The 72,089-nt window shown below is 47.1% G+C and overlaps 2 protein-coding genes across 5 annotated transcripts; both read left to right on the forward strand.

The window, feature by feature from the left end:
* Positions 1-2,450: 2,450 nt before the first annotated feature.
* Positions 2,451-33,555, forward strand: LOC144723625 (uncharacterized). Of its 4 annotated transcripts, XM_078602503.1 has the most exons (7): positions 2,455-2,607; positions 4,274-4,337; positions 23,407-23,478; positions 25,921-26,013; positions 29,121-29,168; positions 31,257-31,393; positions 33,062-33,507. In XM_078602503.1, exons 2-7 carry the CDS (start codon positions 4,316-4,318, stop codon positions 33,416-33,418), a joined length of 729 nt encoding a protein of 242 aa, XP_078458629.1. In that variant the 5' UTR covers positions 2,455-2,607; positions 4,274-4,315; the 3' UTR covers positions 33,419-33,507. The 4 variants fall into 4 exon arrangements, with proteins under 4 accessions (XP_078458630.1, XP_078458629.1, XP_078458628.1 ...); XM_078602504.1 differs by lacking the exon at positions 23,407-23,478 and having other exon boundaries at positions 2,451-2,607; positions 33,062-33,555; XM_078602502.1 differs by lacking the exon at positions 2,455-2,607 and having other exon boundaries at positions 4,240-4,337.
* A 1,477-nt stretch (positions 33,556-35,032) lies between these two features.
* Positions 35,033-46,441, forward strand: LOC144723624 (uncharacterized). Its single transcript, XM_078602501.1, has 8 exons — positions 35,033-35,263; positions 35,908-35,959; positions 37,139-37,212; positions 38,337-38,372; positions 39,238-39,315; positions 40,924-40,981; positions 44,155-44,604; positions 45,358-46,441. Exons 1-8 carry the CDS (start codon positions 35,133-35,135, stop codon positions 46,129-46,131), a joined length of 1,653 nt encoding a protein of 550 aa, XP_078458627.1. The 5' UTR covers positions 35,033-35,132; the 3' UTR covers positions 46,132-46,441.
* Positions 46,442-72,089: the final 25,648 nt, after the last annotated feature.

Genomic DNA, 72,089 nt, shown 5'->3' on the forward strand with positions numbered 1-72,089 from the left:
CGTTTGGTTAATGCAGACATGATTCCTTGCAAAAAACATTATATTTAGTGTTTGTTGCCAGAAAGGGTAAAACTCTAATCTTATATTCTTGGTTTTTTCGGTAAAGTCACGTAGAAGGGAAACAATATTATTTTATTATTTCCCTTTTACGTGACTTTACTGAAAGAACCAATAATATGAATCCCTGCAGTCACAAAAGCTTTAAATCTCTATTCTTATGTTTTTCAATAGATTACACTATGTAACACAATTTTTATTCCTGGGTACTAAGTGTTATTTTTTAATTGCTTATGCCTAAAAAGTGTAGAAAATCGCTATTATTCCCCACAAATTTTTCATTTATGACCAGGATTTTACGTGAACGAAAGACACAAATGCACACGTTTTCTCATTGAAAATAGATACATTTCAAAATATCACTGTCCTGGTCACAAAAGCAAAGGTTGTGGGGAATAATAGCCATTTTCTGTACTTTTGAGGTATAAGCAATTAGGAAATAAAACTTACTACCCAGGAACAGAATGTTTTTGTTTGTTACACAGTGTTATTTGTTTTACTTGTGATATATGTAGTGACTCTAGTGGCTGGAAGTGGATCACGTGAATGAACTAGTCTATATGCGTCATCTATCAACAAACACGAATCAAAGCATGGAATTGTCCACGGAAATGATATCCGAAATCTACACTCACCGATTCAACACGTTCGTCAACAACACTGTGGCTTAAAAAAGGGAAATATATAATTGGCGACGTTTCGGTAAATGGCCCTTCATAATAACACATGAAGGGCAATTTTACGTTTACTTTTCAGGCAGTGTTTTTGACGAATTTGTTGGAACTTTTTTTTGGTTCATGTTGTTGCTTGTCCACCACTGCCAACTCTGTATTATAAATATAGGTTTGGTGATCTGTGCCTAACGTTGTAGCTGTGTTATAAAGTTGGGTAGGCGACGTGGATTTTCATGCAATTTTAAATATTTTAGTTTTTCGATCGATTTTCTTCCAAAAAATACGTATAGTTTTGGTGATCTGTGCCTAACGCCTGTCACTGCACGCTGTGTGAAATACTGGGGAGGCCACGTGGATCCGACTGACATCACATATAATTATTATCCAGTATAGAATTTCTGCCCCAAGCTGCGAACACCATCTGGAATGCCACCTCATGAATTGGTTTTTAGAGAAAAAAAAGGAACCATTGTGATGCCGATTCGAAATCTCAACCCCCCAAAAAAGGATTATGCAATGGCACACGCTCTGGTGATTCGTAAAATGCACCGCAACTTTGTTGTGGCTGAAATCATTTCAGAATCCAATCGTGGAGACGTCCTCATTCCCATCAATTGATATGGCACCGTCTGATGTGAATTTGCCATTTATTTTGAAGCGAAGACAGTTTCCAATCATTTTTAAATGTTCTATCACTGTCAATAAGTCACAAGGACAAACTTTTGAGTATGTTGGACTTTATCTTAACGAACCTGTGTTTTTTCCCCCATGGACAACCGTATGTTGCTTTGTCAAGATGTAAAAATCAACTAACATCAAAGTGCCGATTCAGCAAAATTCATCTGCAGGAAAACTTTTGGGAGATGATCGTCATTTTACGTTAAATGTGATATGTAAATAAAAAATTAAATAAATTCAATCCAATCTTAAATTTTTATAATTTTTCATTACATACATTCTCTATGAACCCATCATATGACAGGCAATTACACTAGTCACCAAATAATGTATCTATTAATCGATGAATTGTTTTCCATCCCACCCCGGTCAAGTGACACTTTGCCGTTTGGATTTATTCCGTAACGCGGTTATTTTTGCGTCGATTTATATTCGCTTGCTTTGTGGAGTCTAATTTATTTTTGCTTCATTGTTCCCACTTGTTTTTAATGTCGGTTGCATTGTCATTTTAGGTGACCCTCTAGGCCAATGAAACTCATCATTGTCTCTCGAGTTCCCCACCTGAACGTAGACACCAAACTAAACATCTCAGTAAAGCGGTAGATTGTTCACTGGGAGAGAGGGAGGAGGAGAAGGGGAGTGGAGAGAGGGGAAGGGGAGAGAGGAGAGGGAGGGGAGAAGGATGGGGAGAGAGAAGGATAGAGGGGGTAGAGAGAGGGGGTAGAGAGGAAAGGGGTAAGAAGAAGGAGAGCAGAGCGTGATATCTTTTGTGAAATCTTTCATTTAAACAGGGGGAGGCACATAAAGCAAAGCATTGAAAAAAAAACAAAAAATACGAAATGATGAACGAAGCAAAGTGCCGACCACACCGATCATCTTCTTGTTTCCTGTGATCGTAAAAAAAGAGAAGGATGGGGAGGAAAGAGAATGATGGGGAGAGAGGAGGATGGGGAGGAGAGTGGGAGGGAAGAGAGGAGGAAGGGGAGGAGGATTGGGGGGAGGGAGGAGGAAGGGGAGGAGGGGGCTAAACGCACAGCCCTCTCAACTCTCTACTATAGCAACGCGAGCAACAGTGTGGGGCACAGTGCCGGAGATAGACAACAGCGGCAGCAGATACAACACCAGCAGGTCAAGGAGACGTCATGAACAGCTGCTGTAGTTGATCGTCGGATTTACGTTGTAGCTGAGCGCAGACAAGGTTTGATAACGTTGTGGTTGAGTACTGATGAGATAGTATTCCATACATTATGGTTGTGCTTTGGTACATTGTATTGTAGCTCCAACTGGATATGTACATTGTATCGTAGCTGCAATTGGATACATGACAGCTAGATTTGGATACATGCCATTGTAACTGTAGTGTGATACATTCCAGTTTAGTTCTGGCTCGCTAAATCGTTTTGTAGATACACAGTGCAGCCCGTTGTATTGCTACAATAGGATACATTGTAGACTATTGTTGATATTAATTCAGGTTATATTAAATGTATAGTAGTGGCGTGCTGTAATTGGATAGATTGTACATCCAGTCGGATACACGATAATTGAGCTGCATTTTGATACGTCTACACTACATCATACACAGTTGTTATTTTCTGCGTCGTATTTACAATTTTGAAACATTGCTTCGTAGATAGATGTCACTGTGTTTGTCGTGATTTATACTGCATGTCTTCAGATTTTTAAAAATTAAGATACAATGTTCGGTTACATACTAATATAACGGTGAGTGTCTCCAATTGCTTGTGTGGTTATTGTGTTGTAGTTCCAATTGGAGTTCCCAGCTGGAAACGTCTTAACTGAGCGCGCCAATTCCACTGCATTAATTAGGCACGGTCTAATTAGCCCCATTGTACAGGGCGGTCCAGATGTCTTGTGACCCCCCCCCCCCCTCCCATTTAATTATCTAAAAACTGATAACAAATATTTTTTTAATGAAGTCAGGTTGATTTCAAACAAACGAATGTTGCAAAGGAGAAAACAATGTAGGGGTCAATTGGGGGGCGTGGGGGGGTCACAAGACATCTGGACCACCCTGTCCACCAGAGCAGTCAGCATTTCACTGGGATTCTCATTAATTTGCATCTCCCAATTAAACACGTGCTTAGTTGCGTCATTGTCGAACATTACATCGGAACGCGTAAACTTCGTAATTGACACGAACTATTTCGCCTTCAGATGCGCCCCCAACCATTAGGATTATAGTTCGTGGCGAAGGGAACACAGCACTGTGTTGTGTCAATTACGAAGTTTACGCGTTCCGATGTAATGTGGGTGCAGTGGTTTTACACGTCGGCTGTTGTAGCTGTAACAGTACAGCTGCACCTGCTGTTGTAGCTGTAACTTTGAAACAATTTAAGCTTTAGAGAATTGAATGGAGATGGGGGGTCACGTGACATCTGGACCACAGTGTATAACAGTCCACAAGTGCAATTGCAGCTGTGTAGAACGACTGTTATACAGCGTGGTCCAGATGTCTCGTGACCCCCCCCCCCCCCATTTAATTTTCGAAAGCTTAATACTGTATATGTTTTGTAAAGTAAGCTTTATTTAAAACAGAACTGAATATGCAAACGACCCCCCCCAAAAAAAATTGTTGGGGGTCAATTAATTTGGGGAGTCACAGGACATCTGGACCAGTCTGTTGTACAGTGGTCCTCCAATCTCCCCACCCCCACCCTCTCCTCCCCCACCCTCTCCCCCCACCCTCCCCCACCACTCTCCCCCCCCACCACCCTACCCCCCCCATCCTCCCCCCCACCCTCCCCACCCTCTCCCCCACCCTCCCCTCCCCACCCTCTCCCAGCCGCCCCCCACCCTCCCCCCACCCTCCCCCACCCCCACTGTGTGTGGATGCGACGCAGCTCGGCACGTGGAGCCGGGATAGTGGAGATGAGAGCCTCGGGATGACGTCCAGCCGAAGCGCAGGTGATGCACGCCACGCATGCCCGTGGTGCCACACACACACAGACCCCCCCCCCCCACACACACACATACCCCCCCCACACACACGTGTAGACTTCACAGACTGTAGGGGCAAGTGCTGTTAGGGGGGGGCGGCACCACGCTCGACCGCCTTTGTCTCCCTAGTGGCGATGCTTGCAATGTTTACACACCGCACCGGGTACACTGGAGTTGTCACCAGGGACAATTATTTGAACCGGACCTGAGCCTCCCTCCTAGGTCGACTCGGCCTCAATTGAGTACCTGGTGTAGCGGCGTGTAGCAAACATCGCCACTGGGGAGACAAAGGCGGTCGGGCGTGGGAGCTGGCCACCCACCCCCATGGTGTGCCGGGCCTTCATAGGGTGCCGCTCGCTAACAGCACTTGCCCCTACAGTATGTGAAGGCTACACGGGGGGAGGGGGGATCTTTGTCTTTATGTACAGTACACACGCGGACACAAACGCCGGTGACGAGCATCTGAAACCGGTGCTGGGCTTCCCCTAGGTGGACTCGGCCTCAATAAGACTCGGCCTGGTGCGCGGTGTGTAGCGGCCTTCGTCGGTGCTGCTCGCTAACAGCACTTGCCCCTACAGCCTGTGAAGGCTACACGTGTGGGGGGGGGGGTCTTTGTCTTTGTAAACGCATTGGTGTCGCGTCTGTAGAGTGGCCACGCTTATCCTGTTCGATCCGACACGTGTGTTACTGCTTACAGAGAGAGATGCATGCTGTACAGGCAAACTTGCACACTTGTAAAGCGACACCTACGCATACTATACACACAGTACTGTCTGTATTATTGTACTGCATAGCTAACAGATGCAGGTCCACGTGTGGTGTATGTTGATATACCCTGCTGCCTAGCTACTGCCGTACGTGCACGCTGGCGATTCACACAGTCATGTTCAGTAACAATTACCACGAGTAAATTAGTAGTATTTACCGTACTGTCTACAGGGTAAATGCACGTGTGCGTTCGTATTGTCGTCGCAATGGGGTATAGCCCACGTGACACGCATCGGGTGAGGGTCTGGTGAGTGGTGAATGGCCCACGAGTGTTTAGACGAGTTCCGTGTGAATGTTTTAAGTCTGTGTCCCTATTTAAGTGCGGTACCAGTTAGGCCTCGGTAAGGTAAGGTAAAAGTTAAAAGGTAAATACAACGAGCCTACCTTTACCCTACCTTTTACCCTTACCCCATACAAATTACCCGATTACAGGGTAATTACTAGGGAACTACTACACATGAAACAGGTTTATAATAATAAATGCTGGGTAGAGCGCTTTATTCATATAGAATACTCTCGATGATTCCAATTTTACACGCTTTCTTTGAACTCACTCTGTCTGTTGTTGTCGTTGTTGTCGTTATTGTTGTTGTATCCTCAAATCTTGAAACTTAATTTTAACCCACTTCCTAATGTGGTATCGACTGCAAACTTGGTATACTTAGGTCATACTGATGACAATACTATATTCTATCATAAAAAATATATGTTTTTAAACCATCTTTTTTACATGTTATGTTACGGCTTGGGTCTAATTGTCCACGCTCAACTGACGTTGGCTGTGATTGGCCACGGTCCCCTTACGCTGTGGCAAGCTTCGGGGCCACTTCCTGGAGTCGTGGAGTTCTGCCATTACTAGTACATTTCATAAAGCGTGTTTTTAATCAAGTTTGTTTTAATGTTACTTATTAAATCTAGGCCACGGACTGCGCCACGGAGCTTTTAGCGGTAAACAAGGTACCGTAGTTACCGGGTAATACTTTGCGCTACCTTTACCCTACCGGGTAATTCTTCCGAGCTACCTTTACCCTACCCTTTACCTTACCCCTTGGCATGTCGACACCTTTATCCTTTACCCTTTACCTTTACCCTTTACCTTTACCCTTTTACCCGGTAAAAAGGGTAAATTACCTTACCTTGCCGAGGTCTAGTACCAGTGTTGTGTGTCAGAAGCCACAGCAAGTCACCCACGTGCGTCGTAGAAGGGGCGGTCCAGATGTCTTGTGACTCCTACTCCCTGCCCTGCCCAATTAATTTACTCCTAAAATGTTTTTGACCTTTGTATAAATTGGGGTAACGAGACATCTGGACCACCCTGGACACTGTTGACATTAAGTACTCTCCACTGTATAGATTTTCCAGTGCATTATTGAGACATTATCAATGAGTAATGTATTATTGTTGAGTTGGGCTCGTCAACTGCTGCCAACGCTGGTTCCTTATGTCTAAATTTGCCTACAGATCCGTGTTCCTTTAGAATCGTTGTTGGTGTTTAGTTTGTTGTCCTTCCCCCGCGCCTCCGATTAGCACGGTTGGGCTACGTACGGTGCGAAAGAAGTTCAACATGCATACACACACGACTGTTATACTACCTACAGAATATTGTTTTCTGTAGTGATATAGTACGACACTGCATACATGGTCTTATTAATTACTGCTTCGGGTAGCTCAAATCATATGTGGGCATCGAGGTGTAGAGCCACCCAGTAAACGTGCCAACAACGTTGGTATGGTGGTGGGAACCGTGGGACCAAAGTTGGGCCCCAACGTTTCACATTTACCGAGTGAATTATTTTTACACGCTTTTATTAGTACACACTTTTATTTAGCTCAACTCTGTCTGTTGTTGTATCCTCAAATCTTGTAACAAATTTTTTACCCACTTCCCAATGTGGTATCGACTGCAAACTTGGTATACGTATGTCATACTGATGACAATACTTATATTCCATCATAAAAAAACATTTTAAAACATTATTTTTTATATGTTTTGTTTCGGCTTGGGTCTAATTGTCCACGGTAAATTGACATTGGTTGTAGATCACCACGGTCCCTTACGTTATGGCAAGTTTCAGGGCCACTTCCTGGAGTCGTGGAGTTCTTCCATTACTAGTATGGTACATTTCATTAAAGCGTGTTTTTAAAAACCTTTTTTAAGATGTTACTTATTTTATTTTGTGTTCTTCGTTCAGAAAATCTCGCCCGAGTCTCAATGCACCTGAGAGGCATACGATAGGATAACTTTAAACAAATGTCTAAACAGATGAATTCCTAAACCTATTTGCTCTCCTGCCACCCTATTTCCTGAATTGTTATGAAGATGTAGTATGCCTGCCTGCCCTTGCTTCATACATGCACCACAATCAAACGATTTAGCTTTTTACATTGATCCTGGATCAAAACCTTGATTTAAGTATGGGTTTCAGTCACCCACCCATGATTAATATCAGATTGTTAAGTGTAGCGAGTTAATGGTTGTTACAGCTGAGTCACCAATGACCACAAAATTAGATTTGTGTTTTCATTTAATTTGACTTATGAGCAATACATATTTCAGCTTCATTGCCATGTGATGAGCACTAACAGGACATACACATGTTTGCCCCTAAGGCTGTACGATAGGCCTAATGAAATTACTTATTTGTGCAGTTCTGAGACGTATAATTGTGGAGCTTTGCAAATGCAAAGTGGTGCACTTCTGTCCGTGAGAATTATACATAGCGATGTTGATGTTGCATTGATGAAATGTTTTAGGCAGTTGTCGCTCAGAACAGACATCGGGTCATTTTCCTAAAATGCCAGCACAAGGATGGGGAACCCACAGCAACCCATGGACTTAGTATGACCCACAACTCATTTTCATATGTCCCATGGCCACACAGAGGCTTACCCTTTCAAAAGAACCCACAAATGGCATTCGTCACTGCAAGTATCTTAGCCTCAGAAAAAGTCTGTACTAGAGGTTAATATTACCTGGCAGCAATGTTTCTAATTTGATGACACTGAGTCACCTCTACGGATGACGTCCGTGGATAGCACTATAGTGTGTTTAATGTGTCGGTGGTCAGGTTTTATGTGGCCCTCATAAGAAAATTGTTTCCCAGCCTTGTGTTAATGTATAACTTAGAGTGTGTATCGGTTATGGGTAACTAATGCAGTGCCGCTGATAAAATTGTAATGCTGCACTGCATATTTTGATGGTTTATATCACTGTACTGGTCCGATGTTTTTTTAACTTTAATTACATGTACAGCATTTTAATCTTGATTTTATTTATGCGGTTGTCACAAATTCTGAGCCTTTGCCAGGAACTAAACTCAGGTCACTGGGTTTGTAGCCCACTGCACCACTGCTGCATCTGACCTACTATCGATGCTCCATTGTAATTGGCAACATTTCAGCCTGAAGCTTGTAATCTCTGAAAGTACGATAGGTATAGGACAGGGATGGCTGTGTATTTTTAGACCAAGGCCGACTAATTGTGATCCTGTATAAGCTCTAGGTCTGAGCTTCTATTGCATTCAGAGCTGCATGCAATTGGTTCAAGCCTCAGACCAGCTCACTTTAAACTTCACACTGGAACCTGTGCTCACATTATTTCGATGCAAACCATGACCACAGACAGGCCTCTTAACGCTTGCTACCAAGTGAGATTTCAATCACAATTTGTCGTGGATAAATGGAATGATATTTATTGGTGAAACATTCTTAAATGAATAACGGCAGATGCGCGTGCAGCAGATGGGCTAATTAGATTGGTAAGGCTTACTATATAGCACCGCGACAAACAGGATTAACTGTGTGCCCTTGCAGTAGATGCCATACGGTTGCGATTTCTGTCTTACAATTAAGTAGAATGGGGCACTGAGGCCTGCATTGAAGCCATCATATGACCGTGATACTGGTAGGAACCTCCTGGTTACATCAGCCCACAGGGGATTATTGTGTCCGTCCGTCCGTCGTGCATCCAAAAATGGGAGGGGTGGGGCTGGGTGGAGAGGGGAGGGTGGGGAGGGGCTGGGTGGGGAGGGTGGGGCTGGGTGGGGGGTGGGGCTGGGTGAGGAGGGGCTGGGTGGGGAGGGGTTTGGTGGGGAGGGGCTGGGTGGGGAGGGGCTGGGTGGGGAGGGGCTGGGTGGGGAGGGGCTGGGTGGGGAGGGGCTGAGTGGGGAGGGGCTGAGTGGGGAGGGGCTGGTCACCCCGTGATGCCCTTATAAAACTCAACGTTTAAACTACTTACGCCGGCTTGTGCCCGCCCTCACAGTCGGGCATATTTGCGGAATACACCACGCCGCCCTTGACCCTGGCCATTGACCGAGCAACCCAACGTTCCTACCAGCTCACTCCGCAGGAATGTGTTGTTCTCTGAACAGTGGCGAATCGTTTAGTTGTGTTGTATTGTGGTTGCTGAGCATCGGCTACATTTTTTTACACCAAGGATGAGAGGGGTACAATCACGGATAATAAGATATGTGATGCTAGTTCCCCATATCACAGTGGACAGGAGAAGTTCTCTATAGCGATTGCAGAATGCCACTTAGATTATAGACTCAATCTGTTGTGCTTAGAAATATGTGGCGTCTGTGATTTATTGTCAGAATAATGGTGGGTTGTACTTTATTGTAACAGCCTGCCCGTGATATTTTGGCATGTTTTAATTTTGTACACTAATTATGTGAATGCATTTTTATGCTTAATAATGTATTAAAAAAAGTACATAAGCATGAAAATCGGCTGCATATAAATCAGTATAAAGTTGAGGTTAAAATAACTACGTTATTATACTGAAGGTATTTTATATAAACGGCGCAGGGATTTGAGCTTAAGGTCGTTTTGTGTTGTGTCTTAACTACAGACTATTGTGTTCATTGCTGACGTTAATAGTTACCTTTCTTGGCACCATGGCATTTCTTGGAATGATCACCACAGTGCAGGCAGGTCCAGTTCAAGGGTAAAAATTAGGTCATAATAATAATAATTGTTTTTCTACCCTTTTATCTGGCAACAAAACTGACACCTTTTTTTATAAGGAGTCATGTTTGCATTGACCACAATACCTGCGGTCGGAATGCAAACAAAAAACACAACTTTGATAATGTATGCACTGTCCTTGAAATTTATTGGTCCACACCAGAGAAAAAAAAGGTGTCAGTTTTGTTGCCAGATAAAAGGGTAAAAAAACAATTATCATATTTTGCTACTGGCAAAGGAGGTTCCAATGGTGTAAATTCGGTCATAGTTAACATCCTTCTCAGGAATTTTGCCACTCAATGGATAGCTGAAAAAATAGTCATTTTATAGGGCACAATGAATGAGGCATTTTGTCAAGGTGACTCTCACGTATGTGTCATTTTGCATCATCACCCGCCGCTACTGAACATCTGTGAAAAAGAGCTTTGCAGCTAATCGGATTCCTGCAGTATAAAGAATGATTCTGGTTCTGATCCACTGCGCGCTAAATGTCCGTGCTTCTCTTCGATTTGCGCGAGAGAAGTGGCGTAGGTAAGCGAAAGGTTATCTCTGTCTTCGCACTGATCAATCGGTCGCAGACAATTTAGTCAAGTCCATTGAGCAAGAGTCCTTAGCGCATGCCTTGGCAAGCTCCAGTGAGCGTTGCAATTTTCTTATTCCCCCGCTGAGTGTCTACTTCAGGTTGAGTCAATCGACAATGGAGTGCGTGGTCTTGCTGGCACTGGGGTGCGAGGGCATTGCCAGTCATGTGTAGATGGAGTGTGTGGTTGCCGTGGTACAAAGAGTGGGCGGTAGTGTAGTGTTGGTTAGCACACTGCGCTGCCGAGTTCGATTGACCTAGGATTTCCCTAAGTCCACTCAGCCTTAAATGCGGTGTTTAAAAATATTGGCAATGGTGTGGCGCTGGCGAGACACCATTTTATCGTGCGCCGTATCGCAGCTCGTTGACAGCACTTGCCCAAACAGCCTGTGTGGGCTATACAGGGGATCTTTGTATTTTAATTTGTCTGATAGTGAGGGGAGTTTTGACGTGATATCAGAACAGGACAGAGTTATTACTGATCTAGCTGCTGTACTGGGTTCAATGCTTTTCTATGTCAACCAGTGACCAGGTTTGTGTTGTTCTCTTTGTAAGTGAATCATTGTTTGGAAAATTGAAGTGAAAATTGAAAAAAGTGATTTTTTTTTTTAGTGAAATTGGATTAGACCTTCCAAAAAAATTATCCCGCCTGTGAACAGAATACTGTAGAACTTAATTCTTTATTCTGTATTTTGTGGAATTGGTTTATTCAGGACCCTGTGATTAAATATTAGGTTGACCATAGGATTTATTTGACAGATGCCATCCAATTAGTTATAATCAAGTTGCGACTTAAAAGCAACACAAATGATAGCAAACGACTCAAGTAGTGGATGTTGGAAGAATTAACCATTATAGTTAGAAAATCAGTACACTATTAAACTTGCACAAATGCATTTTGTTCCAAATAAGGCGAGTTATTTCTCCTAATTCTTACTAGAAAAACAATCGGTGTGACATTTGCTTTCTAACCTGGCCTGAGCATCCCCAAAGTAGGCGGTGGCTGAAATTAAAATGGTCTAAATTTAGCTTTCGATGTATCTATGGCTAACCTAACAACTAATAAGAGGAGTTGAATGTGTGTGTGTGTATGGGGAGCGGTAGTGTCATGGTTAGTGCACTGTCCTACGAGCCCGGCGACCTGAGTTCGATTCCCGCTCACAGCCAACTACGATGGCGAATATCTAAACTGGTCCTGGGCCTCCCCTAATTTGACTCGGTCTTAAAAAAATATTAGCTGTTCCAGTGTGAAAAACATCAGCACTGGGGAGACAAAGACGGCCAGGCATGGTGTTGGCTACTCCACCCCCTCATGTGCCATGCTGGCCTTTCATAGGTACTCACTAACAATACTTGCCCCAATACAGTAGTCCAATAAAGATCCTTTGTCTTTGTACGACGCACCCGTGTGCATGCTTGTGAATTGTGAGTGTCAACGGTTGGACGGACTTGTCACCTAAATTACGTTTGTGTTTGTGTTGGTCTCCAGGGAAACAAGAAGCTTGTGTTTACAGATAGCCCTGCCACCCACAGCATGTTAATGGCCAATGGCCCCTTTAGGTAGGGAGAGCCCTTAAGTTTTATGCTGAACTCCCAGTTAATGGTAATGGTGGTGGTGGTGTTTATTGAGGCACGGTCGTTTTTTTTTCTAAACCACTTGTGTATTGCACCACCTGCATAATTCATAGGCTTGTACCGTTATTGACGAAAGCACGGCAGGCAATCGAAAGTCAAATGCTCAGCCTATGAATTATGAGAAGTGCAAGTAATAATAAATTAATTGTTGAACAGGTTCACCCCTTTTGAAAAATCTCGCATTATCGATCGCAATAGATACAAAATTAACCCCGTAAAAACAAAGTTTTTCACTATAAATCCTTTATATGCGTGGCATCGGTTTTATTTTATTATTCATTTCTGTTTTTCTTGAGTAAGAGTTTCATTTTTATCACATTGGTATTTAAAATTAAATATGAAAAAAAATTTTTCCTAAAAAGTGGAAAATTTTGGAAAAACATTTTCACGAAAATAAATTGTCACGCACAACGAGTCTGTGTGCAAAATGTCAGCTCGATTGGATCACGGGAAGTGGGTTAAAAAACGACCGAAAGATTTGCACGGTCGTAAGCGCGCAAGCAAGCAAGTGAACTTAATATAAAGGATTTAAAAAAAGATTGAAGGTTGACATCGAACGGAAGTCGTGAACCCGGCTAAAGAAAGCAAATTGTGGCTGAGATTGGTTTGGCCCCCGTCATTACTAATGAGCAGATTAAAGGGGGAAATTATGTTTAAGAGACCTGTAAATATGAAACGGTATTTTTGTTGCCTATATAATGATGGTACACTGCCATTCATGTTTTTTTGTTATCGTGATGTGCACTCTGTGCTCGCTGCTAAATGAATGGCAACTGCACGCGTCATATGCAATGCGTTGAAACAACACGGGTTAACTTGACGACGAGAGAATGTGGCCAGACACAATGTAGCCTCCGTTTAGAAGCCTTCACCTGCCTGGGCACTTTTGATTTTCAACTTTTAACTTATTTTATTTTCACCTACGTGACTTTACCGAAACAACCAAAGAGTATGGACCCTTGCAGTTACAAAAACTTCAAATCTAGATCTTTTAATTTGCTTGAGGGTATTTTAAACTCCCACTTTTACCTTAGGAGACCCCTTTTTTAAATCCATAGGCGTGCCTCTCCAAAGCAAAGCTATTTTAATTGTTAGCTTTTCTTACAAGTGCTTTCCACATCTCTAAGTTATTGAGCTAATCATGGGAAAATGTGTCTGCTTTACAATTTTTATTACCGAGTGTCGCTATGCCTTCTGCTTAGTTGGCTTCATACTGGCAGTAACCTCCTGGTTACACCAGCCCACAGGGGATTATTGTGTCCGTCGTGCAGGGATGGGGCTGGGTGGGGAGGGAGGGGCTGGGTGGGGAGGGGAGGGTGGGAAGGGGCTGGGTGGGGAGGGTGGGGCTGGGTGGGGGTGAGAGGGGTGGGGCTGGGTGGGGAAGGGGCTGGTCACCCCATGGTGCCCTTGTAAACTCAACGTTTAACCTACTCACGCCGGCTTGTGCCCGCCCTCACAGTAGGGCATATTTGCGGAATACACCACGCCGCCGTTGACCCTGGCCATTGACCGAGCAACCCAACATTACTACCAGCTCCCTCCGCAGGAATGTGTTAATTACAGTAGCAGCAGCAGCTTAAATTGTGAGGTAACTCATGTGGGTCGCTGAGGTTGTTGCTGGGTGGATGGCTTGCTCTGAACTTTTATTGTCCGAGACTTGAAGCTCCTACTCGCCACTTAACCAAACAATTAAGTGCGTGCACTTATCATGGCTTGCATTACTCCGGCGTTGTAACAGAAGAAAAAGAAAAAGCGTAGCTCTTAAATGTTGCGTCCGTGTTGTCTGTATTCCGGAATGGGTTTTTTCACCGGCGCAGAAAGATTGAGGACAAAATGCCGTCGTATTACAATAATAATTACTCCCATACTCAGCTGCTGCAACACTTATACGATTGAATTGCACACAGTCTGTTGCCTGTTTATTGATTTAGACATAATAAACCCTGTTTTCTAACTCTTAGCATTCTCAGACTATTGATATTCAGAGCAACCAGGATCTTGAAAGCTGCACTTTGTGTAGTAATTTGATGTTGCACTACAGTTGTCGTGTGCGTGTTATCGTTTACAACATTACATATGGTCTGTAAATCTTACATATGGCCAGCCTGGCTGATTAACACTGCGACTACTTTTCTTTGGGTGATTAATACTCCAGTATTTATTTTACATGTATACGTTACAGAGGTATTAGTGCAAGGGCATGTCAACGCATGTTGAACAGGATATTGAATTATTAATGTTTGCACAGTATCACACTTGTTACTTTTCTAGGACAAACTACAAATGACTTGCTCAATACGTGGCAGTTAAGCCTAATCATTGACCATTAAGTTCATACTCCGTTTTCTAATTATCGTAACTGTACTATAAAAAATATGTTATCACTTTTTCATCATCTTTATACATTATCTGCCTAATGCTGGATGAACGCCTCCCCACGCCATTGCCATCCATCTGACTCCTGCACGTGAACTGATCTCATCACTCCATTTCCACATTGGTCGTGCTCTTTCACATTAAATATCTATAACAGTGTATGTTTTTGATGGTTAAACAAATGTTACATTTTGATGAAGAATGTTCACAATCTGCGTATTAACTTTATTTTTTTACTTCAAACTTTAGTGACTGCAGGAATTAATATTCTCTGGTTCTTTCGGTCAAGTCACGTAGATAGAACAAAATAATAATAATAATAATAAATAAAGTAATTAAAAATATCACGTTTCAATCGCAATACAAGCAGTCGTCATCAGGATTATTATTTTTTCTACCTACGTGACTTTACCGAAAGAACCATAAAATATGCGTATGAACTCTTACGTGTGATATTTGAATGAGAGACGTGGACACCGACTTAAAATGCAACAAAGTTGAAAAGTGTGCGAATAAGTATGAAGAGATGCAGGCTTGCAATTACACAGAGACAATTTGTGAAAACGCATGAATCGATGAACAAACAAAAATCAGAAATGCCTTGTTGACCGTTGAGCATAGTAAGGAGGCTCATCGCGAGTAGGATGATGGCCAATGGACAAAGACGGATGATAGATTGGCAGCCAAAGTAGGGATTGCACAGTTGATGTACGTGTGTTGAACTTCTTTCATACCATACCTTGACTGTGCTAAAGGGAGTTGATGCGCAGGAGCGAGATAGATTTTGGCACTGCTGTAATTAATTCAAAACTTAAGTAAATGAATTACAAGCACAATGTAGAAACAATGCCATATAAATGAAATGTATCACTCTAACTTGCTGTTGGAAGAATTTTCAGGTTAATTATTCAACCCTAAACCACATAAATGAAAAAAACATTGCATTTTTTAGGTTCTATATCGTCCTTTCTACTTTCCCTACTATGAAATTTATCATGTGCATATATATTTTTGGAGCATATGGGGTCATGCTAATTGTATATGTGAAGTATTGGAAAATGACGGCAGGAAACTCCTTGACGGGAACACACTTCTTTTATTAAATCTTGACTTGTAACAATACAACGCGTGGCCTCTCTTCTTCACAATGCGCTTCTCTTGACTCTGGATTCTGTGCTGCCGGCTCTCTGTGCCTCGTGTAGACTCCGCGCCTCGGCTACACTCCTCTCTCGCCTCGTGTAGACTCTGCGCCTCTGCTACACTCTCCACTCGCCTCGTGTAGACTTTGCATCTCTCTCTCTGGCTACACCGTATGCATACTCGGCTCGTGTAGACCTTCCTCTCTCTCTGGCTACACCGTATGCATACTCGGCTCGTGTAGACCGTTCTCTCTCGCTGGCTACACACTATACATTACTCAGCTCGTGTAGACCGTTCTCTCTCGCTGGCTACACACTATACATTACTCAGCTCGTGTAGACCGTTCTCTCTCGCTGGCTACACACTATACATTACTCAGCTCGTGTAGACCGTTCTCTCTCGCTGGCTACACACTATACATTACTCAGCTCGTGTAGACCGTTCTCTCTCGCTGGCTACACACTTATACCTTACTCTCCTCTACTTTCCATTACTCTCCATTACTCTCCATTACTCTCCTCTCCGGGCTCTATCTCTGCACCTTCGTCTTCATTCTTAGATGGTTCCACTTCTGCCCCTGCTCCTCTGTGCATCACCTTATATACCCCTTCTTCCCGGGAGACGGAGCGGATGCGGACCTCAACGTCGGCACCGCTCCTCAGTTACCCAATCCCCACGCGCTATCCCTACGATCCGGTTCCGCTCAGCGCGTGTTTCCACTCCCCGACCAATCACACCGCGCTGCTACCCGATCACTCCCTCTGGGCGCGTCACCGGCACACAGCCAATCAGCAGCACTACCCCCACCCGCGCACTGACGCCTGCTCCTCCCCGTCAGCGCGCGTCACCACACACACACCCGTACATACGCGCTGGCACACGACATATACACCCAGCGCGTATCACCACTACATCACCCCCTCCCACATAGCTCGCAGCCGGCCCGGCTGCTAACAACAACCAACCGCGACGATAAAACGACAACCAACAAAAAAAAACCCCGTAACCCCCCGAGTGTGCCCCGTAACATAACACAACAACAACAACAACAAGAATAACTATGTACAGATTGACAATGAACCCGAAAAGTCAACAATAACACGATACGAGCAAATTCGAAACGAACGCGCCCCACGTCCCTGCGACTACACGCAGTGACGAGGCGCTCCAACTGCCCCGACTCCTCACGAGGCAGGTCATGCAAAGTAGCACGACCTGGCTCGAGTCCGTCTGGCTGGTCCATCGTATGGGGCGGGACACTGACGACCGTCCGGCGGTTCCGGCTGCTCCAGACGGCGCGGAACGGGCCTGAAAGGGCCGGCCCCGCCGCGGAGATCCGGCCGCCGGTGATCGGCAGCTGTCAGTTCCGAGACACCTGGGAGCAGATCAGGCGAAAATACGTGTGGATCAGGCAGAGACATTTCCCCCTCTGGGTCGCCGGTCACGTCACACGCCCGGCCATCACGACACAAGGGGAGGCCATATGGAGGCGAAAACGGTTTCAGTCGGGAGGGGTGAACGTACCACCGGCGCTTTCCCCACTTTATCTGAACGCACTGGGGCCGTGCAACGCGCACGACCTCCACGGGTCCCCTCCACGGTCTCAACAATTTAGGCGACGTAGCCAAGGGTGCCTGAGGGCAATGCAGCCAGGCCCTGTCACCTGGTTTCCATTCGTGCATGGACACCTTCCGTGCCCGCAACCGTTCATTAGCAATTTGGCGAGCCCGCGAATTAAGCCGCGCGGCCTCCCTCGCCTCTGTCAGCTTGTGAATATTAAACTTAATATGTTCTGCCAAATTAGAATTAGTTCGTGGAGCGGACAGGCCAAGTTGCGTTTCTATTGGCGGGTCAGCTTCCCGACCGTACATCAAATAGAATGGGGAAAACCCCGTAGCTGCATGGGGGGCCATTCTATACGCGGCAAGGACTCCCGGGACCTGCAGGTCCCAATCTACATGTGCCTCGCACACCTGCTGGCACAGCATGGAAGTCAAGGTTTTGTGGAGTCTCTCCACCATCCCGTCAGTCTGCGGGTGGTACGGGGAGGTACGCACCTTCTTGGTACCCAACAGATCGCACACCTCTTGCAACAATTTACTCGAAAAATTTTTACCTTGGTCGGTCAGCAGGCGTTCGGGAGCCCCCTTGTCCAGGACATAGCCCTGGACGAAGGCATCCGTCACAGCCGCTGCCGACTGGTTAGCGAGAGGCCACGCCATAGGCCATCGGGTAAAGTATTCGACCCCCACTAACAAATATTTATTCCCTCTCGGCGTGACTGGGAAGGGCCCCAAAATATCGAGTGCAACGAGCTCGTTGGTACGCGAGACCTGAATAGATTGCAGCGGTGGATTAGCTGCCACGGCCGGTGGTTTACGCCTGGCGCACTCAACGCACCCCTTCAGAATATGCACCACATCACTTCCCATTCCCGGCCAGTAATAGTCACGCTGAAGCAGGGCAAGCGTCTTGTTAACTCCCAAGTGCAAGAGGCGTTCGTGTGCCGCCAAGACAACCCTCCCCCTCACAGCGGAAGGCACCACGAGTGCGTTCCGCCGGGACAAACTGTCCCATTTCAATAACACGCCCCGCTCAAGTACATAGGAGCCGGTACGCTCCTGGTCCCCCTCGGGACCCCCAACCTTGCGGCGCAATGCTAGTAGCGAGCTGTCCGCCATCTGGAGGCGGCCCCATTCGCTGAGCGACAGCGAGAGCAGCGAGTCCCGACCCTGAGAGGCAGTGGAATCATCCCCGATCGGTGCGCCCGCTGTCGCAGCCAGTGCCCCCATCTCCCCCGCAAGCGTCGGTTTACAGCGCGCCGATCCCGACAAACACGCGCATTCATCACAAGGCAACAACCGCGACAAGCAATCGGCATTCGTGTGTCGCAACCCCTTACGGTACGTAGTCGTAAACTGATAGTCCTGGAGGACTTCCAACCAACGCGACAACTGGCCCGAGGGCTGGGCGACCCTCAATGAATACTGTAGCGCCGCGTGGTCCGTTCGGACTGTAAAGTGACGACCATAAAGATATGGCCTAAACTGCTGCACAAAAAAAACAATGGCAAGCAGCTCGCGACGGGTGACACAGTAGCGCTGCTCCGCCGGAGACAACACCCTACTACCGTAGGCGACAACTCTTTCGACACCCCCAACGACTTGGGATAGCACCCCCCCAATGCCCGTGTTGCTAGCATCCGTGTCCAGCAAAAAGGGACTGGCAAAATCGGGATAACACAAGGGTGGGGCACCCACCAAGGCGTCCCGGAGGGAGCAAAACGCGGCCTCCTCCTCCGGTCCCCATTTGAACTTCACTCCCTTCGCCGTTAGAGCGTGCAAGGGTTTTGCAATAGTGGCGAAGTGCTCAACGAACCGCCGATAATAAGAAGCAAACCCGATGAAACTACGCACGTCGGAAACGGACGTAGGTGTCGGCCACGAACCGACACAATCCGTCTTCGCGGGATCGGTGGAGATCCCCGAAGAATCGACAATGTGACCCAAGTATCTAACGGACCTACGAAGGAGGTGACATTTGGCCGGTTTAAATTTCAACTTAGCCGATCGCATTCGCAAGAACACCCCTCTCAATCGCCGGAGGTGTTCCTCAAACGTTTTACTGAAAACAATGACATCGTCCATATAAATCAAGCATGTATCCCACTGCAAGCCCGACAAAACCAGCTCCATAAGTCGCTGAAACGTCGCTGGAGAGGAGTGAAGTCCCATGGGTAACCGGTTAAACTGGAACAGCCCCCCTGGAGTCCGAAATGCTGTCTTAGGTTTCGACTCTTCGTCGAGCGGCAACTGCCAAAACCCCGATAACAAATCAAGAGTCGAAAAATATCGCGCACCAGACAATGCATCGAGGGACTCATCCATCCTGGGGAGCGGATACGCGTCAGCCACAGAGATCTTATTCAGGCGACGGAAATCAACGCAGAATCGCAGGGACCCGTCCTGCTTCTTAACCAGCACAATAGGCGCTCCCCACGGGCTAGAGGAGGGCGAAATAATATCGGCTTCTAGCATATCGTTAACAGCCGACTGAACATGTTCCTTCTCCACGGGACTCAGTCGGAAGGGATTTAGCCTGACCGGCGCCGCATCGCCCGTTTCAATGTGATGGTGCAACAAATCCGTGCACCCAATGTCATACTTATGTTTACTGAATACATCAGAGAATTCAATGAGCAACTCGCGCAGCGCACCCAACTGCGCCGCCGACAAATCGTCCGAGGCGGCACATAACGAATGGACCCACTCAAGGTCTTCCCTTGGCTCAACGTTCCGCGCGGGGCTCGAGCCCACCTGCGCAACCAACCCATCATCCCCAGGGACCTGCGCCGCGTGAGCCAGCACGGTGCCCTGCGGAATGACAGCTGGTCGCGACCCCGCGTTCAAAACCATCACAAACGGATCCCTGTCAGCCCGCACCAAAGTGTGAGCCACCGATAAATCAAGACCCCCGACAGCCTTGTTAGAAGGACCCAAAAGCATACTCTGTCCCGAAGCCTCCCTCACCCATGGTTTCCGCAACCGGAGGGGAATCAACATCTGTGAACCCGGGGGCACTTGCACTGTCTGCGTCGCCACCGCTTGTATCGTAGCGCACGCCGTCCGAATGTCAGTAGGGCCCGTCAAAAATGAAATCCGGCGACCCGATGGCAGTTCAATGCATCGTTGATCGATAAGAATTTTAATGGGCATTTTAGCCAAAAAGTCAGTGCCCAAAAGACACGGAACTGCCAAAGAAGACGAAACGAAAACGGGTCCCGACAATTTGATATCTCCAATGCAAATGGACGCCCTAACCTGACCGATAATGCCCAACGATCCCCCATTAGCGGCGTAAAATGGCACATCCACTGGAAGCAGCGGACGACATTGGACCGGAAGAATATTATAAATGAGGTCCGATATAATAGTTGCCGATGCCCCCGTGTCCACTAACACCCTAATCTCAACCCCATCAATAGATCCCGTAACAACGGACGAACCCGCCGAAGCAGCCACAATTCTATGCCCCAATTCCGCCCATTCAATGTCTCCCTGGTCCCGGCCGAACCCCCCTCGCCGAACCGAATCCCCGAACCTTAACCGGCCCTCCTCCGCCGCAACGCGGCGTCCCATGTGTGCCGAATAAACAGGCCGAGCGTGTGAGGTGCCGCGACTTGCCGGGGATTGTAGAGATGACTTGGGCTCTCGGTCGTCGTCCAGCCGAGCTCCCATGGCGCGCTGCCGCGGAGCGCGGCACCCGGACGCCACGTGGCCCCGGAGGCCGCAGTTATAGCACGTGACGAGGGTCGGAGTAGATCTTGGTTGCTCCGACTTTCGGCCCGATCGCAGAGGCGACCGGGCCCCCGGCCTCCAGTCCCCTGGTCGTCCCGTGGCGAACGCCTCCTCTCGTGGGCTGACGACTTGGGGTTCGGCGACCACCAAACCCGGGGCTGCGACGACAGCAGCGTTGCAACCAACGCCTTGCTTCCGTTGTAGGGCCTCGTGCGCTTGAATACTCGTGGCGACTCTCAAAGAAGAAATATCAATCTCGTCAGCTGTGTTGATAGGGACCCCCAGGTCCTGCGCCAACTTGAGCAGCTGCTCCAAAACCATCGCGTCTTGGCCCTCCTCGTCCATCCGAGGGAACGCAGCATCAGCAAGAGCCAGCAACGCCGTGCGATAGGCCAGCGCGGTCTCCGTGGCCGCTTTCCGTCTTGCGTAGAACTGATGGCGGCACGTAGAGGGAGGCCCGTAGACCCTGGCCAACAAACCCAGCGCATCCTTCAGCGTGGAGCGGTCCGACTTCCGTGCAGCCCTGAAGGCCGCGAGCGCATCGTCGTCCAGCATGGCGGGCAATGCCCGCAGCGCCGTAGCATCGGACCACGCTGACATCTCTTGATGCGCCAAAAACCTTCGCTGAAATTGGCCCCAGTCTCCGCCTTCCGCCTTGAAGGCTGACAACGTGGGCAGGCGCTGCTGAAAAATGAAGTCATCCGCCTCGTGGTTCCTCTCCGCCTGTCCGTCGGTGTCTAAGATGGCGGCTCCAGCAGCAGACGTAAGATGGCGGACCCCCTCGCGCGCTGATGACGTCGATGCGCGCGCTTGGGAACCCACCACCACGTGGCGCTCGCCGTTCCCGCCAAAAGTAGGCCCAGGCGCAATGGCGGGAATCCCCCATTCGTTTTGGCGGGAATCTGCGGGGCGACCTTGTAAAATGTCCCCCACCGTCCCCGCTCCTCCCGACGAGCTGATCTCCGCCAAGATGGACGCGGCGGCGAGCAGCAGCTCCGCCAGTCGGGAGTGCGCCTCACGAAGCCCGGCGTCTGTCCCCGGTCGCTCGGCCGGCGCCGTCGACGGACCCTGCAGCGTGGGCAAGTCCTCTTCCTCACCCCCCGCCACCAGCGGCCCCGAGTCGTCCAGGTCTTCCTCGCGGTCAATCCCGTGGGTCCTACGGGTCTTCCTCGTCTCCATACTTGGAAGCCCGTTTCACTTCTGACGCCAGATGAAGTATTGGAAAATGACGGCAGGAAACTCCTTGACGGGAACACACTTCTTTTATTAAATCTTGACTTGTAACAATACAACGCGTGGCCTCTCTTCTTCACAATGCGCTTCTCTTGACTCTGGATTCTGTGCTGCCGGCTCTCTGTGCCTCGTGTAGACTCCGCGCCTCGGCTACACTCCTCTCTCGCCTCGTGTAGACTCTGCGCCTCTGCTACACTCTCCACTCGCCTCGTGTAGACTTTGCATCTCTCTCTCTGGCTACACCGTATGCATACTCGGCTCGTGTAGACCTTCCTCTCTCTCTGGCTACACCGTATGCATACTCGGCTCGTGTAGACCGTTCTCTCTCGCTGGCTACACACTATACATTACTCAGCTCGTGTAGACCGTTCTCTCTCGCTGGCTACACACTATACATTACTCAGCTCGTGTAGACCGTTCTCTCTCGCTGGCTACACACTATACATTACTCAGCTCGTGTAGACCGTTCTCTCTCGCTGGCTACACACTATACATTACTCAGCTCGTGTAGACCGTTCTCTCTCGCTGGCTACACACTTATACCTTACTCTCCTCTACTCTCCATTACTCTCCATTACTCTCCATTACTCTCCTCTCCGGGCTCTATCTCTGCACCTTCGTCTTCATTCTTAGATGGTTCCACTTCTGCCCCTGCTCCTCTGTGCATCACCTTATATACCCCTTCTTCCCGGGAGACGGAGCGGATGCGGACCTCAACGTCGGCACCGCTCCTCAGTTACCCAATCCCCACGCGCTATCCCTACGATCCGGTTCCGCTCAGCGCGTGTTTCCACTCCCCGACCAATCACACCGCGCTGCTACCCGATCACTCCCTCTGGGCGCGTCACCGGCACACAGCCAATCAGCAGCACTACCCCCACCCGCGCACTGACGCCTGCTCCTCCCCGTCAGCGCGCGTCACCACACACACACCCGTACATACGCGCTGGCACACGACATATACACCCAGCGCGTATCACCACTACATATGTACAAGAACTGACCCCTCTGCCATGCTGTCTTGTTGTTTTATGCTTAGACGCGTCGTCATGGCCAGGGCGCCGCAGCATTGTGGGGTCAGCTCGGGGTCACCTGGCGATGAAGAGTGGCCGTAAGCCTCCCATCAGCCTGACATCACCCTCTCTGCGTCGTTTTTACTTTTTGTTCATATTGGCGGTGGAAAATAAAATCATAATGAGGCACAAAGTTTAGTAATAGGTTTTTACCCTTTCAACTGGTACAAAAACTGACACCTTTATACAAGGTATCATGTTTGCAATAACCACAACACAAGCAGTTAAAATGCAAACAAAAAGAAACAACTCTGATGATGATAATGATATGCATTGTCCTTGAAGTTGATTGGTCCATACCCGAGACAGCTTTTCTTAGAGCCTAGTCTCCATTGGTGTTGGACCAGATGATGTCAAAAGGCGTACAACTCAAAGACAGCGCACTATCAGAGTATTGAGAGCTCGGGGTAAGCATTTACACTATGAGACCTCCTTTACCAGTGGCAAAATATAGTAATAGGTTTTTACCCTTTCAACTGGTACAAAAACTGACACCTTGTGAGTAGGCACAAAGTTGTTTACCTCTAAGCCACTTTTGTCAGCCCTCTGCTGGACAAGGGCCTCATCCACTCGAGCGGCGCCACGGTGACGAGATGTTAAACAGCTCGCCAGGTATACATGAGGTTGTGGTTTCGATTCCGACCCTGACGCCTGTATATCAGGAGTTTGCATGCCCTCTCCCTGTGGTTGCGTGGATTTTTCTCCGGTCCTCCAGTTTTTTCCTCCACATTTAGATTCAATATGCGGTTTAGAGTATTTGGCTGCTATAAATGTCCACACGATAAGCCACTTCGTTGAGCTTTCATTTGTGGCCAAGTCGCTTCTGAAAAAGAGCTACATAGCTCGGTGGGCCATACCTGGTAAAATACAACTAGTTCAGTTAAGTTCGTGGGTTTTGTGGATTGTTTGACCGTACTTGAGCAATACAACAATGGGTTTTTCTGCATTGCCCTCTGCTGACAAGGTAGCCCTGCAGCAGCCTACAATATCTGTCTCATGGATGGTAGTGGGCCATCCACGCAAAAATCCTGGCTCAACCCTGCTTAGCGTCTCAGTTTTGACAAGATCTGGTGCATTCCAGGTGATACGAAAGACCAGATAGCAGTGTCAGAATGCAAAGCTGTCATCTCTTGGTTTTCAGTTTGAGTGATTAGTTACACGGATGATCGCGTTTATCCAGTTAGACCATCTATTTTACAAGGGAGATCCGTGGTACTTGAGTACAGCAGCAAACTAAAGACAAAAAACATCAAGATGTTCACCTTGACCTCAGATGTTGTATGCACCTTGATGTACAGTTGGAACACCTGTGTACTGCGTGCATAATCACAGGATATGGTGTTCCAATCCGACATTCATCATGGTTAAAGATTTGCCATTTAAAACAAACTTCCAAATGAAACTTATTTATAAAAATGTTATATACCACTCTCTTCACTCAATGACACTGCAACCTAAGTTCAAAAACCGCATTGTTACCTTATTTTTAAATCGTGTATTTATAGTCACGTTCCGTTTCCTTTGTGCAGTGAAAGGTACACCGCTATTTCCACCATGCGGTATAGCTGCCAAATTCACAGCCAACAAAGCAATGAGCCTATCATTTATCCGTTCACCTGGAAAACGTCCTTATTCAAGGCACACCGTGTATTCTCCTAATTGTGTGAGAGACTGCCAGATCCACTGCACGCATGTTTTAAATATTGCCCATCGTACGAGTAATCCTGCCGTGCTGTAATGCTAAGCACACCGAGATCTGCAATCTGGAGGCCATCGGGGTCGATCTCCTGGCACGGCAGTTGAAATAACGAGCAAGTTTCTTAATCCCCCCCCCCCCAACCACTTGTCCACCCAGCAATATGAGTAGAGACACCGCAGACGATTGGCAGATCGCGTGTGGGTGGGATAAAGTGTGGGTACTCTCACCCTCTTTCAAAATGTCTTGCTAGCATGAAAGAATAGACCAAAATACTCCTCATAGTGGGTGTCTAGAACTCACTCTAGTGGAGGCTCATATCAGCAGTGATGTGAGCAAGATTTATTAATTTATTTTACCAGGTAAGGCCCACTGAGCTATATATCTCCTTTTTCAGAAACGACCTGGCCACAAATGATAGCTCAACGAAGTGGCTTATGACATGGATATTTATAGCAGCCTAATACTGCAAATGCATGTTTCTAAATGTGGAGGGGAAAACTTTAGGACCCAGAGAAAAATCCACGCAACCACGGGGAAAACATGCAGACTCCAAATATTCTGGGTCAGGGTCGAATCCAGGACCTCCTGTATGCCAGGCGAGGTAGTTAACATCTCGCCACTGTGGCAGCGTTATTAACAAATGTATTGGTGTTTTTTGTTGTTGATAGTGTTTGGAATGTTGTCTCACACGGGTGGGTTTGTATTGGTTCAGGTTTCCCTGCATGTAATGTAACCTACGGTGGTGATGCCTGTGGTGTTCCCTTTGTGTTCCATGGAGCAGCATTTTGCCCTGGCTCTTCCAGCAGAATTGCGAGCCAGATGATGATCGAGGACCAAATGACGTCGCATTACAACCGCATCTCTTCAGCCAAAGGTAGCAGAATCTTTTGTGTGTGTGTCTGTGTGAGCGTGAGTGCCTGCAGGGTGGTGGCACGGTGGTTAACCCACAGTGCGACACACCGGGCAGTACAAGTTGGATTCCCAGCCATGGCTAACATCAGTGGCAAGTCGTATCTGAACCAGTCCTGGGCCTCCTCTAAGTGCCTTACATTAGTGCAGATGTAGTGTGTCAACATGAGCACTGGAAAGAAAAAGGTGGACTGGCTTGGTTGTGGTTCCACCACCTCGTCATATGACATGCCAGCCTTAATGGGTACTTGCTAACAAGAATCTGTTGAGGCTATACGGAGGGTCCTTTTATGTGAAGTTGCAGTGGCAACCTAAGTTTGATTCCCTGCCCACAGATAACTGGCAAGTGGCACATAAATCTCCTGGATCTCTCCTAGGTCAACTCGGCCTTTAAATAAGTACCCGCTGAAACACTGGAAAGTCTTAAGTAGGCCACGCAAGGTAGTGGCCACACCACCTCATAATGTGCTCTACACCAGCCTTAGTAGGTGCTCCCCGAATAGAATTTGCAATTGTGGACTCTTATGGTGAAATATTCTTAGGTTTTTTCGGTAAAGTCACGTAGGTAAAAACATTAAAATTAATAAAAGTAAAATAAAATAAAAATCACTACGTGACTTTACCGAAAAAACATAAGAATATGAATCCTTGCAGTCACGAAAGCTTCAAATCTAGAATCTTATGGTGAAAGTTTGGATTTTTGTCTTGGTGTGTTTGTGTGTGTGTGGAGAGCGGAAGTGTAGCGGTTAGCGCGCTGCGCTACGAACCCAGCCACCCGGGTTCGATTCCCGCTCATGGCCAACATCAGTAACAATTATTAGACTCAGCCTAAAATGAGTACCTGGTGCGGTGTGTAAACATTACCACTAGGGAGACAAAGGCGGCCGGGCGTTGTGCTGGCCACCCACCCCCTTGTGTGCCATGCCGGCCTTCATAGGTGCTCGCTAACAGCACTTGCCCCAACAGTCTATTAAGGCTATACGGCGGATCTTTGTCTTTTGTGTTACAATTGTGGAGAGTGGTTTGTACGCTGCGCTACGAACTCTACTCGGCTTAATAGATGCTCAGTAACAGCACTTTTCCCCATAAGCTGTACACCATAAATGGGGCATGTTTGTCTTCTCATGTTGTGCCCCTGTAATTGTTTTGCAGTCCATTAACTCCCACGTTCCTTTCTGCAGTCTATTGATCTCTAATTTAATGTTTTGCTCAAATGATTTGAAACCTTAGGCCGGCGTCTTAGTCCAGCGTCGCCGGCACATTCGAGCGAGTGGTATTTATTAAATGTCAAATCGCTCGTGGTGGAGTTTGAGAGTGGGCGCCACTGTGTGTACCAGCATATCCGATGATTACTTTTTAACAACCGTTTCCAATGCAGACCGAGCAATCATGGGCTGTATTAAGAGCGGCTCAGCTTGACTCGATTATTGTTGTTCCAATGCTGCACAGCAGCACATTTTCATGGGCTCGTTACCTCACTCCATTTCCCCAGCCCCCCTCCCTTCTATACGCGGCAGGAGGGCAGCGATCGTAAACATGTCCTTATTTTTAACAAGAATGAATAAATTCTTGTCGAAGGTTATGCTATGCCAAGCACATTTACATTTTCGGTGGAATAGTCTATGCATTTTCTTTGCATAAAAACCCACATCCTGGAAGTTGAACGTCTCTTCTGTAGCTTACCCCGAGCTCTCATACTCTGATGGTGCATTGTCTTTGAGTTGTGCGCCTTTTGGCGTCATCTAGTCCAACACCATGTGAGACTAGGCTCTAAGGAAAGCTGTCTCTGGTGTGGACCAATCAACTTCAAGGACCATGTGAGACTAGGCTCTAAGGAAAGCTGTCTCGGGTGTGGACCAATCAACTTCAAGGACCATGTGAGACTAGGCTCTAAGGAAAGCTGTCTCGGGTGTGGACCAATCAACTTCAAGGACAGTGCATACATTATCAGAGTTATGTTTTTTGTTTGCATTATGACTGCAGGTATTGTGGTCTATGTAAACATGACTCCTTGTAAAAAAGGTGTCAGTTTTGTTGCCAGATAGAAGGGTAAAAAAATCAATTATCACGTTTTTGGGTTGTGACACGTGGTGTCAATCACGGTGTCAGACGTTTCGCTCTACGTCCTGGGAGCTTCTGTGTTCTGCTTTGATCAAGTGACATCATGACTGGACCCGAGGGTGGCCCAAGTGAAAGCGTGCAGCTCCCTGTAATCGTGGGAGTCATTTGAACTAGCTAAATTGAGGATTGCCGTCTGGTTGATTTTGCCGGGAAGTTTCATATTGGGAGTCCGAGCGGAGCCCTATTGCCCAGCAACTCTTTTCGTTGATTGTATAAGTGTAGAGGAGTAGAGGAGCGTAGTGGCGTCGTGTGCGCTGTCCAGTGCGATGACGTCACGGGACGTGGGGTCACGCGCGCTGGACAGTGCACATGACGTCACGTCTCCTAGGGTACTTAAGGGATACCCCGTGACGTAAGCGGGGTCACTGTGGGAACGGGTAAAGTAAACAGGGTGAAGAGGGAACCAGGGGTAGAGAGAGGGATCGTATAGGGAGTCTGGGGAGAAGCCGGTGGTAGCCGTAGAGGTGCTTCTCTCTCCGGTCTGTGGAGTCGGCGGAGTCCACGATCCGACACGACGAGAGAGAGAGACCGGAGCTAGCCGGCAGGGACCCGGACTCAGAGTAGGACCCCGAGCCCCTGGGAGTTGTGTACCCTGTGGAATATTGTAACAGCTTTAATAAACCCTGGCAGAAGCCCTTAACTTACCTCCGTCTACGAGTACGTCCGTCGGAACTACTCAGCATGGTACAAGCGCTACATGCAACAATGACTTTCCAGATGGGTACCTAGCATGTGTTCTCTTCGTGATCTACCAATACTGCCTCTTACGTTGTATCCGCATCTCCGATTAGCATGGTTGGCTACGTACGGTGCGAAAGAAGTTCAACATACATACTCTAAAGGTTTCTTGATTACCGGCACACACCACCGCACCCGGATGTACATGCACGAGGCACCACCTCTGAGCGTGTCCGTTTAATGGTGGCGTGATGTCGTGTTCTCTCACAACAGCGGCTGTCGATTCGTCTCTGCCCAAGAGCCTACTGACTAGCGTGAAATGTAAGTACCATTACAGGAATGAACAAGGGCGGATGTGGGTATTCCTCATCGCAATGTGGCTCGGATGTCAATGTAGTGCACTCGCAGATCAGGTGTTAACCACTAATCGGATTTAGTTTGAAAGCGGCAATTATATTTTGTATTTTCTTTCCCCATTAAACAACTTTAGGAAGTGCTGCACTCAGAAGTGCTCGGTGCAGTGCTCGTATTTCATTATCGACAAATGAAGTGCTTGATGTAATGGAATCGGCCCTGGGATTGTTTAACAGTCCCCAGTATTGGGTACTGTGACTGTTGTCCAGGTGGTGGATTCATAATTACACTTTGCACGTTAAATAGATGACTCGCTGTGGGAAGCACTGGCACCGTGGTTGTTTATACCCAGTAGCTAGCACAATCTGGTGTGTTTGCAATGTTATTCATTTGCACTCTATCCAATATTGTGTATTGCCACTGGCAGAACTCATGGCATTTAGAGGAAGAACGCTTTCCAGTAACAATCTGGTAAAACATTATTTGTTTGGCGAGCCTGACTGCTGACGAGATCCTTAATATTGAAGTCTGTCCTTAAGTTTCTATCCATTAAACATGATTCCACAAGGCCATTAATAACATTTCTTAGACACTCAAACAAAACATATTTTTCAGATCTGTAATAAAGGTTGAATTCTTCATTTAAAATTTTCCAATTTTAGCCTTTGAGTAATCTGCCCTCCTAATTAGCTTCAGTGGAGTCATCTGTACACTCTGCAATTATTAACGTCTGTTAGTTATCAAAACATGTGTTCAACAAAATGAATATGAGACCCCATTGGTTCACACTTGCTTGTGAAAAATAAACGAAAGGGTAAATCCACTACTTTAATTGATGGTCTGCAGGGTTCTCTGAACAATGGGTGCTTTGACCTAGCAGTTTTCACATTCCAATCCTGTTGCCTGCCTCCCCCTAACAACTAAACAGAATTTACATCTCAATGCAATATACTGCTAGACGGGCTACTCTTGAGGATGGGTGAACCTAATTTGAGAATTGCTTGCTTGGCAGGTGGCCGGGTGACATGGGGAAGAGAGGAGTGGGAGGTCATAATGAGCATGTGGCAGCACTGAGGCTACACGGATAACTTGGGTTCGGATAAGGGCTTAATCCATCCATCGGCTACGATTAAACCAGATTTTCATGTATAGCTAGTTGATGGCCCCAGACCACCAAGATCCATTTTATATTCATCTCCGAAGTGTTTTTGAGTCGGGCTGCGAGTTGTTCGGCATGATGTCTGATGTTTCTCTCCCAGCACGTGGGGCGAGGGCCACTTTAGCGGGATGTTAACTCCCTCGCATGGTATACAGGAGGTCGTGGGTTCGATCCCGACCCTGCCACCTATATATTTGGAGTTTGCATATTCTCCCCGACGGTCCCGTGGATTTTTCTCTGGGTCCTCCGGTTATCCTCTCCACATTTAGAAACATGTGTTGATAGTGTTTGGCTGCTATAAATGTCCACATGATAAGCCACTTTATTGGGTTATCATTTGTTGCTTCTGAAAAAGAGCTATATAGCTCAGTGGGCCTTACCTGTTACAATAAAAAAAAATTAGTTTAGTTTATTACAACACAGCCACGAAAACCTAAGTAGTATCTAATTTTATATTTTACTTTATTTAGATTATTCCAACCTGACGACTCGAATATAATTTTATTATTATTAATGTGATGAACAAACTTGACAGGCAATGAAGTAGTGCTTGCCACAATGAACCACAATACCTTGCTGATCTGGTGTCATCCTCACAGCAGCGGCATTTGGCTAGCCATCGAACAAAGACGGTCGCCGCATTGAGCTCTCAGATGCGCTTCTGCGGCCGTCTGGAATGCTCTTCCTTCCGATATTAGGAAGCTACCAGAGCTATGCGCTTTTAAATCTAGATTTTAAACTCATTTATTCAGAACTGCTTTTTGTATTTAGTTTATTGCCCTTCCCCCGTGCCTCCGATTAGCTCGGTTGGTTCCATATTGTGCGTGAGAAGTTCAACATACATACATACGTACTCACATGCAGAAATTGAAAGCGATGACTTTGCACGGCCGCAGACCGGGACCAGCAGCGGCGGGCGTGGCTGCGAAAGGAGGTGCGTCACGCAGAGAAGGATCTGCGGAGCAACCCGTCGCTGTCTCGCTCGGGCTCCCGGCCAGCCTCCGCTCGCACCGCATCACCGTCGCGTACATGGGTGGGTGAGCGACAGAGCGAGAGCACCGCGTTTTATCCGCCGCGTTACACTTCTCAACCCCTTTGCCTCGCTCCCACGACGCATTAGGTCAGGGGGTTGGCAGGGTTTCTCACATTTCCACATTATCCAGCAGTGAGAATGGATGGGAGGGAGCAGGAGATATGGAGTTAAGATGGGATGAGGATATATGGTGCTATGCGTCTCTGAAGCGTTTCCGCAAGCAATGCAACTAAAAAGCTAAATTTATTTTTTATTTTACTAAGTAAGGCCCACTGAGATATAAAGCTTTTTTTCATAAGCGACCCGGCCAAAAATGAAAGCTCAAAGGAGTGACTTATCAAGTAGAAATGTATCGCAGCTAAATGCTCCAAACGCATGTTTCTAAATGTGGAGGGAAAAACCGGGGGACCCGGAGAAAAATCCACGCAACTTCGAGGAAAACTTGCAAACTCCAAATATACAGGCATCTGGGTCGGGGAAAAATCCCACGACCTCCTGCATACCAGGCGAGGTAGTTAACATCTCGCCACCGTGGTGCCCCAATGAGCTGAGTCCCACCTTCATCAGGGTAGGTCTGTTTTTTTTAATAGTTATTGAAAAGGTATCATTCCCCCCCTAGGGTCTCGCACCCTGCCTCGTAACATTACATGATCATATTCCAAGGTTTATGTCCTGTTGTTTTCCCTGTCTTTTAAAGCAAAAGGTGGGGGGGGGGGTGTTTCTCTTATCTCGGTAGGTGTTAAGGTGTAACCGGTATTTTTAAAACAGGACAAAAGTGTTGAGTGCATCTGACTTCACGGATCATCTTGTAATCTGGAGCCTACGGGGTTACGTGCATACATATTTCTGACTCGTATATTGAGGGTAGCGAGATGTGAACTACTTCGCCTGGTATACAAGAGGTCGTTGGTTCGATCCCGAATCCACGACCTCCTGCTGCCTGTATATTTGGACTGCATGTTCTTCCTGTGATTGCGTGGATTTTTCTCCGGGTCTTCCGGTTTTTCCCTCCACATTTAAAATCATCATTCATGCAGTCCAAATATAAATTTCCACATGAAGACGAGCCACTTTGTTGAGTTATCATTTACGATAGCCAGGTTGCTTCTGAAAAAAACCTATGTAGCTCAGTGGGCCTTCCCTGGTAAAAAAATATATCTCCACATATATATAAAAGGCAAAGTTGTGATTATGTGTGTCTGTTCAAAATGTTTAGCGTACTTCCCAACATGCAACAAACTTGAAATTTGCCATGTGGGTACTTTCCAGATTGTACACCATGCAAAAATTATAAAAATACACTTTTTTTTTGGGGGGGGGGGGGGGAGCTCAGTAATGTATATATTTTTTGCATGGCAAGTAAGCTGTGACGTCATATCTATCACGTGACCCGTGCATGTGGAAGCGTAACGCATTGTAGCGTAGCGGTTAGCGCTACGCTGCGCTACGAACCCGGCGACCCGAGTTCGATTCCCGCTGACGGCCACCACCGGTGACGATTATTTTAACCGCTCCTGGGCTTCCCCTAGGTCGACTCAGCCTCAAACGAGAAACTGCTGTGGTGTGTGAACATCGCCACTGGGGAGACAAAGGCGGCCAGGCGTGGTGGATCCAAGTTCCGGGCGAAGCCGGGTAGTACAGCTCGTATATGGCTTTGTTTTGCCACAGAGCCCCTCTCCTCCGCCGCGGTGCGGCAGTGCCTTGGCGTTGTCGTCGGGCTTCCCGTCGTATGCGGAGGCGCCGCGCGACGCGGGCCGCTCCTCGTCGCCCTCGCCGCTGCTGCTGGTGCACGGGCGCGACGCAGCGCGCTGGGCCGACCTGCGGCGTCACGCCGGATCCCAGCGTGGTGGGGGGGGCGCGTCCCTGCCCGGCTCCCAGCGCGCCCGCTCCCTACTGTCCTGCCCCTCCGCAGGCGAGTGCCCAGCTGCCTACCCCTGCCCCCACCCCCTGGGCCCCCCTTCCCCCTTGTCATCGTCAACCGTGATCAGTCCACTGCCGGATGAAGGCATTTCTAAGCTGTTTTGAAAGTTGTTAAATAATTAAAGTGAGAGACCATCTGAAGATGCTGTACAGGGCAATCATATAAACAGCACAACATTTCGATTTAAAGCTTTCGTGACTGCAGGGATGCATCTTCTTGGTTCTTTCAGTAAAGTCACGTAGAAGGGAAATAATAAAATAATAAAAATAAAACTATAAAATACAATTCTCACAAAGTCATTACCCACATGGGTAAATAATAAAAATAAAACATAATAAAATACAATTCTCACAAAACATAATAAAATACAATTCTCACAAAACATCATAAAATACAATTCTCACAAAACATCATAAAATACAATTCTCACAAACTGAGAATTGTATTTGATTATGTTTTATTTTTATTATTTTATTATTTCCCTTCTCAGTGACTTTACCGAAAGAACCAAGAAGATGAACAGCACAACATCTAAATAATAATGATTGATGCAGGTCATCACTAATGGGACTGTCATTGCAAAATAGAACTGTCATTGGAAATATTTATTTATCTTATTCCATCTTTGAGACCCAACATTTTTAGTTTTTTATGCAGTGGAAATAACTTTTTGTAGAGCGTATGGAAGAGAAGGTGAACAAAGAGTCCTGGCTTTACAATTCAAATCCATTAAAAATGTGGGTAATGATTATTCTTATTCTGGTTTTTTTACTTGGGCATCATATGTCAACCAACGAGCACTGTCATACAGATGTAAATAGTTGGTCCAAATTAGTTTGAGAGAGGATAATTGCTCATAACATCCCATGGTGTCGCACTTACTCAGATGATGGGGCATTCAGTTTCATGTGCGTGTCAAAACCATCACCTTATTCCGTGAATAAGCCATATTTAACATAAAATGAGAAATACTTCCGACATCATTACTGATTTATACATTTTGCCTGCGAGGTTGTCTAATGTGTGGAGCCACGCTCATATTGACATGACTTGAGCAGTAGTTCTGTGACATCGTGATCCGCGGGCCTAACCCATAGATGGCAGCTAAACAATCCTTTATTTACCGCACCGGTGACATCCGGCGAAGCGCCTTTTCTCCGTGCCGAGCCACCGCTGCCCGGAGAAAACCCCCACGTGAAGGAGAGAACAAAGACAAAGATTCTCATTCTTCTTGGTTCTTTCGGTAAAGTCACGTGACTTTACCGAAAGAACCAAGAACATGAATCCCTGCAGTCACGAAAGTTTTAAATCGAAATGAAACAAAGATTCTCATTATAGCCTTTACAGACTGTTGGGGCAAGTGCTGTTAGCGAGCACTTATGAAGGCCAGCACGGCACACAAGGCGGTGGGTGGCCAGCACCACGCCCGGCCGCCTTTGTCCCCCTAGTGGGGAAGTTTTTACACATCGCACTTCGTACTCCTTGGAGGCTGAATCAACCTAGGGGAGGCCCAGGACCGGTTCAGATAATTGTCGCCGGTGTTGGCTGTGAGCGGGAATCGAACTCGGGATAACCGCAACATTACCGCTCGCAGCAGCGAACGCAGCAGCCTGGAGAACACTCGCAGCAGCGAACGCGCACGGAAACCTCCTCGAAGGCTGCTGACGCTCCTGGCTGTGCCCCCCGTAAACGGCAGGCGCCGCCTCGGCCCCCGAGCGGCCGTACCGCGACGCTCGCGGCCGCACGTTCGCGGGCGGCGACGTCCTGGAGAAGCACGCCGAGTCGTTCACGACGGCCGAGCGACCGTTCACGCCGCGCATGCTCAGGTCGGACGCCAGCGCCGCGCTGCTGGCCCGCACGCGGCACTACGCGCCGCCCCGACGCCGAGCTCGCCAGCCGCCTCCCGGGAAGACGTTCGTGGAGAGGGACGTGCAGACGGACCCCGACAGGTGTGGGGGGGGCGGGGGTCATTGTGGCGCGTTCAGACGTTGGGTGGTTTTATGTTTTTAACGAGTTTTTTTTTTTACGGATTCCTTCTTGGATTGAAAGCGTTCTGTCCATCTGTCTATCCTTAACGGTGCGGCATTATAGTTCTCATATTCTTGGGTCTTTCGGTAAAGTCACGTAGATAGGTTCAAAGACAATAACAAAAAATAATAAAAAAAACTACGACGTTTCGATCGCAGCACAAGTCTTGTGTTGAGATGGAAACGTCGTAGTTTTTTGTTATTTTTTGTTATTTTCTTTGAACCTATCTACGTGACTTTACCGAAAGACCCAAGAGTATGAATTCCTGCAGTCACGAAAGCTTTAAGTCAAGATTGTAGTTCTCGTGATGATGGTTCAATACGAACCAGATTTGAGTGTAGAGTTGTGTTGCTGCTATTTGGGACTTTTCTCACCGAAAATTGCCCGAATTGATCGAAGTGTTGCCCAAAATATGGAGATGAAAGACCAGAGCAAAGACCATCGATGTTAAATTAGCTCATCAGATAGCTTAGTCTCTGCTTAGACTGTCTCTATGCCCTGGCAGTGGCTTTTGTACATATATTGTCTTGTATCTCTCTTATGCCTCCTGATGCCCTCTGTGCAGCGAGGATATGTACCAGACGGACGCCAATCATGCACGCTGGGTGCTGGAACAGGTGTGTTCACTTACCTGCTCCACTGCTCTGCTTCAGTAAAAAAAAACAAGACCATTCTTATTGTGTAAAGCAGGGGTGGGGAACGTCTGGCCCGCGGGCCGTATAAGGCCCACGAAATCATTTAGTCTGGCCCTGCCAAGGCAACCGCAGGCGGGACTCGAAATTCAATAAATCTAGGAGCAAACCTGGACAAGCAGTTGCAAGTAGCAACATCATCAATACCAGCTAACATCACACGCCTCGCCAAAGAGAAGCAGTTCCAGCCATCGCATTAGCGGTGAGTTAATTAAATGTTTGACCAAATATAACAGGCGAATGATGTTATAAATATCCAAATGGCCCTTGGCAGAGAAAAGGTTCCCCACCCCTGGTCTAAAGTAACTATGCCACATGCGGAAGGGCTTGGGCTACCTTTGCATAGCTGTCTCATATGCATTTTTTCATTATTAATTGTTCACCAATTACAAAATCACCCAGAATGCACCCATTCTTGTCAAGCTAAGCAGGCTTGAGTGTGGAAAGTGCTTAGATTGGTAAGCGTTGCGCACTCCAGGCTGTCATCAGTGGCTAAGGAGCTACTCTGTGGTGGTCAGCAGAGGGCAGTGTAGCAAAATTAATCTCTGTATTGTACTTCTATGCTCCCCAACCTTCACCAACCCACACCTACCAGCGCACTGTTGTATGACCCTAACGACCCGTATGGAATGGAGAAGAACCCTTTTCCATCGGTATATTGACAAAGGTCTCTACATCCATCAATCCAATGCCTTTAAGTTCATCATTGTTTACCTTCTGCTTTCATTCTCCAACACGAGAAGGGTTGCACTGCTCTGTGGAAAAATGCTGCGCCCTGCTGTGTGGACGCGACGTGACGTGAAGGGATCTCAGAAGTAGTTTCGTGGTATCCACTTCCATGGACGACACTGAAGGGTTGCACTGCCGTCTGGCTGGAAAGGCGCTGCACACCGCTGTGCGGCACCAGAGGTCTCGTGAAGGAGTCTCTGAAGTAGCTCTGTGGTGTCCGCTTCCACGGGCTGTTCTCCAGCGCTAAGTTTTGCACCGCCCTGCGATAGGATACTCCGTCCCGTGACGCGACACCGATAGCATAATCTGGATAAAACATTTGGGAGGAAATCGGCAAAAAATTATGATTTGTGGTCTCGTGTTTGGCGACTCCAGGCAAGGTACACCGAGGGGCTAGAAGCCCCCGTGCGGGCACGGGACTGGTTCCAAGCCACAAGTCTTGCGCCGGGGTAAGTTTCCAGGTGCTGGCATTTGCGTGCTTGGCACAACGAACGATACTGCCGCACGATTTTATCGGTGGAAGCGATTGTGGAAAACACTGAGCCAAGCGCTGCGGTAGGTGTCGCGATTGGAAATGTGTGCGCATTCTACGATGTTTTTTGTTTTTAAAAATTTTACGCCGAATATATTTGTGGCATTCTTCATCGTCGCCAGTCAACAGTGGATTGACAAAGGTCCCTACGTTGTTGTTATTTTTTTAAACGTATATAATGTCCGTGGAAGCTCCCGATCGGCGCGTCGACACCATTCTTAGGAGGGGTGAAGTAGGATCCGCTGCCCCAACCACGTGGGGACCCCGCGTGAGGGGAGGGGGAGTGGTTATTATTTGAAATTACTGAATTATTTGATAACGTTCACTAGAGAACATGTTCAACTGCTTGCTAATTGATCACATTGTTTATTATCTTTATTTTAAACCTGGCAGCAACCCATTAAAGCTTTCTTTAGCTCGGAGGCCTGGGACTTAATAAAAAAAAATTGGAAACTTAGATTAGAAGACTGGTGAAATTGGAATAAAATAATGGCAATAACAACATTCAGCAAGTTATTGTTAAATATAAATTGCTTAATTAATAGCTAAGCACCATACATGAGTGTACTGCGATAGTGGTGTGTTTTATTTGTTGTCTGCAATGTTTTTGTTTACACGCGTGTTTTACCCTATTATTTTTTTCCCCCCCACCACCATATTTCTATGGTTGTCCCTTGCAAACGAAACTTGTCTCCGCTTGTTCTTATACAGCACTCTCTCGCCAAGGAGCTGCGCGAGCTGGCCAGGAGGTGGCAAGCGTAGAGCGCTAGCCCTCGTACGTGTGGGGGGTTTCTCAGTGTTCTCCAGTTTCCCGCTGCGCGAAGCCCCAAACCGCTCTTTCACGGAATTGGCCAGAGATCGTAAATTCGGGAACCTCCTGAAAAAAAAAGTCTTGAATCTTCGCAATGGTTTCCTGGCTAAACAGTTGACGTAAAAACAATTGGCATTCTAAAATAATTGGCATTTATAAGGGAAATGACCCATCTCAAAGGGCTGCCACCCACCGGCTTCTAAATATAAATATTTTGTCGTTGGTTTTAGGCCCAAGTCAGCTGCAGCGGAGAGGGCACGTTTACAGTAAGTGGTGTCTCGTGCATTTGGTACATTCCTTTGTGTGCTTGAGTCAGGCTGACTTGCGTAGCGGGGACTGGGGGGGGATAGTGGGGAGGAGAGTATTAGTGTCTGCACACACAGGAGGGCTTCTCTTTAAAGTGAACTCGCTCCCCTGTGGATGCCCGGCACTCAAGTGGAGTCACATCTGTTGGTGCGCAGCACTTACATGTGGCGCGAGATGCATTGCAGCTGTGTTGCGACTCCATTGTGGGCGGTGATGGAATCAGCATGGTGGCTCTTACATCCAGCAGTGGACAGAGCATGGCTCCACAATGCCTTACACGCACCTGACTATATATATGCCTTGCCCTGCCAGTATACAAATTTACTCATGGTGTTGAAAATTTTCAAAAATATCTGTAAAAAAACTGATCATATTTTGCTACTGGCAAAGGAGGTTCAAATGGTGTAAATGCTTACCCCGAACTCTCATACTCTGATGGTACATTGTCTTTGAGTTGTGCGCCTTTTGCGTCATCTGGTCCAACACCATGTGAGACTAGGCTCTAAGAAAAGCTGTCTCGGGTGTGGACCAACCAATTTCAAGGACAGTGCATACATTATCAGAGTTGTGTTTTTTGTTTTCATTCCGACCGCAGGTATTGCGGTCAATGCAAACATGAGTTCTTGTAAAAAAGGTGTCAGTTTTGTTGCCAGATAAAAGGGAAAAAAACAATTATAATATCTGTCTTGATTGTGCCTTTCTGCTCATAGCACATTGCTAATTGACTAACAAGGCTTAGAAAATAGAGTATTAAATCAGTGTTGTTGAATTGATCTGTGTGTACACTTAATCTATGTACACTTACCATGTTGTTCTTACCCACAGAGAAGAAGAGCTGAAATACTTGCAGTTTATTGGACAGGTCACCGATGACATCTTGGCAATGGGATTGTTCTCAAATTCGTAAGAAAGCAATCCAGTCATTTACATGAGCCTCATACACACTTTCACTTTGTAGTCATTTGTTGCTGGGAATGGTGGCATACAATTGTGGACCAAAATATATAAGGCAGGGGTTGGTAGAAACACGTGGCTTTGTGAAACTCCCACACATGCTGGGCCGCAAGGTGGCCAGAGGCTGGTAGTACAGCAAGTGGGTCCATTAACCTACCCACCCCTGTGGACCAATGAGATGTTATCCCCTCGTATGTGTGGGTTTTCTCCGCCTGTTTCCGTTTCGTTCCGCATGCAAAACCTCCTTAAATAGGTATAGCCAGACACCCAAATGCAAGAGGAGCCTTCTGTAATTTTTTTTTATTGAGAGTCAGTGTGGCTGTCCTGAATAAATGAATTACATTATTATAGTTTTCATTGTAACTACTGTAATATTGTAAAATGTGAATGCCGGTTTATTCACGTAAAACATTCTGGTAGTAGCAAACAGGTCAACCTGTGAATTATATATTAAACTGGTATTATCACCAAAATATGCTGCTTTGATTATAATTTAGCATTTCTTTTCGTCGTAAATGACACTGCAACTTAAGTAAAAAATAATTCATTGTTGCCTTATTTTTAAACCATCTATTAGTAGTCACGTGCATTGTCCTTTGTGCAATGAAAGGTACACCGCTATTTTCAACCATTCGATATAGCAGCCAATTTCACAGCCAACAAAAGCAATGAGCCTATAATTAATCCGTTCACCTGGAAAACGTCCTTATTCAAGGCACACCGTGTATTTTCCTAATTGTGTAGAGACTGCCAAATCCACCGTATGCGTGTTTTAAATATTGCCCCATCGTGATGCTGCCGTGCTGTAATGCTAAGCGCGCTAGACCCGTATTCTAGAGGTCATCGGGGTCGATCTCCCGGCACGGCAGTTGAAATAACGAGCAAGTTTCTTAAACCCGCCGCCACCCCCAGCCACTGGTCCACCCAGCAATATGAGTAGAGACACCGCAGACGATCGGCAGGTTGCGTGTGGGTGGGATAAAGTGTTGGGTACTCTCACCCTCTTTCAAGACGTCTGGCCAGCGTGAAAGAGTAGACACAAATACTCCCCGTCGTTGGTGTCTAGAACTCACTCGAGTGGAGGCTCTTATCGCAGCAGTGACGTGAGCATGACATTTCAGGGTTGCGTCAGTACCACTTGTACAAGTTGTGTTTGACGAACACACCTAGTAAAGGTAATGAAAGCAAACAAATGTAATTGTCTTCTGTAAATCATCTCGGGGTGGACGGATATCTTTGCTCCATCCGTTTCATTTCTTTGTCACATGACGGCACACTCGTTGCACCATCTGCTGCCTGACCTCCTTGGCCCCCCCCCCCCCCCGTCAGGGGATGCTCTCTGAGACTCGGTGTTTCTTCTCAAGGGATCAGTCTCTGAATCTATCTTTGAGTTTGCCCCGAGACGTCGGGGGACGGCTTCGCGTTTGTAAGAGTATTCGAGACTGACTGCCTTGTTTAAGTCTGCGCAGGGCTGTCCCCCCTCCCCGCGACGCTCGTTACACGTGGCCAGCGTTTGTCAACATTCTTTTTTTTGTTGTTCTTTATTTGCTCCCGCAGGGTCCTCGTAAGAGTGTTTGAGAGACACGTGGAGAAAAACAGACACCGTCTTGAAGAAGTGAGCTTTGCGCGCGAGAGCTTTCAAGGCTGGGCTGGGGGATCGTCGCTGATACATCTGGAAAGGCGGCATGGAGGGGGGGGGCGAGTGGGGGGGGAGATGAGTGTTTTCGTCTTGTTTCTGCACATGCGTGCGATGGTTCCCTAATCCGTGGCAGTGTGTGGTGGGCCAAATTGAATAGGTTTTGTGAGTAGACCGTAGCAGAGGATTACTGTGAAGTCACGTGCTCTATGACTCGGGTGACTGACTGCAGGCGTGACAAATCGCCAGGTTCTACCATGACCTACCACCCGTAGAGTTCAGTGGTCACAGCGTTAATCCAGGTTAAAAGTGTTCCTGGAGCGTCTCGCATTGAGGCATGCGTTTCCGCTGAAAGTATGTATATGGAAACAAATATATCCAGAGCTCTGGTCGGTCTCCACGTAAAAATAGAAGTGTTTTAGTCCCATTAGCATGTTGTCCTTCGAGACCAATGGGATCTAGCAGCATGTATTTAAACACGCAAACTCTGAACTGCTTTTTCACCCTCCGGGACTCGTCAGCAAAGTCATGCTTGTTCAACGAATGCTGCTGGGTTACCAGATGTTATTGGCAAAAGCACTCCATCTGCACAATGTTGACCTGCTGTACGCAACATATATATTTTATTTTTTATGTTGAGACACGGAACAATGTTCTGCTACATATGGCATAGTGCTCCACAATGACCCTTAATTAGTTTATACGTGGAAACTATGCTTTATGAGCTCCCCTGTGATTTAGTGCGACCCGCTCCTGAATGGGTGCTCTAAATTCACCGTTATTTTGTGCGCATCTGTTGGAACGTACCACTGACATTATAGGGGTGTTTTGATGGCTCCTCGGACCCAGCGACATTTGTCGCTTATCTGGCTGCACGATAGGTGAAGAGAGGTTAAATATAATGCCATTGCCATTCGCCAAATGTTCCATTGTGTGGGGGGGGGGGGCGGTGATGGGGGGGTTATTATTTTTTTCCAGAGCCCACGCATAATGTGCGGTCATTAGGTTAACATGAATTACATCTAAAGCCATCAATAAATAAATGATTTAATCGAATATGCCACACCACACCTAATGCAAGCGTTCTGGAAAAAAAGCAGATTCGTTTAGCTAATGGGGGGTGGTGGGGTGGGGGAGAGTTCTTGTTAATCCCCGAGATTAGATCTGTTTGCGTGTCGCTTTGGCTGTGTACAACTGCTGCTTTGCTCATAAGCAATCGCTTGTGCTGTGTCGTCTAAGCAGTCGGCCGTCTGTCTGCAGCAGCAGCAGCAGCAACAACAACAGGCTCAAAACAAGCATCAGCGTTTTAACTGGACGAATTGAATGCACGTGCATCCTGTTATTGCCCGCTGCCAAAATATCACGTAGCTGTCGGAGGCAAAATTTGGCTTTCTCCTCGCCCTCGTGGCTTTTGGGGTCTATCCTGCGAGAGTCCCGATTGTTTAACGTCGCTTAATAATGGGCCGTGTAACGGCTCGGTTTTTCTCCAGGTAAAGTTTTTTTTAAAGAAAACATTTACAATTTGTAGTTTACACTTATTTTGTACCTAATGATATTTGTGCCTGGTGACAATTGTGTTAGCCAAGAGACAATTCCACAAAGAGTGACATTCCTGCAATGCCAATATTTTATGTCAATTTCACCAGTGTCTTGGGACCAATTTCCTTTCTGCCAACACTTGAATTAATCCTCAGGCATCCTTGTTAGCAAGCTTTTCTCAATGGGTTCATACCTGGTTTAAAATAAATAATTATTAATCATTTAAGCAATTACCAACCATTTATGGTCTTAGTGAATTTTACAATAAAAACGTTTGCGGTAATGTAGTAATAACGGTAATGCGTGTTCATGCAACCCGTTTTCGCGATAACGAGGTTCTTCCATTGGGGAAAACGCACCATTGTGACGCGGAGCCATGCACCGTTGTAACGCAGTTTCTGAGCGGTCGACCATGAACTGCTTTGCGCGCGGCTGAGCGGTATGGAAATTCTGGGTATGCCCGCGGAATGATGCGGTACGCGGCGGCGTACCCTCATCTTACTTCTTTGTCAGTCCATCTTTACCGTGTGTGCGTAATATCGTATCTTGCCAAATATTATCGTGACATTTATTTATCGTGGGGAAATCGTTCTCGCTTAATGTGTTTTTTTTGGCTAGCGCGGCACTTTTCAGAAATGCGTCTACCGCGTTAAACGTGGCGGGACTGTATGTTCAGCCCTTTGACAATCCTCGATTGGATGAAGGCCTTCGCAATTGTTTGTGAGCATTGTTTTATCAGATCTTAACGACGCTGGTCAGTGCCTGTCGGTGAAGGGGCGGGGGGGGGGGCGGTGTACTGAACCAGTTCAGATATCACTGAAGTTAGCTGGGAATCAAACTCGGGTTGCCGGGTTCATAGCACAGTGTGATAGCCACTGCACCACCGCTCACTCCACCCCACGTGTGTGACTGCTAGGAATGTTTATAATCCATAAAATTCCCACCAAGTCACCGGATTATCAGGAGAGTCGTGTGTTGGGACACCTAATAAGTTCCTAATAGATGGATGCCTCTGCTCTCTCTTGAGGCCTCTGCCGTCTCTTGAGTCTTCTGCTAAAGAGAGAGCAGGTCTTGGCTTACCCCCTCCATCCTGTCCGATCTTTAGCTTTCTTAATCATTTTACTGTACAGAACTGATCCAAGTTGTCAAGCTGGCACCGTTTTCTTCCTTTTTGCATCTTGCCAACAAACATCCTTACTTGCAGAACTTCCTTCATGGCACTTTCACCTCTTTAGAATGTGTCCAATCCACATTTAGCATTTTCTGAGACTCCTCTCCTCCTGAACTGGCTCTAGAATCTCCTCCAAGTTTCTGCTGGATAAAACACTACGCTGCATACGAGGGTTTTCACTCACCTCTTCAACGCTCTGCTCGTTCATCTTGGCAGCAGCATTCTTCTCTTGCTCAATTCCGCTTTCCGTGGCAATCGTGGCGCTAATCTCCTTCGAGCATCTGCCATCTTTTGTCAGAATACTTCCCAAATATTAGGATTAGTGACTTCTCCTCGTTGATATTTTTGCAAGCTGTTACATTTTGCACAGCCGGTAGTAATGTTGACTGATCACGACGACGACGCCGCCGCCGCCGCTAATGAATGCAATTCCGTTATGCAGACCAAGATGCGCCACATGCTGGAGGTGCTGAAGAGCGATCTCGGGATGGAGAAGTCGCGGGAGTGGGGCAACTCCCCGCCGCGGGACTGGAGGCCCGACGGATCGGACGGTCCGCTCGCCCGCTCTCGCGATTCGCTCCGCCGCGACGGCGATGATTTCGACGACGGCGGCACTTCACCTACGCGCCCTGCTCAGGAGCGCCGCACGAGAGACGGACACGGCCAGCACGACCGCTCGCGCCGCCCCGTCGACCGCTGGAACGGCGCGGGCGCCGAGGCCTCGCCGGGACACGTGCCCGGGAGCTCCGGCGACGGGAGAGGGGGGCGGCACCGGCCTTCGCCGACCGCCTCCGATGTCCTGCACGGCCACGGGGACGCGTCGCTGGAATTGTCTGGGAAGCACGGTGACCCGGGCACACGTGAACAAGAACTAGGAGATTTCAATATTGATGTAAGTTGCTAAATAATGTTTAATTGTATATTTATAAAAAAAAGATGCGTTTCGTAGTTTACTTTGAATTTAATGGAGAACTGATTTGATGATGCATGTATACCTATGCTTCCTATTATGCCAAACAGTATATATATTTTTAGTAAAACATTTTAAACGGAGTTTCTTGCATTTGTATATACAAAGACAATACAAAGATCCTCCGTATAGTCTTAACAGACTTGGGGAAAGTGCTGTTAGCGAGCACCTATGAAGCTTGCCACGGCACACAAGGGGGTGGGTGGCCAACACCACACCTGCCCCCCTTTGTCTCCCCAGTGGCGATGTTTACACACCTCATTAGGTACTCATTTGAGGCTGAGTCGACCTAGGGGAGGCCCAGGACCAGTTTAAATATTCACCACTGTTAATGTTTCGTGAGCGGGAATGCAACTTGGGTCGCAGAATGTTTGAAAATATACACATATGCTCGTCTGCAAGTAAATTTACAATGTTAAACTGTGCAAGTCGGTGTACCTATTTGAGAATTGAACAATGGTCCTATGGCTAAACTGGCCCTCGGGTATATCCACTACCGGTCCAGGGCCGCCAATGCAGATGAGCACCGACCCATGGGAATTTGTACAGGGGAGACGCGCCGAGTCTCGACACGTTGACATGTTTGAGGGTTACTGCGGTACTCGGCGGCCGTGGTCCGAGCATTGACCGATGTTCGCGTAATGATTAAGCGATTGCCTTGTCACCCTCGGCCAGGCTGCCCTGGATGATTCATCGCCGCTTCTCACAGACGATGGACTGGATGACCTCCTGGCAAAGTATCGACATCGGCGCGACTTGAAGTACGACCGTTTCGGCGGCTTGCAACGCGAAGACGAGCAAGCGAGCCCCCAGCGCACCGGCGCCTCCAGCCCAGCTGAAGACACGGGGAAGTTTCCGGTGACGGGCGAGTCGAACCGCGAGCGAGAGGATGGTGGCGATCCAGAACCCGTCGGTGCCACGGAGAACAAAATCGAGGAGCGAGGCTCTGGTTTAAGGCGCCGGAGCCGCCAGCACGCTGGTGCCTCCAGCCCGGCTGAAGACACGGCGACGGTTCCGGTAACGGACGAACGAGAGGATGGTAACGATCCAGAACCGGTCACCGGCACGGAGAACAAAGTCGAGGGGCGAGACGGCGCCGGCGAGATTTGTCCAGATGCCGCCGATGTCGCCGTTGCCGCCGTTGATGACGACGACGACTTCTTTGGCGGAGCGCAGACCGTCCACGCCGGCTCTGGGCTCAAGCTCGGCAGGACCATGGTGACCCAGGACATTGAGAAGTTGCAGAAGGTCATAACGAGTGTGCTGCATATCGGGGATGAGGAGACTAATGGTCAGTGTTCTGCCGACGAAGAAGCAGGGCTGGGCGATGAGGAGGAAGGCGATCCAGAGCGGGGAAGCAGCGACAAAGAAGGGGGAATGTCTCCTGCGCAAAGCGAGAAGGACGATGCAGAGGCACGAGATGAAGGCGAGGGCAACGACGATTTTTGACGAGTAGATCAACCCTGCAGCAATAGCCCCTTGCACTGATGTTTCGTTTCTTCCAAAGGTTAAACCTTACGTTGCAATTTTATCGTTCACAAAAAAAGTTCAAACTGAGGTTACACTGCGTGCAGTTCGTTGTGTTTTTCGCTAATGCATAGAATAATTTTAAAGCTAAAAGATTTGTATCCACTATATCCACGAATATACTGTTAACTTGACTGATATATTGTGTGATGCTTTACAAATTGTATATTTTTAGATGGACAGTATTAATGGAATAAAATAAAAACGTCTTGTGAAAGACATTTGATCTTTATTGCAATTTGTTTTGTCATTTCATCATCCCGAGGTTGCGTTTTGAAATGCACCGATCGGTTTGTGTTTTTAACGTGTTTGTAAAATGTACTTGGTGCCGGAACCTGTAGCCTGGGTTTGAAGCCGGCTCTTTCGTGCTGGCATCGTCTGCAGTTGAACATTTCCCAGGGGCATCTCGCAGGTCACCTCACCTGAAGAAGCCACTTGGTGAGGACCTATTCTCCACCCCTGACCAAACTCGGCTTGACACGAGCACCTGGCCAGTTTTCTCTGCCCACTACAGTAATTCTGTTTTTTTTTGCTGTGGTTGTCCCACCTGATGAAGGAAGCATGTGTTGCCTCCGAAACGTCGTGATTTAATTTTGTATTGTTTTCACCTACGTGACTTTACCGAAAGAACCAAACAGTATGGAGGCTTGCAGTCACGAAATCTTCAAATCTAGAACCTGGCCAGTTCTTTCTTGCGTTGGGGAGGACTGCCTCGATCCAGCAGTGGATTGATCATGGTTGATGATGAAGTTAATGTTTGACTTTCTGGGTTTCCACTAGCAGGTCGGAGAAATGCCAACTAATTAAACTCAAATGTTTCCTATTTAAATCTGTGAAAGGTAATATAATGTCCCACTACTGGTGCCTATCGGTGTGCGACTGTCCATACGTCGTTTTTTATTCATGAGCTTTCTTGATTGTAACAGTAATTGGATGGAATCCATCATGTACGACTTATTTTAACGTCAAAACGTATTCACTGCTGTTCTATACGCATTCTAAAACATACAGAGAGGATGTATTCATATTTTCATAACGTTTGAGAGTTGGGTCAGGACTTGCGATACGAGTGATGCGGGTATCGGATGCAGGAGTGGTGGTGATTGAAGCAAATTAACCGTACTGCGGTCACCCCTTGTATTCACTTCACAGCCAGGCAACAACAGTTAACTCTGCATGTGATGATGTTCTTCACTTGATGTCTCACTCAAATCTACCTTTATATATGTGTTTTTATTCCCATAAGACAGAAAAGTTTGATAGTGTTATGGACGCACGTATAATATTCTATCTGCTCTATCAATTCACGAAACAAATTGTAAGCAACGCTTTATAAAACCCCGGTATTGGACTGAAGTTGAGCGAGCAATGCTTTGAACGCCGACTCGTTGCCTAAAGTTTATTTTCTCTCCGCTGCAGCTCATATTATGAACCAGCAGAGGGCACTAAAGTCACAGTAATTTACGCACTTGAAAACCAAACTTTTTATTTTACCATAAGGCCCACTCTTTTTCAGAAGCGACCTGGCCACAAATGATAGCTAAACGAGAAGCGGCTTACCACGTGGACATTTATAGCAGCCAAATATTCTATAAAAGCTTGTTTCTAAATGCGGAGGGACAACCCGGAGGACACGGAAAAAAATCCACACGACCACAGGGAAAAGATGCACACTTCAAATATACAGGCGAAAGGGTCGAACCCACGACCTCCTGCATACCAGACAAGGGAGTTAACATCTCGCTACCGCGGCGATTTAAATGCGTGTATAGTGTTAACTTTGGGAAGGCAGGCAGTTTCATCTTAATGACGTGTTACTTTTAAGGGTGCACAGCCAACGTTATTAATATTGAGAAGTATGGTTTGTGTCCATATAAAATAAAACAATGCTATGCGTTGCCCAGTGAAATGTCTACAACTTCTTAACGGAATTTTCCCGTCTTGGTCAAAATATCACGACTGATTTCATACCTGAACAGCAAAAAAAAAGGTTTGCTGGCTTGGGCTGCCTGGCTGACTGCATCCCACAGCGTTGAGTGGGGCCTATGCGTGCTGACGTCATGCCCCCCCCCCCCATTCTCCACCCTGGCCTTGTATCCCGCGCAGATGCACGGTCAGTGCTCGCCATTAAAGACTATAAATATACATTTCTCCTTAGGGGCCGTCCATAAATGACGTCACGCACCTAGGGGGGGGGGGGGGGTTGAGAAATGCAACGTCACATCAAAATGCGCAACTTTAAATATAGACAACACGTTCTACTTAATTAAATTGACTTTTTAATAAATGTTTTCTCCTACAACATCAGAGTGCAGCGCCACATTAAATACGCACTACAATGACAACAGATTAAAGCGATTTGAAGCATGTTTTATTTTTGGGGGGGGGGGGGGGCGGCAGAGCTTTGTGACATCATATTTGAGGGGGGGGTCTGACTTTTTGTGACGCCGTGTGACGAGGGGAGGGGGGGGAAATCGTCCATAATCGCGTGACGTCATTTATGGACGGCCCCTTGTATAAACTAATGATGCTGACATGCACTCCAAGAAGGCTGTGTGGGTGATGAAATGTTTAATAAAATACCTTTATTTTGAACATGGCAAACAAATATGGGAAGGATGCTTATCATGTATGTAGGTATTTTGTTTGTAATGCGACTGAATTTCAATATCGGTTCATGTGAGCAGGTTGCAAAAGCATTTTCCACACACGTACAGCGTTCTAAAAATGAGCATGAAGAGACAGGGGCAGATGATTGAACCTTTAGACCATTTCCCACTTTGCAGGCCGGGTCACCCGGAGTCCGGGTTTATGCCAAAGCTGAAAATCAGAACGACACCACAGATTGCGATTTGCCATGGTATAGCAAGCCCCAATGTACCCCCTTCATTTAAAAAAAAGTGCAGATGTTCCGATTATGTGTGAGTAACCGCTTGCGAGTGCTTGTGTATCTGTGGAAATCGTCACGTAAAATAGGAGACAACTAACTGCATTCTCTTGATACATAAAAGTAAAATTAGACACCCATATAAAGGGCCTGTGTGCATTCCAATACAGAGCATCTGTCAAACGTTAAGCTCAACATTTGTGAAGAACTGCTGTAACATGAATAATGGGTGGCGTTTTCCGTCTTCACAGCACAACAAATAAGTAGCTATACTCTTTGGTTCTTTCCGTAAAGTCACGTGGGTATAAAATAAAAGAAATACCGACGTTTCGAGCGCAACACAAGCGTCCGTCATCATGATGTGTTGCGCCCGAAACGTCGTGATTTATTTTATTTTATGCCGACGTGACTTTATCGAAAGAACCAAAGAGTATGGATTCCTGCAGTCACGAAAGCTTCAAATCAAGATTGAAACAAGTAGCGAAATATTAAATACTTGAGAGGTATTACAACAGATTGTTTTCGAATTGCATCTGTTTAAGCAAGCGCGCCCTTGGTTATGAGACCCCGCTAGTCCAAACCGGTCCACAATTTGCTGTTTAAACAAAATTCTGCTGATAACATAAAACCCGCAAGGCCGGTTGACCATTCGCCTAAAACAGTTTAACGTGGAGATACGGAACTGATGTGGATTTACTTTATTAGCCATAATACACAGCAATGAGTTTCTTCACATATATGCGTTCTCATTGATCACGATTGATATTTGGGTTTGGCCATAAAATAACAGTTAGGGGCAGTGGTAGTGCACGTTTAATTCTCAACAACTTAAAAAATTTCAAGTAAGGTTAATTTAAAACAGAAATTAATATTTCTAGATTTGAAGTTTTCGTGACTGCAAGGATCCATACTCTTTGTTTTTTTCGGTAAAGTAACGTAGGTTAAAAACAAAACATAAATTAAATCACGACGTTTCGGAAGCAACACAAGCAACCGTCATCAGTTGTTGACTGCTCCAGACGTCTCAGTTATTTTGCTGGAGCAGCCAACACCTGATGATGGTTGCTTGTGTTGCTTCCGAAACATCGTGATTTAATTTATTTGCTTTTTTACCTACGTGACTTTACCGAAAAAACCAAAGAGTAGAGAAATTAATATGGAAAGGGGATAAAACATTTGAGGGGTCAATTAATCGGGGGGTCACAACACATCTGGAAACACCGTGTAAAGTGTTTCTGTAAATTCTGATAAATCGCCAGGAGCAACAGAGAAGCCGTGGGGTCAACTCTTCGTGCCAACCACCGTCTCACTCGGCCACTCGTGCGTCGGTTTGCCTTGCCCCCTCTGGGAAACGAAATAACGACATGTCAATGGAAAGGAGACGAATGTGCACGTCTTGCCTTGAGCGTTATGTCATTGTGTAAACTGACAAAGACCACGACTTTTCATGTAAGGCTCATAGGACGGCTGCCTCAACTCGCGCGTGTGCTGGGAAGTGAGAGTGGAGTGGTTTAGCGCTGCGAACCCTGCCACCCGAGTTCGATTCCCGATCACTGCCCACCATGAGTGGCAATTATCTGAACCAGTCCTGAGCCTTCCCCTGGGTCGACTCGGCTTTAAATGAGCACATTGCTGGGGACAAGAGGCGGATATAGAAACATCCCAGGGGGGAAATGCCCTAAATTTAAAAGCTTTTTAAATGAGACGCACATCAACAATAATCGTAGTAGTAATAATAATATAAAAACATGTCTTTCTGATTAATGTCTATGAAATGTTTGCGACTAGCTGGGGAGATAAAGACCGCCGGGAATTAGGGGGTGAGATGGTGTAATGGTTAGCGCCCCACGCTGCGACCCCGGCTACCCGAGTTCGATTCCTGCAAACAGCGAACACCGGTGACGATTATCTGTACCAGTCCTGGGCCTCCCTCTAGGTCGACTCAGCCTAAAATGTGTACTTGATGGGGCGTGTAAACAACATCGCCAATGGGGAGACAAAGGCGGTGGGGCGTGGTCCTGGCCTTCCCATGCCCTTCGTGTGCCGTGGCGGCCTTCATAGGTGGCTACTCGCCAACAGCACTTGCCCCAACAGTGTGTTATAGGTTATCCAGGGGGGGTGGGTATTTTTGTCTTTATATGCGTGTCGCATGGGCCGTTGTGCAAATCGGCATTCCGATGGGCGGGTAGCGTGATGCGAGCGTTGCCCTCTCTCCGCCTCGTGGCTGTCACGCCATGCGATCACGACGGGGGGCTCTTCTCGGCTCGGGCACGAGCCAAAGCGTAGCAGAAGCAGCAGCATCGGTCTCAGTATAAACACAGAGACAGAGAGAGAGAGCAGAGAAAGGGGGGCATTGTGGGGGGTGGTCGGGTGGGGGGGGGCTCAGAGGGTAGGGTCTCTGGCACACAAGGCCATCAAGAAGACAGTCGTTCCTTTGTTTCTGTCCCACCGAGCGATTTAAATAAAACAAGATTCCAGATGAGAGGCGTCCTGTAGCCAGTTTTCTTGTATTGGGTTTCTCCATTTGCGCATTTTTTCTTGGAGGGGGCCAGTAGTGGTGGGGGGGGGGATTCCTACAAAGTTGAGCTGTAACTATTTTTCGTAATATTTCACGGAGCGTGCCGCATGCGTATTTTCGAAATACTACAATGTGTTTACGTATTACGTTTGGTCATGAACTCAATAAAAACATTTTTATCGTCGTATGTTTTACAACATTGCATGGGTGGGCGGAGGGAAGTGGAGTGTGATGAGGATAACTGTTACATCGCAAGGCCGTGAGAGATTGCAACAGCTTTGGCAGATCTTCATCCAGTAGTGGATTGCTCATGACTGATGATGACACCATTGTCATTCGTTCAGCGTGTGGTGCTCATCTTCATTGGTGGTCCTAAGGCCTCAGCTAACTATGGCAAACATCCCACGTGACTGTGAAGGGAGCCAGTCTGCCGATAGATACATTGTAGAATTTGCACAAAGCTATTCTTAATATCACATAAGCAGTTCTGTCTTTATGCAGGATGGACCTGTATCCCATTCACATGGGCCCCTTATATAACACTTGAACATGTTTGAGGAATTGACCCGGTAGAGACATTGAAAAGCAACGTACAACACCTTTAAAATGTGTGTGTGTGTGTGGCGAAACTAGTAATAGCGCCTGAAATATTTGCCCATAGAATATTTCATGACCACGGGGTGTTACACGACCTAAGTTTAACATCCCATTCGTCAAAGATTTCACATTCGACCGTACATCATCCAGTCAGATAGAACTTCCATTTACCTCGGGTGCACTGAAGACTGACAAATTACAAAGAATGCCCCTTTTTTTGTTGGTCACCCATCCAGTTACTGTGCAAGCCCTACTCCTTGGCTTTTGAGGTCTGGCGAGATCGGGTTGCAAGGTGCTACAGCTGCAGGCCACGCTACCTTGGTTAACCTGGCAAGGGAAAGTCACATGCCCTCATCTCTCATGCTTCTCTCTTTACACTCGCAGAGCTTTCAAGAATCTCACCAGTCATGCTGCATAAGTGGGCGGAGCGGTGGCGCAGCGATTAGCGCACTCATCTACGAATCATTCGGACAACGTGCATTTGATTCTCCAGGTCACGGCTAACTTTAGTGGAGAGTGGTACAGGAACCAACCCTTTGCAAGCGCAACTTCCACAACCCGCACTGAACAGCAACCCCCACAACACGAGGTGTGGGAAGGGCTTCCTCTAGCAATGGATTGCCAAACGGCTTTTAAAGTGTGGGTACTCTCACCCTCTTTCAAAATGTTTTGCTCGAAGCGTAAAAGAATAGACCAAAATACTCCCCGTTGTGGGTGTCTAGAACTCTCTCTAGTGGAGGCTTTTATATCAGCAGTGACGTGAGCAATACATTTTTTTATTTTACCAAGGTAAGGCCCATTGAGCTGTATATCTCATTTTTCAGAAGCGACCTGGCCACAAATGATAGCTCAACGAAGTGGCTCATCGCGTGGAAATTTAACACATTCCTGCGGAGGGAGCTGGTAGGAACGTTGGGTTGCTCGGTCAATGGCCAGGGTCAACGGCGGCTTGGTGTATTCCGCAAATATGTCCGACTGTGAGGGTGGGCACAAGCCGGCGTGAGTAGGTTAAACATTGAGTTTTATCAGGGCACCACGGGGTGACCAGCCCCTCCCCACCCTGCCTCACCTTTCCCACCACCCACCCAGCCCCACCCTCCCCACCCAGCCCCTCCCTCCCCACCCAGCCCCACCCTCCCCACCCAGCCCCCCCACCCTCCCCACCTAGCCCCTCCCCACCCTCCCCTCTCCACCCAGCCCCACCCCTCCCATTTTTGGATGGACGGACAGAATAATCCCCTGTGGGCTGGTGGAACCAGGTGGTTCCTACCAGTATAACAGCTAAATACTCTAAATGCGCGTTGATTCTAAATGTGGAGGGAAAAACCGGAGGAGCTGGAGAAAAATCCACGCGACCATGGGGAGAGAAAGAACATGCTAACACCAAATATACTGACGTCAGGGGTCGGGATCGAACCCACGTCTTCTTGTCTAGCAGGGGAGGTAGTTAACGTCTCATAGCCACCGTGGCTCAGGCCAGCCTGTTTAACCTTCCAGTCCGGGAACAGGGGGGAGGTTCAATTGTCGAGAAACTTTTCCACAAAAAAATGACACAAACCTCCGCGTGCATTCATTCAGGTCTTACTTTCGCTGCATTCCTCGGGGCCCGTGTCGTGACGTAAAGGGACAACAGAGTAAAACGAAGGTGACTTCTCCCATCCAGAGTAACAATAACCCAAGGTCACACACACACCCTGTGTAAACTGGTAGCTTGATGTTTGGAATGTTTGTGCTGATTCAATGATAAACGCCTCTCACCGCTTGCAGGGGTCGCTTGCTCCCTGTTTACAATGCATTCTGCCGCGGCAATCTATATATTAATAGCATGATGCGACAATTCGCATTTAAGTTGTGCGTTAGCGTTTAAATTGTCTCGGTTTTTTTTAATCGCGTGAAGTTAACTCGTTCATTCCTTCACCCGTTGGCGAGGACGTTCTCATCGCCCACACACCCCACACCCCCCGATACGGTGCTCAACCACCAACACTGCAGCTCGCAGGAACACGAAGATCCACCCCGTGTCGCCCGAACAGACTTTTGGGGGCAAGTGCTGTTCGTGAGCACTGTAAAGGTCCGCACGGCACACGAGGTGGTGGGTGGCCAGAACCACGCAACGCCCGCCCGCCTTTGTCTCTCGAGTGGAGATGCACACACGTTGTCAACACCAGGTACCCATGTGACGCCGAATCGACAGAGGAGATGCCCAGGACCGGTTTAGATATTGGTAGCCATGAGCGGGTATCCAACTCGGGTGGCTGGTTTCGTAGCCCAGCGCGCTAACCACTGGACCACCGCTCCCCACGACGACACGCAGAGTTCGTCCCAGTGCCGGATTAAACTCGTGCGTGGCCTGTAGCACGTGTTGTTACAAAGGGGCCCTAAATAGAAAAAAAACATAAATATTAAAACACAATTAGATTGTTTTACTTGCATAGTAAAGTAATTGTATATTTTTATTTGCTATACAAACATAATACGACAAATCGCTAACCTTAAACACCCAGTCGTTCATAAAAGTTTAAGGCGGTATAGTACTATAATAATAGAGCAAGTGCAGAATCACTGAACCGGAATTGATAGCTTGAAATCATTTAGCGCGGGGCCCTTAAAAGTGCGGGGTACGTAGCATTTGTAACTACTTTTGCTACCAAGATAATCCGGCACAGCCTCGTCCACCACTCACCACAACACTGCAGTTCAACACACTACTCTCCCTGCCGCTTCGCTCGCACTGCTCAACTTTGGGATGTCCTCCCATCATCGTCTCTTCCCCAAAGTTCGTATAACCTGGCTCAATTCAAGAACCCCGTGCGTGTATCTTCTCATATAATCATACATGTATCATCAATAGTTTCTGATTGTTGTGCGAAAAAACCACGGTATTTACATTGGGGGTGTAATAGCAGTCCGATTATTGAGAGTGATGGTCATGCAATGTTCTTGCCCAAGGGTGGCACCGAAGCGATGTAAAAGCTCCTGTAACGTGCCAAATACCAAGTTAGTATAAGCTGACCGCACGAACTTGGTAGGCAGACAATTCAAATAATTTCTAACTTATTGGTTGCATAATAGTGAACATTTTATAAATCACATTCCTTTGTCCGTCCAGACCGAGACTTTATTTCAGCTTTTGAAGGCCCATTTGAGCTTAGAAGCCCTTTGACGAGGACAACAACAATCCATTACTGAATGAGGACGTCCCACTGCATCGTGTCGGTCATGGACATCTGTGAAAAGGAGCGTCGTAGTTAATCGGATTCGCTCCAGTCTACATAAAGATTCTGATTCGGTGGGGATTCGCGAAGGAAGGGCCGGTTCAGATTTAGCTCACCACTGACGTTAACTGTGGCAGGAAATTGAACACAGGTCGCTGGGTTCATAGCAGAGTTAAAAAACGAAGTTAACCTCATTGAGCATTGAGATTGAGCAATCATTGGAAGGATGTTATTAACCAGGTAAAACCATAACTGCTTTTGGCCTGTCTTCATATCCGCATCTCCAGTTTCCTAACCCTCCCACTCCCAGCCCCGCCCACTTTCCCTCCCCACCCCGGCATTTTTTGCCGTGCTTGCATCTTACTTGTAGCCTCCACTCCCCCTACCCCACACCCCCACCCTCCCTGTCTCCCCTCCCTGGCTCCTCATCCCCCCTTCTCTTGCCTATATAGCCTCTTCTTGCAGCAGCCCCCTTTGCCCACTTCAGCAATTGTTTCTTGCTGTAGTTGTCCCACCTGATGACGGATGCTTGTGTTGCGCCCGAAACGTCGTGATTTAATTTATTGTATTTTATACCTACGTGACTTTACCGAAAGAACCAAAGAGTATTAACCTCATTATTATATTGTTCCTATACTTTTTGGTTCTTTCGGTAAAGTCACGTAGATAGAAAATTAATAGATCACGACGTTTCGATCGCAACACAAGCGACCGTCTTCAGGTGAGAGAGAGAAAGCTACTGAGACACGAGGTCTTATATAGGCCTGAGATGGGTGCAGCCTCAGGGTAAGAGGGCGGGGCTAGAGATGGTCTCCCTGAGGCTGTGGAAGTGGCCATTGTATTGTGAGAGATTAGCATGTCAATGCGGTGACTTGCCTAGTATGTCGCAGCATCGGTGACTGAGCGAGAAGGACATCCAGCCCGTCAATACAAAGACATCCAACCTAATAATGCAACTCAGAGAGTCAGATAAAACGCAGGAAGGATGGAAACATCACAGCCAGTTATGACTTTACCTGGTTAATCACATCCTTCCAATGATTGCTCAATTTGTACCCATCTTCTCGGGTAGAAGTGTGTCTGTGTTTATATATCTGGATGGCTTCATGAACAAATCTCTGATTATAGCCAGTGGGTTTGCGGGATTTCAGTGGTCATTGTGAAGCCCCCCCCCACCCACTGTCACCTACCCAACTCCGCCACCCCTTCCACAACCCCACCCTGCACTACCCAAAGCAACCCAACCCCGCGTCTGGGGAAAGGAGCTGGGCTGTAAGCAGAGGCGGGGCCTAATGAAGAAGGGGCGGGGCCTAACGAATAAGGGGCGAGGTCTAAAGAAAGGGTGGGGCCTAAAAGGAAAGACGCAGAGTGGAAAAAAAGAAGATGCGATAGGGGCCATAACCAGGAGGGGGTGGGGGCTAATGATTAAGTGGGTGGGGGCATAAAGAGGAAGGAAGACCTACAGAGGTTCCACTCCCCTGTCGATGTTAATGTAGTAAAAGCATGGAATTGTATACGTGCAGCAGGCAGCGTAACTTAAGTGTCGCAGATACGGCCACAATGCCTATAACTTTGGACTCTGAGCAGGATGGACCCTGGATAGTGCTTGAATGGGTGACTCTCATGCATAGCAGGTGTTATAGGCTACTGCGGAGCTGCATTGTGGGGCAGGGGAGGGCATTGCAAAAATAAACACCCATTGTCGCATTGTTCTCCTATGTTCCCACGGCTTTCACAAAACCCGTGCTGGCTAACTCGGTGAAGTATGGTCAAATAACCACCATGGCCTGCCTGCATTGCGCAAGAAGAAGGGTAGTCATCTGGTAGTACACCATTGGGTTAAAACCAACTTGGTTAACCAGTATTTCCAGGACTTGGTAAAAAAACATTAATCAAATGAGATGCTCCGTTGTTTAATCTTTTCCTTCCCTTTTAATCAGCCACTGGCCCTGAGTGCAATCATTTATGCTCGTCGCGCAGGTATCTCTTCAACAGTGACAGCTCAAGCACGCGCGCCATCCCGAGATAATGAAACGAGAGGACATGCATGGAGGACACTGTTTTTATATATATAATTTATTTTTTGGTTGCGGGATATCCAAGTGGGTGGAAAGGAAATGTGCTACAATTCCTGTTAATCTTGGCTGTGGAATGGATTCCGCAAAGACCAGAGACAGGGGCTCGTCAGCAGTAATTGTATGCGATGTATGCAGAGCCGATAATGTGCACTTTCGAACATTCTGTCAAAAAATAGCCCAACTAATTTCCTGCTCAAATGAGCATGTGGGGGGGGGGGGGGCGCTCATCTCCCACTTAGGCCAGACCCATTGGTGAAATTTCCACATTTTTATTATGGCAGTGCAAAGTCTATACATAGGACAACCAATGTTGTTGACTTTGCCACAAAGTGATACTTTAGTCATTGTGTAATGACAATAGAGTCTGCATGCGGTGTGAAGGGACTAGTGGCCACGGGAGGTAATGACAGGGAGGTCAGCCTACAGTACGAATGCACCAGTGGCCACGGGAGGTAATGACAGGGGTATCAGTTGTGAGCCTGAAGGGACTGGTGGCTACGGGAATGTTCGAGAAGGGAGCATGGCCAGGCGACGGAAGAGGACGGTGGAGTCTGCCAGTAGAGGGAGCGTCCAGAGTCAGCGAGAAGGTTCGAGAAGGGGGGCGTGGCCTCGTTGTTATAAAAGTGAGATGCGTGGGAGACTTGGGGCTGTTGCAGTGGGGGTCTCCGCCTTATGTCAAGTGAACGTGTCTTCAATAAAGTGCCATCTCAAGAGAAGTGTGTCAAGTCGTCATTACAATTGTATTGTTCCCGTGCCTCCAATTCGCACTGTTTACTATGTATGGTGCGAAAGAAGTTCAACATGCACACACGTCCCTGGAGGGATGATGGGCTGACTCAACTTCTCGATGAAGTCACAACCTTCCGATTGCGAGCCACCTGTCCGTTAAGCATATTGTAGTCGAATTTAAACGAATTGTTTGCATGATAATTAGTCCACATGTTAATGGGTTCTCACCTGGTTACCACTGGGGCATCTATTGATACGAAGCGAAAATCTATAAATTTAGGTCACCTCAACCGCAAACCTGGAGGTTGTTGAGAAAAATACCATAACACTGTATCAGGATGATCAGAGATTGCTTTCTTCGAGAACCAAGAAAGTGATGGACAAATGGCGTAAGCGAATGGATAGGGATGAAGATTGACAACCCCGTGAGGCTGGCGGAGACCAGAGAGAGAGGTGGAGGGAGATGCTATACTGAACGAACTGAGATATTTTCCCAAGTAAGGTCCACTGAGCTGTATAACTCTTTTTTCAGAAGCGACTTGGCCACAAATAATAGCCCAACGAAATGGCACATCGTGTGGGAAATTATCGCAGGCAAATACTCTAAACGCATTTTGATTCTAACAGTGGAGAGAACGTGCAAACTCAAAATATACAGCAGACGTCAGGGTCGTGATCGAACACACGACCTCCTGTATACCAGGCGAGGTAGTAAACATCTCACCACCATGGCACCCCTACACATCGCCAGTACGTCTGGGAAGAGGACGGCGCGAGACGATATGATTTGTGTGGCTGTCTACGAGTTACATGAATCACGAACGCAATATTATGAATTCAAATTCCCAGTGAGGGTCAACTTCAGCCCTAACCCCTCTGATGTTGGTAAAACTAGTCATTGTCTGGCACTGAGCTTTGTCATAGGAATGTGGAATTTCCACCACACGCTCATAACAATCAACATACAACTGCCCGAGGCATGACACACATTTTTTTTTTCACGAGCTGATGTATGTCAAGGATGAATCCTCTGCGGTGGTGCTGCTGCTGCTGCCGGTTGAGTCAGCGGCTGGTGTTTGCCCCTCGAGGTGAGGAGCGCAGTTGTAAGCGAAGCATTGTCCGGGGAACGGCAGGCATCTGCTCCCTGAGCAGCGGTCTGAAACCCGATAGCAGGAACACCATCTGCACAAAGCGCTCCGTCGCGCTTTGAAGAGGCCGTCGTCCTAAGATGTATGGCCAATATCGTCATTGTCATTCCGTGGCTGTTGCTGTTGTTGTTGTTTTTGTTGTTGAAGCCACCGCGATTTTTTTTATTATTATCGCGGTTTCGGCGCACAAAGGGTCCAGACCTCCAAGCGGGCAGCAACAAACGGCACTCTTAAAGTTGTCGAAGATAAGAGTTCAATGCGTTTTTATTCTTTTTTGAACCGAGCATGAACTTGTGGAAAAGAGGCGATGGGAGGGAATTCCAATGTCGTGCAGTGTGTTAAGGAAATAAGCTGGAAGGGGAGTGATTTGACCTGCAGTGTGTTAGCGGTGGTGGTTGAACACAGCTTGAATGAGACGAAACAGTCAGTGTGTCCGGTAGACCGATTCCTCAACATGGGTGGAGGATTTCGATTTAAAGCTTTCGTGACTGCAGGGATTCATCTTCTTGGTTCTTTCGGTAAAGTCACGTAGAAGGGAAGTAATAAAATAATAAAAATAAAACATAATAAAATAATATAATAAAATAATATAAAATAATAAAATAAAATATTATTTTATTTTATTATGTTTTCTTTTTATTATTTTATTACTTCCCTTCTACGTGACTTTACCGAAATAACCAAGAAGATGGGTGGAGGAATCGATCAGTGAAGTTCACGGGAACATTAGCCATGTTACAGTAGTAGTAGCAGCGATACAAGAGCGATAAGGAGGCCACTGACTACTGGTGAGCGAGTGAGTGGAGCGAACCAGGAGGGAGCGGTAGTGGAGCGCTTTGCGCTATGGACCCGAGTTCGAATCCCGCTTCTGTCAACAATCGTGACGATTATTTGAACCAGTCCTGGGCCCCTCCCCTAGGTCAACTCAGCAATAAATGAGTCCCTGGTACGATGTGTAAATATCGCCACTCGGGAGACAAAGACGATCGGGCGTCGTGCTAGGCACCCACCCCCTCGTGTACCGTGCCGGCCTTGATAGGCGCCCGCTAACAGCGCTTGTCCTAAAAATCTGTTAAGGTTATACGGGGGAATTAGTGAGTGCTGGGTCATCAATCACCGTGATGCTCGTCCCGGTTTAAGTGCGATGATACCATAGCAAAATACCTGTTCATGCCTGAAATTTGTGGCGGCGTGCGAAACACCCAGCATCATAATCTGACCTGCTGTGGAAAATAAGGCGGCTATTGTTAATGTGTTGGGGTTTTTTTTGCATTCAGCCAGAGTGCAGGACTTGGTGCATGTTCATCTCGAGGTTGAGGTTGAGCTGAAAACGGCTCGTTACGTTGGGTAAAAAAGAGGCAATATATCAATCTGACACGAAGCAATGCGTCGTGCCAATTTCCAATGTTGACACGTGGTTTATGTTTCAGTGGCTTTACTACGCATAGGGTGTGCGTGTAATATCATAATACAGCAATATATTACTCGTAAAATAAGCAAAACAGTGAATGGGATATTTAATCATCACCATCAGCCCTGATTAATCCAATGCTGAAGTTTTTTTCCCCAAGACTTTGTCATTTCTTACCGTCTTGCGTTGCGCCCAATCCATCGAGCACCTACTTGAGCTGATTTCATAGCTCCCTCCATATTCACGGTGGGCTAATTACCTGGCGCGATATCTCCTTTGGATGCCACTCTGTGATTAGTCTTGGCCACTAGGCATCATCGTTTCGAGATAGTACATCAAACATGAAATTAATATTTAAACAAAAAAAATCGACAGAAAAAGAAATACTTAATGGAGCTAGAAAGGAAGTCAAAGTGATGGCTGTTGCAGACAGGAGGAGCGACTGACTCCAATCAAACACAGGCCTTGTTCAATTCACGACTGTGCTATCTTGTCTGGCAGTGTTGCGAGTTATCGGAGGTGTTTGACTCGACTTCAACCACGATGGTTCGCGTGGGTTGATGAAGGAAGGAGGCCCAGAGCCGATTCAGAATATCGCTCGATGACTACGCGAGCCGTGGCCAGAAATAGAACTCGGGGTCACCAGGTTCATAGCGCAGTGCGCGAGCCACCACTCCACCACTCCGTGATATCCTACCATGTGGCGATTCAGAATGATGTCAACTTGGAACGCGCACAGTAGTCACAGACAAGCAGCAAAGCAGCAAAGCAACCGCGCAGTGAGCCGGCGCCTCCAGCAAATGACCAAGCTCTGCGATCCTCTGTATATTAAGGTGTTATGGGCCTATTAAGGAGAGATTACATGTGGAAGGAAACCCTAGCACCCGGAGAAAATCTATGCAAGCGAGGGGGAAACACTATCCCGAACAGACGGAACATGTGGAATAATAAGAATAGGCATTACCCTTTCTGGAAGAAAAAAATAAGGTGGAGTCTACATCTTTTTTTTACCTACGTGACTTTACCGATAAAACCAAAGAGTATGAATCCTTGCAGTCACGAAAACTACAAATCTAGAATAGTCTACATTGTGTTGCTGTACTGCATTCCCCTGTCGAGCCAGGGTATGGCTTCTGAACGCCCACGGGGTTCACAACATTTGTGGGATATGCCAACCCTCGCTGCCTCCACAGTGCTGGACTACAGGTCAAGACAAAGATCCCCCGTATAGCCTTCCTCAGATTGTCGGGGCAAGTGCTGTTAGCGAGCACCTATGAGGGGGGGGGGACACAGCACACGAGGGGGTGGGTGGCCAACACCACGCCCGTGCGCCTTTGTCTCCCGAGTGGCGATGTTTACACACCGCACCAGGTACTCATTTGAGGCTGAGTCGACCTAAGGGAGGCCCAGGACCGGTTCAGATAATCGTCACTGGTGTTGGCCGTGATTGTAAATCGAACTAGGGTCACCGGGCTCGTAGCGCAGCGCGTGCATCGCCACCAACGCCCGATTAATAGGAGACAAAAAGCGGATTCAGTGAGTATTGGAGTGGATGGTACAGGAGAGAGAGAGAGAGGGAGGAGGAGAAGTGAAATATGAGGTCACAAAAGTAAATAGAAGTAAATCGATCAATGACTTCGATGCTGAAGCCAGAGAGAGAGAGAGCGCGCAGTGGAAGTGTGCACTTCAGTTTCGCTGTTTGTTTAACATTCTCAATTATTCCCGACGTTCATTTCTCGTACGGGACATACCGTTCATAAGGTGTTTTTTTTATTGAATTCCTGCATGCCTGAAGCGTGCATAACACCGTTCAACACGCATGCCCGTGTGTGCTGCACTCGGGCACGTATTGGCCCCGTTACGTTACTGATGACGAACGTTACATTAATAATGTACAGCTCCCTTTGTTGATTCCACTTATGGATGAACATCGCGCTCTGTTGGTCGTGAATCCTTCTTTGGACAAGCTCAAACAGACTTAAAATAATGCAGGTAGGTGAAGGGGTACTCCAAAGACCGGTTCCAGATATCACTCTACCTCGCCTGGTGTCCAGGAGGTTCGTGGGTTCGATCCCGACCCTGACGCCTGCTGTATATTTGGAGTTTCTGTGTCTCTCTGACCGTGGTCACGTGGATTTTTGTCCGGGTCCTCCGGGTTTTCCCTCCACATTTAGAAACATGCGTTTCGAATATTCGGTTGCGAAACATGTCCACATAAGCCACTTCTTTGAACGATCATTTGTGACCGGGTCGCTTTTCAACAAGAGCTGTATAGCTCAGTGAGACATACCTTGTAAAATAAATGAATCGTCTGAAATGAAAATCAGCTCGCCGGGTGAAGAGTGCACAGCGCTAACCACTGTGTCACCACTCCTCCCACCATCGAACAGCAGGACTTCATTTCCACTGAGTCTGTCAGGGGTCACCAACCCAGAAAATAGTTCTGCACCCGGCACACCACATCCCTCATCACGCATCACGCTCTGGTTGTAGCTACAGGTCACATGCCGACTCCAGTCGTTCAGTGACCCGTAAAATATCCAGTCAGATAGTTCAGCTTCGGCTACGTACATTTTAAGCGCATGTCATCATGATGAGCAGCAGCAACAGGAAGCAGCAGCCCCAGCATCACGGAGAGCAATGGATCAGCGGCCACGCCGCGCCCCCATGAGTAACCCCCCGAGGGGGAAGCTAATGATCCAAACAGTAGTGGCCGAATTCAGGGCCGTATTATCCAATAGGCAGAGCAGGGCCTACGAAAACGAAAGGGCCTCCGAAAAAATACATTTGACCATTAGTAGTTTTCTAATATAAAAATGAACGGCATACTTTTAAAGCTGCGTCATCCGATATGATAATGAAAGCAAAAAATAACTTTGAAGACATTTTCGCTGAAATTTGTAGGCTTACCTTGTTTTTTCCACTCAATCGTTTCAAATCAAATCTGCTTATCTGCGGCACACAGCGCGCTGCTATCGAATTAGTGCACGGGCTAAATAATGAACGTATCGGCAGTAACGACGTCTGTCCAGCGGCTGGACGAGGAACGCGTGAGAAACCAGCGAAGTGACATCGGCAGTGGCAGTGACACGAGGCAGCAGCAGTAGCAACTGTTGAAAGTTATCACTGAAGGTCTACGGAAAACAGAAGTGGCCTACAGGAACATTAATCTGACCCTGGCCGAATTCTGCATCCGAGCTGCAACTCTGCGAATGAATCCTGCATGGTCTCAAAAACAAAGACACCCCCGTGTCGCCGGCTGGGGCCAAGTGCTGTTAGCGAACACTTAATGAAGACCGGAATGGTCCGCGAAAGGTGGCCAGCACCAAAACTCGACCGCTTTTGTCTCCCCAGTAGCGATGCTTACAGCAGCAGGTACTAAGTTGAGGCTGAGTCGACCTAGGGGAGGACGAAGACCGGTTCAGATGGACATCTGTAAAAAAAAAGCTTCATAGCTCATCGGATTCTTCCAGTCTGAACAAAGATGTTTCTATACTCTTTGGTTCTTTCGGTAAAGTCACGTAGTTAGAAATAAAATAAAACAGAATTACTTCTACATACGTAACTTTACCGAAAGAACCAAAGAGTATGGATTCCTGCAGTCACGAAAGCTTCAAATCAAAGATGTTTCTGAAAATAAAAGGCAATTGTCGCTGGTGTTGGCCGTGAGCGGGAATCAAACTCGGGTGGTGGCGCCGTTCCACAAACACACAAAAGACAAAGATCCCCCATATAGCCTTAACAGACTGTGGAGGCAAGTGCTGTCAGCGAGCACCTATGAAGGCCGGAACGGTACACAAGGGGATGGGTGGCCAGCACCGCGCCCGACCGCCTTTGTCTCCCCAGTGGCGATCTTTACACACCGCACCAGGTACTCATTTGAGGCTGAGTCGACCTAGGGGAGGCCCAGAACCGATTCAGATAATCGTGTTGGCCGTGAGCGGGAATCTAACCCGGGTGGCCGGGTTCGTAGCGCAGCGCAGCGCGATAACCGCTACACTACCGCTCCCCTACACACACACAGACGCACACACACGTGCGTTGAATACAACAACTAATAAACCAGGATCACCAGCCGTTCTCGATTCACAGCTGGATGAAATTCCACTCCGTGCTTTCGACGTTGCTCCCAAGGACACTGGATCAACACGCGGGGCTGGGGAATGGTCGATCTCCGCCGCACAGGAATCCAACTTTGAACACCCAACAAGGCAGCCCATTGTTAGCAGATGCTTTGGGAGGGAGAGAGAGAGGGAGGGGTTTTTTTTAGCCCATGTTTATTTTGGACAGGACGCGCTGCTATTGTGCATACGTAAGGTGGCACGCCTGTAATCCTGCCAATTAGTTTCACGTGCAGGTGGATTTTTTTTTAGGGCGGAGGGGGGGCACAGGCTCATTGTTTAAACATAACTGTTTAGTCTATACCCGGCCTGGCTAGACTGTGAATACTCCACGGAGCTACGCACTTTTGCATGGCAGATTTGCAAGGTCTGTGGCATTAGCGTGTCACGACGGCGATTTGTGGACCGGTCGATCACGGATGACCCGTCACGGCGTGCGACAGATCCACGTTTTGATATTTGGTCAAAGTTAGAACGTGCCACGTGGGATTGCTACATCACAGCATCGCGAGGAAGTGGCGACGGCCTTGGGGAGTGGGGGGGGGGGCGTCATCCAGCAGTGGATTGACCATGGCTGACAATGATTAAATGCCACAACGAACGTAAAAGAGCACTTAAGTAAATGTATTCCATAAAATCAAGTTTTTTTTGTTCCCCCTCAATTGTTTGAATTGCAGGCGCAGCGATGAATTACAATGCACAATCTCCCCAACACCTTGTAAGTTGACTGCTGGATGAAGGCCTCCCCCACACCATTATGTGTTGGTCAGGGGGGGGGGTGTTTTGTGCGTGCAGAATGAACCTCGGCAGCGCAATGCGCTAACCCAACGCCCCAGCCGTCGCTCCATTCCACAGTAAATATAATAACATCAAATCATTATCGTTCTCCCGAAAAAATAAAAAAACTGAGTGAGTTGACTTCAGTGGTGAGTGATATCTAAACAGGTAACGCCCCCCCCACCCCTCCTCCTCCCCCCCAAAATTAAACCCTTCACTAACCCGCACAGACCAGCGTGGTGAAGTATGGTCAGATAACCCCATGACCTCCACAGCGTGGGAGGGAAGCCTTCCAAATCCAACTGTGGATTGACAATGGACCACAAACGCTTCACTTCTGCAGTTATATACGCAGTATGTGTAAATATATATTTAAATGTACGTGTATTATTTGTTTGTGAGAGCCGGGGCTTTATTTGCTGTGTATTATCACGCTCGTGTACAGCGTGGTCCAGATGTCATGTGACCCGCATTTAATTCTCAAAATTTTTTTTTTAAAGTAAGCTTAAAAATATATAGCAGGCAAACAGTAAAGAATATGCAAAGGGTAAAACAATTGTCAGGGGTCAATTAATTGTAAAGTATTTCTGTAAACCCTGATAAATCAGACACAAGTCCGTGGGCCGACCCTCCCTGCCAACCACCGTCTCACTGAGCCACTCGTGCGGAGGTTTTGCCACCTCTGGGTTACAACACAAACTCGGACATCTCAATGGCAAATGAGAATATCTCACAATAGCAGGGGACAGGAAAACGAATGTACATGTCTCGTATTGAGTGTTGAATAATAGCAGCGGCTTGGTGTCGAGATGAGAAACAGAGAGAGAGACGGAGGGAGGGAGGGAGGAGGGAACACGTTTGTCTGGAATTTAGATCACATTGTTATTAACCTCGTTGCAAATCGTTGCAAAAATGTGGGCGTTCAAGCCGCTCGTGCCCTGCGCGTTGCCGTCGCGGTTGTTTGCTGGGCTTGTGTGTCGGTGCACTACGAACCCGGCGACCAGAGTTCGATTCCCGCTCACGGCAAACACCCAGTGACGAAAATCTGAACCGGTCATGGGCCTCCCCTAGGCCGGCTCAGCCTAAAATGAGCACCTTGTCCGGTGTGGAGTCAACATCGCCACTGGGGGAGACAAAGGTGGTCGGGCGTGGTGTTGGCCACACACCCCCTCGTGTGCCTTCATAGGTGCTCGCGAACAACACTTGCCCAAACAGACTGTTAAGGCTACACGGGTGATCTTTGTGTGCCAGTGCGTGCCTCAGGGGAGTTGGAAACCCGCTCACGTCTCAACCAACACCATCGGTGGCGATTATCTGAACCGGTCCTGGGGCCTCCCCTAGGTCGGCTCAGCCTCAAATGAGTATCCGGTGTGGTTTGTGCACAAATCGCCAATGGAAAGACAAAGGCGGCCCTGGCGTGGTGTTGGCCACGCATCTCCTCCGTGTGCCGTGCCGGCCTTCATAGGTGCTCGCGAACAAGAGTTTGTTAAGGCTACATAGAGGATCTTTGTCCAGTGTGTGTGTGTGTGCCTCAGTCAAGTAAACACATTCCCCATCGCTTGTTTTGTTTGTGCCCCATCCCAAACAAGACACATTCCCGCTGCTTGTTTGTCTCTTTGTGTGGGCATGGTGGGGCAATCGCGACCACCGACTGGCTGGCTGACTTTGTTGAGGTTAAGACATAAAAAATGTATATATTGAAATGCCTATGTATATATGAAGAGGTTTATTGGGAATAATTTACTTAGCTGGCTTCTTTTGCCCGTGCTAGGACGGAAGCTGTGGTATTTACGAAAAAATTGAGCAGAGGATAATTGTATCGTGTCAATTTAATGGCAGTGAATCTTGCACCAAAGTATGTCATCAAACACTTCACTGCATTTCACTGTAACACTGTATATAACTGACCTTCAAGTTGTTCAAATTCACTGCTCTGATACTTTATTCTCTTCTGCTTTCGGTCGCTGGGGTTGAAATACATTTGAAATCGATACAATATCTGGATAATCACCAAGAAATGTATATTCTACCATAATGTAGAAGCATGAATTAGACTTACCTTTTGTCTCAAGTGCTGAAGAAATAAATAAAGACACCAAATCCACTTTGTTGCTGCTTAGAATTATTTATTAGATTCACTTTCGATAAAGAAACGTCAAACTTAAAGCGAATTTGCGAAAAAAAAATGTTCCGCTCTACCATCTGCGTGAGTGTAAAAATCCGACGCTCATGAATATTAACGAGGGGGGTGCGGCATGTGGAGTGACGTCACGCGCGGGACACACAGACATATATTCTTGTCTCATTATAGTAGTACTGTAATCATTTCTAGGCATTCGCAATGAATAGCATATGTTATCGGCTGCTGCGGAGATAGTTTATTGGCAACAGCGTGCAGTCAGTGCATTGTGAATACTGTAGGTGATTAGAGACATCGTGATGATTTGTAGTGTTCATTTCCTTGGGTTTAAATAGACGTGCCGATGACCACAATCAGATAATTAATTTATACTGGAGGAATCCGATGGGTTATTATAAAGCTCTTTTTCACAGATGTCCAAATCACGTGAAGTGAGTACGGTCTCATTGAATCTCGGAGGCTGAACAGGGCAGGAGCCTGGTCAGTGCTCGCAATAACATACACAGGATACAACATTCGTCAATAACACTCTGGCATTAAACGTACATCATCAGCGACGTTTCAGGCAATACCCCTTCTCCAGAGCGCACGATAATGTCTGTATAGTGCATGGATTGGTGACCACCATGCCTAATACAGATGTTGGAGGCGACTGCGGGGCTATTTTATGGACAGCAGAGGGCAGTGTGACGGCATGCATTGTTGTACGATACATATATGCTCCCACGTCTGTTCTCCTTGCTTTCACCAACCTGCACTGACCAGCATGTCGAAAGAAAATGTAAAATTTAACCCGACCACCCTCAGTTCCTATGATTACTGAGTTCCTATGATTACTGTTGTTACATTGTTTTTATAGCTTTATTTTGGTGATTTCGAAAACATATGGTTAAGCCCTGTTTCTTGCGGAAGTGCGGAGTTGGCCTGATAACTTGAATCTCAATTGTCTTATGGTTGTTATTGTTTGACTTGCATCACACTGGGATTTTTGCACATAGCGTTGTAATACGGTGTTTTTTCCTGGAAAATTTGCTGGTTTATCCAGGATGTTTCTGTTGCGCGTCGTCGCTTTAAGATGTTCTCTGTTCATATTTTGTTTGTTGCGGTTGCACCCGACTCAAGAGCCGTATGGCTCACAGGGCTATACCTAATAAATGAAACTTGAAAAACTTGAAACTTGAATCTAGCAGTGGATTGATATATTGTGATCGCAAACGGGCAACAGGAATCCCAGCGTGCTCTGCACGTCAAGATACCATCACGATTCTTGTTCATATTCTACACGCAGAATTATGATCATGGCCACCAGCTGGTAGACCGTAGGTTGATAGAATGTATGTTGTATAATCAGCCAACGGAAGTGGGTGCTGTTACATGGGCACTTATGTAACAGGCACGATATTCCTGGGCACGTAGGAATTCAATTCCGCGTGGTTCAAATGTCCAAGTTTATGCATCACTTATCGGCATCGAATCATTTCAGGGATTGGAATGGCAGTGGCGTAGCAGTACAGCCTCAAAATATCGTATATCATATCAATATCGTCATTCACACTTTATTATAGAGTAACATAGAACGTGTAGCTTATCTTAGGGTTTGCCCCTTTAGCCATTGTGAAGAAGCCACGATATTGGCCATATTTTGTTCATTTGACGTATAAGGCTGGTTAATATTATTCAACAACTTCGGTAACAGCTAGGGATGCTGCCGTGGGGTAATGGTTAGCATGTTTGCAATTCAGAGACGGTCGGTTCGATCTCCTGGCGCGGCAGATGAAAGAATGGTGCTGTAACAAGCTTTTCTTAAATCTCCTCATTCCCTCTAGATTTGAAGCTTTCGTGACTGCAAGGATTCATATTCTTAGGTTTTTTCGGTAAAGTCACGTAGGTAAAACATTAAAATTAATAAAAGCAAAATAAAATAAAAATCACGACGTTTCGGAGGCAACACAAGCTTCCGTCTTCAGGTGGAACCGTCACAGCCACGACAGCTGTATCAAGTAAATGAGAGATTGCAGGAGCTACCACTCCGTTTAGATAATGGTTGGAGAGGGGGGAAGGGCCAAGTACAGCACACTTTTTATTCATATGGTAAGGTGAGGCTTAAGAGGGTGAGCCTTTGTTATGGAGAGGTACGGTTTGTGACTCAACCTGTGAAAAGGAGAAAACAACTGAACATGGTAAACCTGTAATAGTTGTCTGTCAAATAAGATTGGCCAAATAAGTGTAGTTAAATCTTTTTTGCATGGTTAATCACATCTTTCCAATGATTACTCAGTATATAACCATCCTCATTCCCGCCCTTTCTCCACCCAACAGTATTAAGCGGTAAACCGTAGTTACTCGATCGGTAGGTTGCGTGGGGTGGGGTAAAGTGTGGGTACTCTGACCTGTTCCATAGACGTCTAGCCAGTGTGTAAGAGTAGACCAAATGGCATCTGGAGGGGCTCTCTAGCGCTCCCTCGTGTGGAAGCCCTCCAGCCAGCAGGGACATGATCAAACAACGGCGCCAAGGAGGCGAGATGCCAACTACCTCGCCTGGTACACAGGTTCGATCCCAACCCTGACGCCTGCTGTATATTTCGGGTTTGCATGTCTCTCTCCCCGTGGTCGTGTGTATTTTTTTCTCCGGTGGTTTTTACCTCCACATTTAGAAACACGCGTTTCGAGTACTGGGCTGCTTTATAAATTTCCACGTGATAAGCCATTTCGTTGAGCTATCAATTGAAAAAGAGCTATCATAGCTCAGTGGGCTTTACCTGGTAAAGTAAACAAAGTTTTTCGTTTCAATTGCAGGGCTACCCCTTGTGACCTTCAGATAATTGTGTGTGTGTATGTTGAACTTCGTAGGAGTGGCATATGCATGGCACTATATTAGCACAAGTTCCCCTGCGCACTATTATGGTGATATGGAAACTATTTATTATACCTGCGTTGCGACCACAGAATAGGCTCAATGGAATCTTGGCTTTAATTCAATATTCAAACGTTGGGTGATACGTGATCCTCTGGTGTATTTCAGTAATGCAGGTACTGTAAACATAACAAACATTTCAATACTTTGCCTTGGGCTCGTGGTATGCTGCTCTCGGTATGGCAGGCATGTGATTACACTGCTGGTCGGTATCTGAACAATGTCATATGCCCAACCAAAGTGTGCCAAGTCTGACTAGTCAACAAAATAAACCCAACACAATTCGCCAATAACATCGTGGCCCTGAAGGAAATAAATCAGGCATCGTTTCTAGACAATGACCCTTTTTCATACCAACACACGTGACTCGTCATCGGTTTGCAATGTAAGTTCAACATCTACGTCGTGTTAGATTTCTTTGTTTTTACGCATACACACTCGAGTGTGGAAGAGTAGGATCTCGAGAGAGGCTGTAGTCTCCTTTAGTGGAAGAAGCTCTTCAACCAGCAGTGGAGTAGCGGGGATGTACCTTTCATAAACTGTATACACTATACGCTGCCCTTTATTAACCAACACAAATCTAAACTTCACAATAATGACTTTCCACGACTCGTGATATGCTGCTGTAGTTTTTTTTATTTTTTTTTAAATACCATAATAATTTCAAATTTTCATCTGGAGAATCTCATGGGCGGACTACCTTATTAGCAAGGGTGTCTGTGGTGTCATTGATACATTTAAATCGGCAACCACGTAATTGACACGTGTGTACACGTTTTAAATCTGTAACTGTTCAGGTATTCATGATGAATAATAGGGTGCCATAAATACGCATTCATACAATGATTTCACACGCAGCCTGCACAGACACATCTTAACGTTTGTAGCCACTATTGTTTGAAACGAACAAAAACCCAACAGATTTGTCGCAATACGCTGTGCCATTAAGAGTAACACTATGTAGGCGACGTTCCAGACCATTTAGTCCTTCTAACAAGTATGGAAATTGGTCGAAACGTCGCTTCAATTTTTTTTTATTTAAGCCGACACAGCGTTGTTGACGAGTGTGTCGAGTTTGTATTTTCTTGTCCTTAACTTCCAAAGGAGCATCATCACCACCACCACCACCACATCAAGCAGTGTGTCTGAAACTAGCGGCTCGCGCTACACAAAGTATTACGACAAATACGTACGAGTGGCTGGGCGTGCTTTTGTTTAATTAGCCATAGCCAATTAACAAATCCTCGCGGCTTAGCATTGTGCGGTGGCTAAGTTGCCCTTTCGCTTGCTTTTGGGAGCCCATCACCCACTGAATGCGACGAATCCAAAGAATCGTAATCTGCAC

This window comes from Lampetra planeri, chromosome 18, assembly GCF_965212315.1.
Source record: "Lampetra planeri chromosome 18, kcLamPlan1.2.h2, whole genome shotgun sequence".
In the NCBI taxonomy this organism is placed as follows: Eukaryota; Metazoa; Chordata; class Hyperoartia; order Petromyzontiformes; family Petromyzontidae; genus Lampetra; species Lampetra planeri.

Bases quoted from the DNA above. Each gene is read 5' to 3' on its own strand.
- LOC144723624 (XM_078602501.1), top strand. From the start codon at position 35,133: ATGCTCAGGTCGGACGCCAGCGCCGCGCTGCTGGCCCGCACGCGGCAC. The intron at 35,960-37,138 runs GTGTGTTCACTT...TGGCGACTCCAG, and splicing joins CACGCTGGGTGCTGGAACAG to GCAAGGTACACCGAGGGGCT. The intron at 40,982-44,154 runs GTGAGCTTTGCG...TCCGTTATGCAG, and splicing joins ACAGACACCGTCTTGAAGAA to ACCAAGATGCGCCACATGCT.
- LOC144723625 (XM_078602503.1), top strand. From the start codon at position 4,316: ATGACGTCCAGCCGAAGCGCAG. The intron at 4,338-23,406 runs GTGATGCACGCC...TTTTATGCTTAG, and splicing joins GACGTCCAGCCGAAGCGCAG to ACGCGTCGTCATGGCCAGGG. The intron at 26,014-29,120 runs GTAGCAGAATCT...CTCTCACAACAG, and splicing joins CCGCATCTCTTCAGCCAAAG to CGGCTGTCGATTCGTCTCTG.